At 44.1% G+C, this 72089-nt stretch overlaps 2 protein-coding genes across 2 annotated transcripts in view; one reads left to right on the top strand and one right to left on the bottom strand.

The window, feature by feature from the left end:
- LOC120913704 (NFKB activating protein) overlaps positions 1–5045 on the bottom strand; it is a 22805-nt gene extending 17760 nt beyond the window's left edge. The window contains exon 1 of the mRNA XM_040323861.1: positions 4711–5045. Within this exon, the coding sequence (XP_040179795.1) occupies positions 4711–4967 (257 nt within the window). The 5' untranslated portion in view covers positions 4968–5045. The remainder of the gene's footprint in view (positions 1–4710) is intronic.
- Positions 5046–12273: 7228 nt separating this feature from the next.
- On the top strand, positions 12274–39867 carry LOC120913705 (phosphoglycerate kinase). Its single transcript, XM_040323862.1, has 11 exons — positions 12274–12428; positions 20178–20228; positions 20961–21116; positions 22315–22459; positions 25245–25348; positions 28995–29114; positions 31550–31664; positions 32396–32575; positions 35347–35524; positions 37532–37630; positions 39431–39867. Exons 1-11 carry the CDS (start codon positions 12364–12366, stop codon positions 39469–39471), a joined length of 1254 nt encoding a protein of 417 aa, XP_040179796.1. The 5' UTR covers positions 12274–12363; the 3' UTR covers positions 39472–39867.
- Positions 39868–72089: the final 32222 nt, after the last annotated feature.

Here is a 72089-nt window from a genome sequence, read left to right on the forward strand (position 1 = left end):
GAGGAAAAAAGAAATGAACAGTAAAAAGGAAAAATTAGTAGAAGAGATCTTCAATTTAGAACTAATACATAAAAAAAATGGTAAACAACGAGATATATATTTGGAACTAGTTAATAAGCGAAACGAACTTAAATATCTGATTGACCGGGAAACAAGAAGGGAATTTAACTTGGTAGCAAGGGAGAGATACAGGTGGGGAAATAAAACAAGCAAACATCTGGCTCGGATGGTACAAAGAAAGAAATCAAGGAATTATATAGATAAAATTAAAAATGAAAAAGGAGAAGTCTTGCATACAACAAAAGATATTGCTGAAACATTTAGATTATATTATGAAAAACTATACTCAGTAGAACAAAAAAACTGGCAAAAAGGGGAGAAAGAAAATAAAATCTCAGCATTCTTAGAAGAAGCAGGGTTATCAAAAGTTAGTCAAATAGACGCAGAGGGGATGGACAGGCAAATTACGGAAAACGAAATTAAATTAGCACTATCAAGCTCTGCCTCAGGTAAAAGTCCAGGGCCAGACGGCTTTACAGTAATGTATTACAAAAAATTTAAGGAGATACTTCTGCCAAGGCTATGCCAGTATTTTAATGGGCTCGGAAAGGAGTACGAACTAAGTAAAGAGGCATCGGAGGCAACTATCACCGTTATCCCTAAGGAAGGTAAGGACATTGAAAATTGTTCAGGATACCGGCCGATATCTCTGCTCAACACAGATTTAAAACTGTTTGCAAAGGTATTGGCCGGGAGAGTCAAACAGGAAATGGCGAAATTGGTGTACCCGGATCAGACGGGGTTTGTCCAGGGAAGAGAGGGGAGAGATAACGGGGTTAGAACACTGTTAATCCTCCGGAAAATGAAGGCAGCGGGGTCCCCAGGTGTACTCCTGTCAATTGACGCAGAAAAAGCGTTTGACAGGGTAGACTGGGGACTTATGTTGCTCACCCTGAAGGAAATGGGGTTTGGACAGAGAATGATGGAGTGGATCGGCACCCTTTACAGGTTCCCCACGGCTAAAATAAAAATAAATGGAAGTCTATCCCAAACCTTCTTAATGAGAAACGGTACAAGGCAAGGGTGCCCTCTATCACCACTACTGTTTGTGCTCTCATTGGAACCTCTGCTGGCTAGGATCCGAAACTCCCAAAAAATAAAAGGGGTTAAAATAGGGGAGGAAGATCATAAACTCGCAGCCTTTGCAGACGACGTCCTCCTCTACTTAACGGAACCCAAAATATCAATCCCAAACCTTCTAAATCTATGTAGCGAATACGGAGAAATTTCAAACCTTAAATTAAATATCACAAAAACGGAGATTATGAGTATAAACATAAGCAAGACAGAAGAGCAACTCCTGAAAACGAAGTACAAATTTGCTTGGGTTAAAGAACTTAAATACCTAGGGATACTGCTAGCTAAATCTACTAGGGAGATGTATACGATAAATTTCATACCTTTACTGAATGAAATTAAGACAGAAACAAAAAGGGTTGAAAACAGGGCAATATCATGGATAGGACGAATTAATTACTGCAAAATGGTTATTTTACCAAAAATCTTATATAAATTCCAGATGATTCCCATTGCCCTCCCTGGGACATTGCTCTCTACCCTGAGAAAATTAATAATGAATTATATATGGAGAAATAAGAAACACAGGATAGCACTTCAGACACTAAAACAACCAAAAAAAAAGGGTGGATTAGCGGTGCCCGATGTCAAGAGATACTATGAGGCGGTGATATTAACAAGAGTGGTGGAGTGGGCCAGAGCTAGCAAAGAAAAAAGGTGGGTTAGGGTAGAAAATGAAATGTCACAGACAAGGTTAGATAAGATAATTTGGAATCCTCCCCAATTTAGGACATTAGGTAAAAATGCACACGAGATAACTAAAAATGCACTTAAAGTTTGGGACACTGTTTATAAGAAAACTGTGAAGGAGTATAATTCCCCTCTTATATCACTAAAGAATAATGATTATTTTGCACCAGGTAAAACACAAGTGGGGGGAAACTGGATTAGAATGGACACTGTACAATTAAGGGATATAATGAAGGAAGGTCACATTTTAACACTACAGGAGTTGAAATTAAAAAACTTTTTCCTGGAAATTAATGAATGGAGATATCGGCAACTAAACCATTTTATCCAAGACCTCCCACACCCACTGAGGTCGGGAGATCAGTTATTGGAATTGGAAAAAATATGCTCTGCAAAAAATGCCAGAGGATCTATCTCGGGACTATATAAGATGTTACTGAAGATGGAAGAGCAGAACATACCCCCATTCATTAAAAAATGGGAAAGGGAACTAGGGACACATCAGGATAGGACCACAATAGAGAAAATGCTGACTCTGACACACTCCTCTGCGGTGGATAGCCGCACAGCAGAGATGTGTTTTAAATGCATAGCCGGATGGTATATGACACCAGACAAATTAAAAAAGTTTAAAGAGGGACAGACCGGAGAGTGCTGGAGGGGCTGCGGATCACCAGGAAATATGGCGCACCTGTGGTGGGGATGCCCCAAGATAAGGAGGTACTGGGAAAAAATACTGGCCTGCGTGGAAGAGATTACAAAGAAAAAGATAAAGATGGACCCCTGGGTAGTACTGTTCCACGGGGGGGAAGAGGGCATCAAAAGTTATAAAAAATCGCTAGTACCGCACCTACTGAATGCTGCCAAAAGATTAATTCCAAGGGGATGGCAAGAGGTGGAATGCCCATCAATCTGGGAATGGATTGATGCGGTTGAAGAAACTTATAAAATGGAGGAACTGCAGGAGGACATGGAGGGCAACAATATGGTACAAAATATGAAATGGGAAAGTTGGAGAACTTTTAAGAAATCATGGAGTTACGCGGAAAAGTTAAGAGAATATACTTAAGGACACCATAGAAAAATCAGAGAGAAGTTGAGGTTTAAGGAGATTGTTTTGGGTGAGATAGGAGGGGGGGGGGGTAAGGGGGGTGAAGTATTAAGGGAAAAACTCTTGTATTTGTCGAGTAAAGAAGTTAAATATGTATTCAAGAAAATTTATAAAAAAAAAAAAAAAAAAAAAAAAAAAAAAAAAAAAAAAGAAGAAGAGGGAAAACAAAAACAACTCACACAAGAAACAGAGACACTAATGATGCAAGACCTAAATAGAGATGCGAAGGGCTGGTACGCAGATTATGAGCATGTAAATGCACACTCTATGAGGTGGAGTCTGAAGTGAAAAAAAAAAAAAAAAAAAAAAAAAAAAAAAAAAAAAGAAGATAATGTGCAGACAATTCGCACCGCAATGCCTAGAAAACGCACACGTTTTTGTGCAATGCAAATGCCCCGTACATATGTGAACCAGCCCCATTAAAATTAATGTATTTTAAAATATTATGCGAATTGGATGCGGTGTAAGCTGCATCCAATTTGCATAGGTGTGAACCCAGCCTTACAGGACACCACCAGAAGAAGACTAGCCAAATACTTTTTTTTCCCATAGGCCAGCAGGTTGTTAAAAAAAGAAAAAGAAAAAAGGATTTCCCCATGTTTGGGGGAACATTTCCTACAGTCCTATTCAACAAATGTCGATTTAGACATCTCAAATTGTTACTGGGCATGAGATATAGGAATGTGCACAACTGTACATCTCTAGTTCTGCTGCACGATTAAACTTTCTCAAAGAGCATTTTTCACCTGGATCTAAACAAAACTCATTAAAGGGGTTGTAAAGGTAAAAAACATTTTTTCCTAAATAGCTTCCTTTACCTTAGTGCAGTCCTCCTTCACTTACCGCATCCTTCGATTTTGCTTTTAAATGTCCTTATTTCTTCTGAGAAATCCTCACTTCCTGTTCTTCTGTCTGTAACTACACACAGTAATGTGAGGCTTTCTCCCTGGTGTGGAGTGTCATGCTCGCCCCCTTCATTGAGGGGGGTGAGCAGGAGAGTCAGGACGCCCACTAACACACAGCTCCTTTATCTGCAAAGTAGAGAGAGTCCTGACTCTCCTGCTCGCCCCCTCAAGGGAGGGAGGGGGCGAGCACGACACTCCACACCAGGGAGAAAGCCTGCGCACATCACAGGGGCAGTTTGACGGGAGAGAGAATAATACAGACACTATTAAAAGCTATTCACAGAGCAGAGGGACACCGTAGTTCTCACATTGTGCCTCGCTGTTGCGTGGCAGGGTTTCTGTCTGCCCAAAGTCGCCTTTACTCAATGTTGCACGGAGGCTTTAGTGTCTTGATCAGCGCCTGTTGCCTGTGTCTAAGGACAGGTTACAACACACAAAAAACCTGCAACAGGTTACATAATGTAACAACTACGGTCTCCTTCCACTCTGTGAATAGCTTCCATTAGTGTCCGTGAAATTCTATCCCATCAAAAACTGCTTCCTGTGATGTGCGCTTGCGCCATGGTCACGTTGCTCCATCTGATCAGCAAATCAGCTGGAGTGCAGGTCTGTCCTGCGCAGACATTTTTCAATGGGGGGCACTTCTTGATAGTACACTGCCACTATTGAAACATGCCAGTGTGGTTTTCTACACTCTTCTCATCTGCAGTGTGTGTACTAGCCATGTACATTGTACTCTACATTCCAGGCATGTCCCTGGTGAGATGAGAAGTCAGTGTTCCTATGTTAGCTCTTCACTAAACTTACTGATCCCCAGTCTGGGCACCACGACAACTGCAGATCACACAGTGAATGGGGATCACTCACCTGGCGATGAAGGCCTCCTGCCTCTGTCGGAGGATCTCCTCCTTCCCCTTGTCATAGTACTCCCCCCATTGTTTACTGCTGGCATGCGGCCTGACGAACACATCTCTGTCTCTGGAGTGGCTCCGCCGGTGCCCGTTACCGACTCCAATGTCTCTGGACCGAGACCTCGCCATCTTCCTACCCGGGGAGCCGCTGTCATGCCGTCTTTTCCGGGGAGAGCCTGGGCTCCGGCTCCGAGAGTGGTGGACAGGAGCCATTCCTGACCCCGGAATTCTACTGTACACGGAACCGGAAACCGACCGACCGGATACGTGTGTCCGCCTGTGATACCCGTCCGTGTGATGGGGGCGTGGCTGTGCACTGGTGCTGTGGGTCCCCCGAGTAACAATAAGTGTTCACAGGATCAGATTAGATCCTGGTGGTGGGATTTTAGTCTTCTACAGCAATGAGAGCATGCAGAAGAGAATTCAATGTGTTTCTAGTGAATGTATACTTCAGTCAGTAACTTTTATGTATTGCTTTCTGGTACAAATCGCTCAACAATTAGACCCCATTCACAGGACTGATTACTTCCCTGTGCTGTGCATTGGCCACATTCTGCCACTACAGGGATTCACAGGTGTTCTAACAATATGGTTCCCCTATCGGGAAGGGTCCAGGCTGGAGTGCGCAGGCGCAATCCGAGCCGACGGAAATCTACGAGGCTGAACAGCAGTTTATCAGCTGTAGACGGAGCATGCGCAATGAACAAGGCGCTCGCTCCCGATGCTCGGGGCTGGTTATACACGCCGCTCTCCACTTGCTCTATACAGCAAGGGGCGGATGGTTTTGTGAAAGGGGCACATATGGTTAGAAGAGGCATGATGGGCACATTGGGCAGTGCTTTATGATGGCCAGTGTTTGAGATTGAGATCCGAGCATTTATAACCATATTCGCCCCTTACTGTATTGAGATCCGAGCATTTATAACCATATCCGCCCCCTTTCAGAAAATTATCCGCCCCTTGTGCCCCTTGCTGTATAGAGCGAGCAAAGAGCGGCGTGTAGAACCAGCCCCGAGCATCGAGAGCGAACGCCGTGTTCATTGCGCATGCTCCGTCTACAGCTAACGAAGAGCTGTTCAGGCTCGTAGAGTTCCGTGGCCGGACCCTATCCGAGAGGGAAACCATCTCGACAAAACACCGGCGGTCCCATAGATGTCTATTAGGACCAGGGATGGACTGGCCATTGGGACTACAGGGAGTTTCCCGGTGGGCCGATGGCTCAGTGGGCCGGCTTCAGTGACAGCGGACCGCTGCCCCCCTCCGCTACTCTGTCTCTCCCTTCCCGCAGCACTCACCTCCTCTGCCTGCCCACAGCACTCACCTGGGGGGAACAGAGAAGCAGGGGGAGGAGCAGGGGAGACGACAGAGGAGCATGGGGGAGGGGACAGACAGCTGACTCAACAGCTATGGCCTGGGAGTTTCTCACTTCTGCCTAATCTTGTCCCATAAAGGGGGAGCACCGAACTGATTCCCTGCCCCGGGTGAAATAATGTCTAGCTTCCCCACTGGTACTGCCTATAAGAGTACCAGTACTAGCTGTTCTACTCTAATAAAGTAGAACGGCTAGTGGCTAGAAAAGGGGGAGAGGGGTCTTGGGTGGCCGGGGGGGGGGGGGGGGGGTGCAGGATTTGTCCGGCCGCCATGGGAGAGACCTGTCAAAGTGGGCCAGTCTGGATGAAGTCCAGGGCCAAATTTTTGTCCCAGTCCAGCCCTGATTAGGACTAAGGATGAGCTCTGGCGTGTTCGCATAGAACACGTGCAGAGCCCACCAGGAAGTGTGCACGGCGCTGTGCTAATCATAGCCAGGGAGACATTGTCTTGATGCTCGGCTGCAGGGATCGTAAAATGTCTCCCTGGCTGTTATTAGCGCAGCGCCGTGCACACTTCCTGGCGGGCTCTGCACGTGTTCTATGCGAACACGCCAGAGCTCATCCTTAATTGGCACACAAGACTGTGCAGAAACAACCTCTGTGTCCCAATGTGACATCCATGCCTTGTATGGCTCCAAACACAACCAGGGTGAGTCCAGGGACACAAAACCAAACATATGTCACCTTTGGACACAGCGAGTGTGTTGGTGCAACCGTGTGTCTCAATAGTCATCTATTTGCATAGGGATGCACACAACACCTGTGCCAACAGATCACGGCCATGCACAGGGCACATGGAAGTAATCAGCCATGTGAAGATGAACATTAATAAAGTGTAAGTTACCCCCAACATTTTATATTCCTGATATGTGTCTGTGTTACCATGTACTTGTGTCAGGAAATCCTGTGCACAGAAGATTAGTCTGTGGCCAATTTGCAGATGTGTATGCGCAAGCTCGCACAAATGCCAGGCAGGCTATTTAAGCTGCACTATGGCTTTGGGTCCTTCCTATTTGGTCTATTACGTTTCCTGAATATCCGCTACCTGTTCCTGTGTTGACTCCCTGTTATCTAATGAATCTGCTCCTAACTATGCCTGAATGCTGCCAGTACTGACACTGGCACTCATGCCCACTCAGTGCTCAGGCGCTCCTGTCACTTTACCAGGGTTCCTGAGTCAGAGGTGTAAGAGAAGCCTACCTCCACACATCATGCTCCACCACCAGGTATATTACAACTTGTTTGAAAAAGTAACCTGTTCGCTTCAAAATTTCTCCTTTGTGTAAAGTACCAGGTGATCCTGCCAGCCCCCCTGCTTCCTTATTTCAATCTGGCCATGCTAGGAATAAGAACACATCCATCCCAGCGTATGCAGTTCTTTTCTTTTCATGCTACTTGGGAGTAAAGCCCAACTATACTTTAATTGTCAGACTAAAGCTGAAAATACCCCCCCCCCCCCCACATCACTGGAAAGATCAGTGTACTGCTGTTTCTCTGTCTCCAGTTGACCTGCAATCTCCACCCTCATCCCTCAAAGTCCCTTATGCAGCTGAGAACAGAGGTATTGTGTTTAATTATTATTAAAAAAATAAAAATAAAATATTTAGACCCCTTTTACCCTGAAACAGGACTAAAGCGCCGGTCGTTTTTGCGGTGCTTTAGTGGCATTTTAGTGGTGCTTTTACAATTATATGTATAAAAAAAAGTTGCAGATCATAAGGGGAAAAAAATCACATGATCAATATAAACAGTAGATAATAATAATGAAATTAATGGTTTGAGATAAACCTGTATAGGCACCCTTAGTTGTATACCCAACGCATTTCTTGGCTGACTGCCAATCATCAGGGGTAAGATGCACATGTGTACTGGAAAATCAAATAGATAGATAACTATTAATATGCGAAACCCTCAATTGAGAGGGAAATGTCAAATACACCCCCTTTCCTAAAAATACTCATGGAAAAATCCACAAGTAGAACCCAGCTCCAGTAGGGGAATGGCATGGTGATCTAGAAATGTTTGTCCCAACCGGGGTTGAGGCAGGATGACATCCTCCCCCCAAAATAAATTGGAGAAAGGGACAGGAGGAACAACAGCCAGCCATGGAACAAACCGGACAGTCACGTCACATATCCAAAAGGTATCTTGTGTGCATATTTAACCCAAATCTGTGAATGCAAATAAAATCAAAAACTGGGTGAACTAAAATATGTGACTCTGGTTAAACATGTGCCGTATTTTCCGGCGTATAAGGCGACTGGGCATAAAAGACGACCCCCTAATTTTCCAGATAAAATTTTGGTTTTGGGATATACTCGCCGTATAAGACGACCCCCTTCCTGACAGGAACAACCGCTGACAGGAACAGGCTTTACTCATCTTTTTTCAAATCTCACTGTGCCATTACATGCCTCACTGTGCCATTACATGCCTCACTGTGCCATACATTACATGCCTCACTGTGCCATTACATGCCTCACTGTGCCATCCATTACGTGCCTCACTGTGCCATCTATTACATGCCTCACTGTGCCATCCATTACATGCCTCACTGTGCCATTCATTACATGCCTCACTGTGCCATTCATTACATGCCTCACTGTGCCATTCATTACATGCCTCACTATGCCATTCATTACATGCCTCACTGTGCCATCCATTACATGCCTCACTGTGCCATTACATGCCTCACTGTGCCATTACATGCCTCACTGTGCCATACATTACATGCCTCACTGTGCCATTACATGCCTCACTGTGCCATCCATTACATGCCTCACTGTACCATCTATTACATGCCTCACTGTGCCATCCATTACATGCCTCACTGTGCCATCCATTACATGCCTCACTGTGCCATTCATTACATGCCTCACTGTGCCATTCATTACATGCCCCACTATGCCATTCATTACATGCCTCACTGTGCCATCCATTACATGCCTCACTGTGCCATTCATTACATGCCTCACTGTGCCATCCATTACATGCCTCACTGTGCCATTCATTACATGCCTCACTGTGCCATCTATTACATGCCTCACTGTGCCATCCATTACATTCCTCACTGTGCCATTCATTACATGCCTCACCTCTACGATCCCATACCTTATCCCTGACATGCAGAGTCTCAGTCAGACTTCGGGCGTCCACTGCACACACTTCCATCACCCATATACAATCCCTTATTTACTGTATATTGTAACAAGGTATGGGAAGGGAAAATGGGACTTTAAATGAGGCATCACATTGTGATTGGCAAAGTTTTATATGATGATCTGAAAATTGTTCTGAATACATTTTATTTATTTTAATGTCATAATAAAATAAATATGTTAATAGTAAATCATTTTTAATATAATCATAAAAGCTAGCCGCTCTCCTCCTCTGTTCGTATGGGGTGTAGAGTCGACGGGCAGGTGAGCGGCAAAGGAAGGTTGGGGCTGTGCTGGCTGAGCACTGAGCGAGTCTCAGGCTTGCCAGCTGCAGCGCGGAGAGGCGCGCACCTGCCAGGGGGATTAGAGAAATCAAGTGGCGGAACTTGTTCTGGCATTTGGCTCCGCTGCCGGACTCAGCCCAGATTCGCGGGACACTGGGAAATCCCGGGATGGTCCCGGCGAATTTGGGACGGTTGGGAGGTATGATGAAGGTAAAAAACCTTGAGCCTTTAGAACCACTTTAAACACTTGCCTACTGGGCACTTTTACCTCCTTTTTGTCCAGACCAATTTTCAGCTTTCAGCACTGTCACACTTTGAATGACAATTGCGTGGTCATGCTACCCTGTACCCATATGAGATTTTTTAAATTTATTTCACACAAATAGAGTTTTCTTTTTAATTACCACTGGGTCTTTTTTTTTTTTGCTAAATAAGTAGAAAAAGACTGAAAATTAAAAAAAAAAAAAGTAGTTTGTTATAAAATTGTAATTTGCAAACAGGTAATTTTTCTCCTTCACTGATGTGCATTGATGAACCTGCACTGATGAGGCTGCACTGATGAGCACGGGTAGGTGGCTCTGATAGGCAGCACTGATAGGTGACACTGATTAGGAGGCACAGATTGGCATCACTGATGGGCACTGATTGGCAGCACTGGTGGGCACCAATTGGCAGCACTGTTGGGCCTTGTTGGGACTGCACTGATAATCAGGACACTGATAAGCAGTGCTGAATTTGCTGATGTCCCTTTTACAGAAGCTGGTTATTGGTTCTCTTCTCTCTTCACGCTGTCAGCGTGAGGAAAGTAAATGCCAATAACCGACTTGTGTTTACATCCGTGATCAACTGTGATTGCCCTCATAGCAAGCTGCTTGCTCACCAGAGTTGGCCCTGTGTGCATCCATAGACGCACCGATCTCTTCTCACAGGATTTTACACACAGCAGCAGGAGCCAATAAACATCCTGTAGAGGGAGAACTGCAGCCTGGCACAGCTCTGGACCGATACAGGACTGAGGTAAGTGCAAAGCAAATAGCCAAATATTTTTTACCTTATTGCAGGAAAAGGATTAAGGAAGACAATGTTTTAGCTTTAGAGGCATTTCAATACTAGTTTAGCACACTTAAATGAGATATTTTGCACTGTCTATAGTGTTTACTGAAACATACAAGCAATTTAAAGCAGGCAGCTGCACCCAAAAAAAACATGGCTGCGGGGTGACAGCGCAATCGCACATGTGCTGTTCCGGGTTCGGAAAAGCTCAGACACGATTGCCCATTTTCGGCCGGGCGGGCGCATGCGGGCGCATGCGCAGCGACATAATGACACCACCTGGCACCATTTTAGAAAAGAAAGGCAAGGCACTGGGGTGATGGTCTCGGCGGCACTGCCTGAGCACCTTGGCACTCGCCACAGCAGAGCAGAGGAGGTCAGGACACTCAGGGGGGTAATATAAAAAGGGGCAGAGGAGGACACTGTACTACTGTGGGGCGTGAAAAGTGGGCAAAGGAGGACACTACACTAGTACTGTGGGGGGGTGAAGTGGGCAGAGGAGGACACTCCACTACGGTGGAGGGTGAAAAGTGGGCATAGGAGGATACTACACTACTGTGGGGGGGGGGTGAAGTGGGCAGAAGAGGGTACTACACTACTGTGGGGGGGGGGGGGCAGAGGAGGATACTACATTACTGTGGGGGGTGAAAAGTGGTCAGAGGAGGATACTACACTACCTTCGGAGGGGGGGTCAGGGGGTGTGAAGTGGGCAGAGGAGGACACTACACTACCGTGGGGGTTGAAATGTGGGCAGAGGAGGATACTGCACTACTGTGGGGAGGGTGAAGTGGGCAGAGGAGGATGCTACACTACTGTGCGAGGTTGAAGTGGGCAGAGGAGGATAGTACACTACTGTGGGGGGGTGAAGTGGGCAGAGGAGGACACTACCCTACTGCAGGGGGAGAAGTGGGCAGAGGAGGACACTACACTACTGTGTGGGGCAGTGTTGCCAACCACCTGTTAATTTATGGGCAGCCCTTAAATTTCAGCCCATTTTCAGGCCTCCTGACTGCTTTCCCCGACTTGTTCATTCCCCGACTTGTTCATTCCCCGACTTAGTTGGCGTAGGCGGTACACTTTGGTGGGGGTGGGTCAGCCAAGCCCTGTGACCTTTGACCTCTGGGAACCCGCCTTCTGACCTTTGGGGGAGGTCCCTGTTCCAATTCCTGAGTCCTAGCCATATTCTTCAATGGGAAACCCTAACCCTAATCGTATACAAAATAAATTGTATGATCAATGTAGGGAAAAATCAACATTATTTCCTAATGATTTCCAATTGAAATGGATGAGAAGTTGCAGATTATAAGGGTTCTTAGTGAGTGGGATTATTGCATACACCAGGACTGGCTCACACATCTCTTGTATAGCTCAGTATGTGCTCTCCAGGCCTCACATCATTCAATGTCTCTCTCTCTCTCTCTCTCTCTGCTCGGTGACATAGGGAACGCCCCTTCGCTGATAACCGACGTGACAGACGTGATCGCTGTACGATGGCGTCATACGTCCATTGACTCATCGGCCTGTCAGTTTCTTTTAGTCCCACCCACAATGGCTTTCTCTTATGGGGCGTGGCTTCTGACAGATCGGATAGCCTTGACAGCCAATTGAATGTCACCAAGTTATCCCGGCCCACCCACTGAGGACCAATCATAGACGTTTAGAGACGGAGCCTCTGCCGTGTTAAGGTGACCTGTACTGAGGCTGTCCTGTTGCCATTTGTGAGTGAAGAGGATCTGCTGCAAACATGTCTCTGTCTAACAAGCTGACCCTGGACAAGGTGGACGTGAATGGGAAGAGGGTGGTGATGAGGTGAGAGCGGGAGACACGGATCTGTGTGCGGGAGCCTGGCTTCATAATCCGGGGGCTGATCAGTCATAGCGCTGCCCGATCAGAGTGGGGGGGGGGGGGGTGATCGGGACATGTCCTCCATACATCAGATGACAGCATGGAGCCTTGTATGTCGTGGGGGGTTTACTCTGATACGCCTATGGATTTTATTCTAGTGGTGACTGTAGGGGGGGGTATGGTTGCAGTGGTGATTGTATGGGAAGGGGGGGGGGGGTATGGTTGCAGTGGTGATTGTATGGGAAGGGAGGGGGGTATGGTTGCAGTGGTGATTGTATGAGAAGGGAGGGGGGTATGGTTGCAGTGGTGATTGTATGGGAAGGGAGGGGGGTATGGTTGCAGTGGTGATTGTATGGGAAGGGGGGGGGGTATGGTTGCAGTGGTGATTGTATGGGAAGGGGGGGGGGGTATGGTTGCAGTGGTGATTGTATGGGAAGGGGGGGGGGTATGGTTGCAGTGGTGATTGTATGGGAAGGGGGGGGGGTATGGTTGCAGTGGTGATTGTATGGGAAGGGGGGGGTATGGTTGCAGTGGTGATTGTATGGGAAGGGGGGGGGGTATGGTTACAGTGGTGATTGTATGGGAAGGGGGGGGGGGGTATGGTTACAGTGGTGATTGTATGGGAAGGGGGGGGGGTATGGTTACAGTGGTGATTGTATGGGAAGGGGAGGTACATGTCTTACATCTGCTATCCATTCTATGTGGGTGTGACTGCTGCATGTGTGTGTATCTATCTATCTCTCACGTAATGGGTTAAATATATTTAGACTTTTCCTAGAAAAAAAAAAACCCACCCAAACAAGTAAATGATAGTTGTGTCTTTCAGGTGTCACAATGCTTCCAATTACCTCTTCACCCCACAGCCTCGGCTACATTGGGGTTAATTTACTAAAACTGGAGTGCAAAATCTGGCGCAGCTCTGCATAGAAACTGATCCACTTTCAGGTTTTATAGAAAAAGCTGAAGTTAGAAGCTGATTGGCCACCATACACGGCTGCCCCAGATTCTGAGTGTTCCAGTAAATCTGTCCCAATGTATCATGAAATCTTTATCCAGAGCGTTGGAATGGATACAGAGGCATAAAACCAATTCTGGCACAAGTGTTATAAGGTGACCTTGGGGACTGGATGGGGGATTATAAATAAAGAGCTCTATTGACTGAATAGGACAGAATCCACATGCATCACACATGTCTGATGTTGGGGGTGTTTTGCGTAATGCTCATTACAGGTTATGGTATTTAAAGGGAGCCTGTACTGGGAGACATGCAGGCTGTTAGAGCTGGAAAGCCTTCTGCTATAGAAGAACATTGATGCCTGCCTGTCCATTCCAGCACTGCAGTCTCTGACACTTCAGCAGCTGACACTTCTGGGAGTGATGGATGGCGGTGTCCTCCATTGTGGTTCCATCCTCTGATGTCCTACACATCACCACTGAACTCTGCAATAATGTAGAGGATGGAACATGGTGGGTGGCACGGGCATCCGGCATCTCTGGAAGTGTCACGCAGAAGAATCTTACTAAAGCTGACCATACATGTGGAGTTTCCCTCTCCTATTTTTTTTTCCTATTCAGCCAGTGGGCTGAATTAAAAATTAAACGAATATTCTTAATTGCGAAGCATCCTATGATTTGCTGGGAACTCCCTGGTGTGAATGCAGTCTAGGGGTTGTAAAAGTAAAAATAAATTGTTTCCTAAATAGCTTCCTTTACCTTAGTGCAGTCCTCCTTCGCTTACCTCATCCTTAGATTTTGCTTTTAATTGACCTTATTTCTTCTGAGAAATCCTCACTTCCTGTTCTTCTGTCTGTAACTCTGCACCGTAATGCAAGGCTTTCTCCCTGGTGTGGAGTGTCGTGCTCGCAACCCCTCCCTTGAGGGGGCGAGCAGGAGAGTCAGGACGCCCTCTAACACACAGCTCCTTTCTCTATCTGCAATGTAGAGTGTCCTTACTCTCCTGCTCGCCCCCTCATCCCTCAAAGGACAGAGGCGAGCACGACACCACACCAGGGAGAAAGCTTAGCCTTACTGTGTGGCGTTAGACAGAACAGGAAGGGAGGATTCCTCAGAAGAAATGAGGACATTTAAAAGCAAAATCTAAGGATGAGGTAAGTGAAGGAGGACTGCCCTAAGGTAAAGGAAGCTATTTAGGATTTTTTTTTACCTTTACAACCCCTTTAAATGCTGATTGTCTGGCTTCAGTTCTTTGAAGAAGCATATGGAGCAAGTACAGGCAGAAGACCTGACCTGCGGACTTTTCCGGGATTAAATGTCTTCAGGTATTAAAGCAGAGGTCCACCCGAAATTTTTTATTTATTTTTTAAAATCCAGTAGCTACAAATACTGCAGCTGCTGACTTTAAAAAAAAAAAAATGGACACTTGCCTGTCCAGTACGCCCACGAGGCCGAGCAATCTCTCAGCTTCCCCCGCCGTCATCCTCGGTGAGGGAATTGGGAAGTGAAGGGTTGCAGCTTCACTGCCCGGTTCCCTACTGCGCATGTGCGAGTAGTGCGGTGTGCCCTCACTGGTCCCCGCTCTCTCCTTTTGGACCAGTGAGTCTCCCAGGAGACGGCGTGGGGGGGGGGGGTATTTGGCGGAAGTGGTGTGACTGCCACGGGAGTCTATTCCCGGAAGTGGGTGGTGCAAACAACTGTCTTGGGTATCTGCACCCACCTCCCCCTTGAAAGGTGCCAAATGTGACACCGGAGTGGGAAGGGTTCCATAAAGTGGAAGTTCCATTTTTTTTGGGTGGAATTCCACTTTAAAGCCTTTGGATCAGTAGGACTTCTGGAGAACTAGTCCTTCCATACAAAGATCTGTAATGGTGTCTGCATGATATTTTTTTTTTTTTAATAAAGTGATTACAAAAAGCACAGATTCAGTAAAAAGAGGGATATATGTAGCTCAATCTCCCTATACATTTTCTATTTTTTCCAGCAGCGTGCATAGAAATATATTTTCAGTCAGCAATGTCTGTGCCAGCGCAGTGCATATAACCAATAAAACAGCCTTGGCCTGTATACATAAAACTATGGAGGAAGGATGTTTACTCTCCTTGTAGCTGAGGCTGTGATGCTTCCTGACATGAAGGTCACCTTGGAGGTGCGTGTGTGTCGATGTAACGGTATCCTCCGGAGAACAGAGCAGTGAATTCATCATACATGAAGGCCGCATAGAGATGAGTCATCTAGATGTGGTGGAGGCCATGTCTGCATCGGGCCTACTGATACTGGGTGCTTTCTCTGTCCTCTCTGAAATGGAACCGAGCACATTTATCTGCAGATTATGTCTTCTATGATGACTTTTATAGATTTGTAGTCTGATGTAAACCTGCATTTAATCGCACCCGACGGTTTCCAGTTATGACACTGAAATCTGCACTGTGTGCTGCTTGTGAGGTGACCTGGCCATTGCTTGTCCTCCTCAGCCTCACTTGCCGGTTATATTCAGCAGATGCATGTCAGGAAGGCCAAGATAATTCGGCCTGGCATCTTCCTGATGGCTAAAATAGCATGTGGGGGACGGCGGGAGGAGGTGTGGGCAGGATGGCTGGCTGGCCTAACTTGTGCTCTGCTGCAGCTTTTTATATTTTTTCAGTGATTTTTTTTTTTTTTTTTTTTAAGACTGTGCACTTGTGGTTCTGTGCAAAACTTGTGTTTTTGGTTTGTCTGTGTGATTCTAGCCAAGGACACAAACTTCAGACAGCCTAAGCAGAGATAATACCACTGACTGGAATGGGACAGATCTCTTCATATACGTTTTGTGCAGCTCTTCATGATTTTAGCTGCACCAAAAGTGTGACTAGGGCTTTTTGTCTGATCCTGATGGTTGTAGCAGTTTCCAGATTAGGGATGACCTTGTACATATAAATTCTGAATGAGCACGTCTGGTGCCTGCAGGGTTTTGGGACATGTCCCATTTTGTTGGATACACGCTCTGGGTGGGGCGTCTGGTGACGGAGCAATGAGAATTATCATGCCTGCGGTATTGGGTGTGACCCAGACACTGTAAGGAAATGTTCAATATCATTTTTTTTTTTTCTGGCATTTGAGTTGTATTTTTCTTATTTACAATTTTATTTTTGAAATGACGATGATAATTATGGAATAGTTTACTATAGGAATTGCTTACCTTCCATGTTGACTTGATCGGTCCTAGTTTATCCTGTGGCAGTAAACCAATCTAGGTCATTGCTGATCTTTGACCAATCTGCTGTGAAGGAAAATATAAGCCAAGCAGAATCGTAGATTTTATTTTATCTGCGTATACACAATGCGTTGCTGTATAGGCCATTCTCTGCAGGTAATTTCACAAGGGGCGCTGCCTGGCCTGTGAGAACCTCTGGCATGCTAGGCCTGATAACATAGCGGGGGGGGGGGGGAATATTTTTTTTAACTTCTAACCCTGTGCATGCCTCTACTTGCATTTACTGTATTTCTGCCAGGAGAATGACTTCCGTTCTAAGAGCTTGGTCACAGTGCCAAATACACAAATAGAAGTCATTCTTGTGTTTGCGCAACTGAGCTTAAAGCGGTAGTGTATCGGCAAAAAATCATAAAAAAAATCCTGGGCTTCTACAAGTTTATGTTGTAATGTGCTAGTATGCACCACATAATGCTACATTATGACAAACCCTTTCAAACGCAAAGCCCTCCAGTGGCATGCTGTCAACGCTGCTGGGGCTTCCATCTTCGCCTGGTTTTCCTTCCGGGTTTGTGGCCTCCTGCTGTATGAATGGCTGGGCTGTGATGCCTGTCCTGTGTGTGGGTCACGATCATGCCACAGTGCTCGGCATTTCATGCCACACGTGTGTGTGTGTGTGTGTGTGTGTGTGTGTGTGTGTTTTGAATGCCGAGCGTTGCTGTGCATGCATGGATGACATAATTGTTTTTTTGCCGATTTAGGAGATATTCATTGTACCTACAAGGAAGCTTTATTGTAATCCGACCAATAGGTACACGTTCTCAAACAGGGTTCACTACCACTACTAACGTTTGTTTTTTTGTTTTTTTTTCTGTTGGCCCTCTCTGGATGTGGCAGACCTCTATTGTCAAGTGTCTGGAATTTCGCTTTTACTTTTCCACTTTTTTGTTATTGCAGCCTTATTCCAAAATGCATTCAATTCATTATTTTCCTTAAAATTCTACAAACCACACTCCATAATAACATGAAAGACGTTTGACATTGTTTCAAATTTATTAAAAATACTAAAAAAAAAATCGCATGTACAGAAGGGTTCAGCCATTGCCATGACACTCAAAATTAAGCTTGGGTGCATCCTGTTTCCACTGATCAACCTTTAGGTCTTTCTACAACTTGTTTGGAGTCAACCTGTGGTAAATTCGGTTGATTGAACTTGGTGTGTGTGTGTGTGTGTGTGTGTGTGTGTGTGTGTGTGTGTGTGTGTGTGTGTGATATGCTGGCCATACACTCCACGAAAAATCGTCCGACAGAACTTTAGAAAAACAAAAGTTCTTTCGTGAGTGCAAACGATAGTGCCATCATGTAATGGGCGATAAATCGTTCAGTGGACATAAAAAAAAAAAATGGTTCGTTTTTTTTTACATATACTTAGTGCAGAAAGTTCGGACGGGAAACACATTAACCTTCCGATTTATCGTTCGTTCGGCAGAAAATTTCCAAACTTGTCCTTCGTTTTTTCGGCTCAAAAACGTCCAAACGATTTTCGATTTTGTGCCCATTAACTGGCCGAAAAACGAAAGATCTTTCTTTACGACCGATTTTCGGCCGAATTTTCGTATAGTGTATGGCCAGCATTATGCATGTATGTGGTTCCACAGTTACCAGTGCATTACAGAGCACAAGCCATGAAGTCCAAGGAATTGTCTGTAGACCTCCCAAGACAGGTTTGTATCGAGGCACATATCTGGAGAAGGGTACAGAAACATTTCAGATCTCAATGCGCATTATCCATAAACAAGACGTTTGGAACTACCAGGACTCTTTCTAGAGCAGGCTGCCTGGCCAAATTGATTGGGGGAGAAGGGCATTAGTCAGGGAGGTGACCAAGAACCCGATGGTCACTCTGACAGAGCTCCAGCATTTCTCTGTGGAGAGGGAGAACCTTCCAGAACAACCATCTCTGCAGCACTCCACCAATCAGGCCTGTATGGTAGAGTGAACAGACAGAAGCCACTCCTCAGTAAAAGGCACATGACAGCCCACCTGAAGTTTGCCAAAAGGCACCTGAAGGACTCTGACCATAAACAAAATTCCCTGGTCTGATGAAACAAAGATTGAACTCTTTGACCTGAATGGCAAGCATCATGTCTGGAGGAAACCAGACACCGCTCACCACCTAGCCAATACCATCCCTACAGTGAAGCATGGTGGTGGCAACCTAATGCTGTAGGGATGTTTTTCAGCGGCAGGAACTGGGAGACCAGTCAGGATTGAGGGAAAGATGAATGGAGCAATTTAGAGACATCATTGATGAAGGCTTACTCCAGAACACTCTGGACCTCAGACTGGTGTGACGGTTCATCTTCCAACAGGACAGTGACACTAAGGCCCCGTACACACGACCGAACATGTCTGCTGAAACTAGTCCGCGGACAGGATTCCAGCGTACATTTGCCCGCCGGGCCTTTTTCCAGCGGGCAAATATTTCCAAACTTGTTTAGAAACAGCCCGCTGGAATCCTGTCCGCTCGGACATGTTCGGTCGTCTGTACAGACCTACCGTACATGTCCGAGCGCCCGCCATCCCTCGCATGCGTCGAATGACTTGGACGCATGCGTGGAAGCATTGAACTGGCAGGGCCGCCCGCGGGGCGACCACGCCCCGCATATTGTTTACGCGCGGATTTCTGTATGATGGTGAGTACAGCCATCATACAGAAATCCCCGGGCAGACATGTACGGTTTCATCGTACATGTTTGCTCGTCTGTACGCGGCCTAAGAATACAGCCAAGATAACAAAGTGGCTACGGGACAACTCTGTCAATGTCCTTGAGTGGCCCAGACTTGAACCTGATTGGACATCTCTGGAAAGATCTGAAAAATGTCTGTGCACCGACGCTCCCCATCCAACCTGATGGAGCTTGAGAGGTCCTGAAATAAAGAATGGGAGACGCTGCCCAAAAATAGGTGTGCGAAGCTTGTAGCATTGTACCCAAAAAAGATTTGCGGCCAGCTTTAATTGGTGCCATAGGTGCTCCAACAAAGTACAGTATTGAGCAAAGGCTGTGAATACTTGTGTACATGTGATTTGTTTTGCAAAAATTTCCAACTTCCTTCATGTCGTCATTATGAGTTATTGTTTGTCACACTAGTGTAAACAGGGATTGCAGGCAACAGCTCACTGGCAGTTGCGTTGGATCAGTCCTTTAAAATTGTGGCTCCACCTATTCAATATGACCGCAGTATTTAACTGTTGGTGTGTAAATAATTCATGTTGTAACCTTGGTTGCATTTGTACAGCAGAGGAAGCTTGACTAATGTAGGGTTTTATTCAAAATGACTTGTCGCCAGAAGGCGGCTGTCGTTTCTATAAAAAAAAAAAAATACCCCTCCATGCCCAATCATGCTAATTATTTTGATTTAGCAATATTTTGTGTATTTAACAGTGCTACTAGAACTACTACTATTTTTTTATATTTGTTAATGGGCGTTATACAAAATTTGGAGCAATATAAACTTGTTGACCTAATGTAAAAATATTAATAATGCATTTTTTTTTCTCCCCCTAGGGTTGACTTTAATGTCCCTATGAAAAATAACCAGATTACAAACAACCAAAGGTAGGTTGCTAAAAGAATTGCCTAATTTATGTACACACCTGTGTGGCTAAGTTTGCATTGCACGTGATTGGCACTGCACATCACATGTGATGTCTGTGTGCAATAGTGTTAACCCCCGGCTAAAGGCAAGTCTAGCCAGAACATTCCTTCTAGTTTAAGCCAGGAGGAGAAATTTACTCCCACTTTGACTTGTTCACTTTGGTAAATGGTAATCTTTTCCATGTGGTACTCTATGGTGAACTAATATTGTAATGGTTGGTATGGGTCCTTTAACTTGGGCATCGTGTGAGTATAGTTACTAATTCTTTCACAAGTACCCACCTATGGCGTACCTTTTGTGGTGCAATTTGAGCCCATACAAAATTGATGACCTTAAATCGCACTGCAAAGAATCGCATGCAATTTGAACAGGAGTGCAATGCAAGCGGTTTCCTGCACTGTTCCTTTGTGAACCCAGGCTGAAATCGCTATGACAAGCGTGGGTTCACACAGGAGTGGTGCAGGAAACCGCATGCGATTTGGACAGGAATTTCACCAAATTGCATGCTATTCTTTGCAGTGTGGTTTGAGCCCATTCATTTTGTATGAGCTCAAAGGTATCGGTTTCTGGTTTTCTGCATTGTAGTTCAGTTTGGATTCCTGATTCTATAAACAAACACATTAAATATTTGTGCATTGCTAAAATGAATTCTGTCTGCTACTTTCTAATGTTGCTCTGTGGTCTGTCTGTAGGATTAAAGCTGCTGTTCCCAGTATCCAGCATTGCCTGGACAAAGGTGCCAAATCTGTCGTTTTAATGAGCCACTTGGGGCGGCCGGATGGTGTTCCCATGCCTGAGAAGTATTCGCTGGCTCCAGTTGCCGTGGAACTTAAAACTCTTCTAAAAAGGTATATTTATTTTTTCCTATGTGGTGTTGTATATATTTGTGGAGTGCCAAGAACCTGCATTGTGGTAAGGCAGCTTATTTGGTATGAATGGGTTGCCAACACACCCCAGCAGACAAACAAAATACACATGACCCATTTTTGGGGAGGTAGCACGGCATGTATGTTGTAATGCACTTCTGTGTATTTGCAGCAACAGCTACAGCCTAGTGTGGTAAAACATTTGTTACAGCAACCTATAGCTGTAAATTGGCCCCATGTGTAAGCTTTTTGTTACATGGTAAATCAGTATCCGATCCTAACATTCTCCAGGCTTTAGTTTTATAATTGGAATGCCACACTGAGTGTACCCCATTTTTGTCTTGAGTTTATTCACATACAAATTGGCTTTCTAGGAAGTGTTAAATGGCAAAGTCCAACCCAATCTGATAATCCAGTACTGATTGGATGGCATTTGTGCTGAAGGGCACACTTGCTTCTTGCATGACTACGTGAAAGTCTGTCTCCCTCCTTGAAGCTATTTAGCCCTGCGTGTTTTTTTTTTTTTTTTTTTTTTTTTTTAAGCCATCTGCAGTTAAAGTGAATTGGCTGGAATACACACAGCCTTACTTCCGATGAATGTATAGGGACCACTTGACAATGTAGTGTTTAAATGAGCACACCTTTGTGCACTGGGTGCATAATGTTTGTTTAAAGAAAAGGGTGACCCCAGAAGGGGGGGGGGGGGCGGCATCTCAATGCACAATTTGTTTATTCGTCTGTAACGTTGCCTTATGCAGGCTTGGGACTTGAGGGGGAATTGATTTGACTTTTCATTTAGTTGTGTTGCTTCCACATGTGGTTGCACATTATGTATACTCCACAGCCCATGCCTGCAGATGGTTGCAAAGTACGGATTCTAATGTCTGTCCCCCCCCCCTTAGTGGGATTGTGGTGTGCTTTCTGAGAACCCCTGCCCACTTTTTGTGTTGGAAATAACTGGTGGTATAATATTTGATTTCTCTTATACCTGTTAATGTTTTGATGTGCTCCATCTGCCCTGTGGACCCTATTTTTTTTTTTTGGTGGGGGGGGGGGGGGGGAGAATCTGTAAAATAATTTTAACCAAAAAGAAAAGGGTGACAAACTCCAATTCTGAAGGTATTTGTGACTTACTATGTTGGCACCTTTTTTATATTGTGTGTTTTCATCTTGTGTGCAGGGATGTAGTGTTTCTGAAGGACTGTGTGGGACCAGAAGTGGAGGCATCATGTGCTGCTCCAGCCACTGGGACTGTCTTTCTCCTGGAGAACCTGCGATTCCATGTAGAAGAGGAGGGTAAAGGCAAAGATGCAGCTGGGAACAAGGTTGGACTTTTTTTTTTTTTTTTGTTAGTCAGCGGCGGCGTCATATGGTGGTTTCCATTAAATTTGTAGTCACTAACCCAGGATAAGCATGCAGATCAGGACTTCTGACATCCTTATTCTGAGTCTGTTGCTCTGGGATTTTTTTTTCCCGCTAGCTATGCCAAATGGCTTGGCAGAATCTCCCTTGCTAGCCATTGTATTCTGACAGCCAGATTACCCAAACAATACCTGCAACAGATTACTGACCAAATGGTGACAAATGTCCACTCCTATGAAATTTTTTTTTTTTTTTTTTTTTTTTTTTTTTTCCCATCCAAGGCTCGTAGTTCATCCTGGAAGTGGCCAAAATTTGCTCCATGCATAGCCAGCTTTAAAATGTATATCAAAACTCAAACTTTGATAGATCTATCTCTATCGTCCAAAGAATTTGTTAGGATTTTCGGATAGTGTGTACACCACTTTCGACAGCCAATTCCAAATTGTATTACGAAAATTCCTGAAGGTACAAATTCCCCAAAAAATTCTCGTACGAGAAACGGAACAAACAATTATTGTTTTTAATGTGTAAAGTTTTCGTACAAGAGAAATCCGAATGACTGCGCATGATCAGAAACGATGACAAAATGCTTTTGTCTTACAAGAATATTCGTAAGCATTTTCTTTTAATTTTTTCATCTGTTCCAATTTTGCTGTGTAAAATCGGATGACTATTTGCCAGATTTTTCTTAGTGTGTATGTACCCCACTTTATTTTCGGTCAGACTGAGACTGGCCACAAATGTTGATCCAAAAGCTTTTTATCTTGTTGTAAATTCAGCACAGGTGCCCCGGGTACAGCCTGATGCTGTCTGTGGAACATTTGACCTTCAGTAAAATGTCAGGAGTCATTTGGATGCCTGTTATTTTTAGTCTCCCCGACCTGGTTCAATATACTGTCCTTGAGTTTTCAAACTACTGTACAGCTAGAGAAACCCTGTCCTATAATTGGGTGACCTTTAGTGACTGAAATGGGAGAGCTGCTATTTGAACTGTCAAAGGGTGACTTGTGAATATGAGAAGTTCCAGAAATGCTCCTGAAGAGGTCAGTTTAGTGCAGGGATATGCAATTGGCAGACCTCCAGCTGTTGCGGCACTACAAGGCCCATGAGCAAGATTGACAGCCAGAAACATGACCTTTATTCATCATTTGGGAATAGACAAATCTGGGATTGAAGAAAGGCAATGTACGTGGGGGGAAAAAACTACAGCTGCAGTGTGTGTTATATAATGCATATTTCAGCTTTTTTTTTTTTTTTTTTTTTTTTTTTATATAGCTCTGACAATTTATGCAGTTTTTACATATTGTACACTCAGCGGCCACTGGGTATTGGAAATATTCCTCAGGTTTTTGGTTTATATTGACATGATGGCATCACTCAGATGCTGCAGATCTGTCAGCTGAACATCCATGATGCGAGTTTCCTGTTCCACCACATCCCAAAGGTGCTCTATTGGATTGAGATCTGGTGACTGTGGAGGCCATTGAAGTACTGGGCATTAATTTGTCATGTTGAAGAAACTAGTTTAGGATTTGAGCTTTGTAACCTGGTACATTATCCTGCTGGAAGTAGCCCTCAGAAGATGGGTAAAACTGTAGTCCTAAAGGGATAGACATGGTCAGCAACAATATTCTGGTAGGCTGTGGTGATTAAACAATGCTCAATTGGTACTAAGGGCACACAGTGTGCCAAGAATTGATCCATTACACCACCAGCCTAGATTGATACAAGGCAAGATGAATCCATGTTTATGCCAAATTCTGACCCTACCATCTGACCCTACCATCTGAATATCACAGCTGTGATAGACTTATGAGACCAGGCTGTGTGTCCCAGTAGATCAGCAGATTTTGAAATACTCAGACCAGCCTGTCTGGTACCAGCAATCATGCCACTACCAAAGTCTGATGCTTGGATTGAACGTCAGCAAGTAGTCTTCACCACATCTAGATGCCTAAATGCATTGAGTTGCTGCTATGTAATTGGCTGATTCAGCAATTTGTGTTACCAAGCAATTGAACAGGTGTACCGAATAGTGTCTGGTGAGTGTATGTTTGCTTCAGTCCCTGCCCTCAAGGAGCTTGCATTCTAATATTTCAAAAGCCTACATACACACATACTAGGGCAAAGTTAGGCCAGAGCCAATTAACCTACCAGCATGTGGAAACCTGAAGGATCGCATTACTCCAATGTTATCCTGATCTGCTAGTGATCTCTGTTTTTTGATGTAATCTTTTCTATCTGTTAAATGAGCGTTATAAAAATATCAGTTTACTGTAAATGGACCCGGTCACAGTTCCAAGACTTGTTTTAACATGCATACAATCTACAAGACTGAACTAATGATACCTGAATTTAACATTGTTGTCTTATGGAAGATCTGCACTGTTGTCTGTACACCTGTGCAGGCAGTCCCATTCATGTCAGTTGGGACACAGTTGCTGTATGGACTCGATATCACAGCCATGTGGGTGCATGGCCCTAAAGGCACATGTCTGCATCTGGGGCCATACACCAGCACCCACATGGATGTTGTATTAAGAGCAGCTGTGTATGTGCAACTGCTGCATTCCAATTGACCTCAATGAGACTGCCTGCAAAGCCCTCTCCCAGGTGTATGCCTGCGTGGGCAATGCATTTACCCATTGTGTGGGACGTGGGTTTTTGTGTAATACAATTTTTATTACTTTTTTTTTTTTTTCTTTTATTTATTCTTTCTTTTATTTCTATCTTGTGCATCTATTTTAGACCAAGGCAGATGCTACCAAGGTGGAAGCTTTCCGTGCCTCTCTGTCTAAACTTGGTGATGTCTACATCAATGATGCTTTTGGAACAGCACATAGAGCTCACAGGTAATACGATTTTGCACGAGATGGATCTCTTTACTGCACTTGCATTCCTTCAACTGAAATGAGAACAGTGTTTTCAGCAACAATTCTTTATCTAGAGTAACCACCAGAGAGGGGCAGTAATTCCCAGGAACCCATCCCAGAATAGATGCAGTTGTTCTCAGACTTCAAAACAATTAATGCCATATGCTTTACAATTCTTTGATATGAGGGAATTCTCAGCCCAGTCTTTTTTATATCTATTAACTAGTCTGTCTCCACATTTAAAACATGTCTTTGCATTCAGTTGTTTAAAATGAATGTTGATACTAACTTTTTTTTTTTTTTGCCAGCTTTGAGCACCGCATTAGTACAAGTAGCTCTAATGCACAAAGCTTTTTAGCAGAATGTTAAGACAAAAAACATGGACAATACTCATTTTGCTTTTAGTTGTCACCTCAAGCCCCAAGTTGGCTAATCTTTATGCCCAAATGGCTAAACTTTACCCTTTACTGTACATAAAAGGTTATTTGATTCCCTGCTGATCTTGTACATTTGCTCACTGACAAATGATCAGTTTATATAATTTTAATGGTAGGTTTTTTTTTTAACCGTGAGACAGAATAACAAAAATATCCAGGAAAAACACATTTCAAAGGTCATAAACTGATTTTGCATTTTAATGAATTATTTGATCCCTTATCAATCGGCAATATTTCTTGCTCCCAGGTGTCTTCTATCCGGGTAACAAGCTGAGATTAGGAGCACTCACTTTTTGAAGTGGGCTCCTAATCGCGGCTTTTTTCCCTGTGTAAAAGACCCCCGTCCACAGAAGCAATCCGATTCCAATCTCTTCACCATGGCCAAGACCAAAGAGCTGTCCAAGGATGTCGGATTGTAGACCTACACAAGGCTGGAATGGGCTACAAGACCATCGCCAAGCAGCTTGGTGAGAGGTTGAAAGCAGTTGGTGAAATTATTTGCAAATAGAAGAAACGCAAAAGAATTGTCACTCAGTCTGGGGCTCCATGCAAGATCTCGCCTTGTGGAGTTTCAATGATCATGAGAACGGTGAGGAATCAACCCAGATCTAAACTGGAGAATCTTGTCGATCTCAAGGCAGCTGGGACCATAGTCACCAGAAAACAATTGGCAACACCCTACACCATGAAGGGCTGAAATCCTGCAGCACCCGCGAGATCCCCCTGCTCAAAGCACATGTACAGGCCCATCTAAAGTTTGCTAATGAACATTAGAATTCTTCAGAGGAGAACTGAGTGAAAGTGTTGCCAGATTAGACCAAAATCAAGCTCTTTGGCCTCAACTCGTGTCTGGAGATGGGGGAATGCTGCCTTATGCTTTTGGGGGTGTTAGTCTGTAAAGGGGACAGGCCAATGTCTCTGCATCAAAGGGCCGTGTACCCTGCACATCTTGGGTGAGAACCCCTTTCCCTCAGCCAGGGCATTTAAAAATGGGTTGTGGATTAGTATTTCAGCATGACAATGACCCAAAGCACATGGCCAAGGCAACAGAGTGGTACATGAAGCACATTAAGGTTCTGGAGTGGCCTAGCCAGTCTCCAGACCTTCATTCCATAGAAAATAGGTGGAGGGACCTGATGGTTTGATGTACCAAACATCTGCCTCAGAACCTTAATGACTTGGCGAGGATCTGCAAAGAGAAGTGAGACAAAATCCCTCTTCAGATGTGTGCAAACTACAAGAAAAGTCTGACCTCGGTGATTGCCAACAAGGGTTTTGCCACCAAGCGCGTACATGTTTTGCAAAGGGATCAAATACTTCACTCATTAAAATGCAAATCAATTTATAGCTATATATATATATATATATATATATATATATATATATATATATATATATATATATATATATATATATATATATATATATATATATATATATATATATATATATATATATATATTTTGGCTTTTTTGCAGTGGATTACAGAGCAGCCCAGATCCTTCTCTTCCCGGGTACCTCTTCTGTGATCCTGGCCATGCCCCCACGGCAAGCAGGTTGCTATGGTGGCATTTAAGCTGGAGTAATGAATCAGTAAAAATGGCACTACCTTAATAAAATCGTAATTGGTGAGAAAAATGTAATAGTGCTATTTAAATATGAATAACTTATCCAATGCGTGCTATAAAATAATAAAAAAAAAAAAACGATAATTAGTAATGCAATAGTGCACAAGTGAATACTATATATAAAAGTCCATATGTGGCTGTAATCTCTGTATCAAAGTGCTGGGTTTCAAAAAGCTGAATTTCAAAAGGTGCCTTGTGCCAAGTGCAGCTCTGTTGGCGTATTCCACACAGTGACCCCCTCCAACTGTGCCTCTTATGTGGCCCGCACTCACCAGATCCTCCACCCCCTCTTGGGGTGAAAAGCCAGAGTGCCGCACAGGGGCATACACTGTGAAAGCTTTTCACCCCAAGAGGGGGTGGAGGATCTGGTGAGTGCGGGCCACATAAGAGCACAGTTGGAGGGGTCACTGTGTGGAACACGCTAACAGAGCTGCACGAGGCACTTTTTGAAACTCAGCACTTTGATACAGAGAATACAGCCACATATGGACTTTTATATATAGGATTCACTTGTGCACGATTGCATTACTAATCTTTTTTTTATTTTATAGCACGCATTGGATAAGTTATTCATATTTAAATATCGCTATTAATTTTTCTCACTAATGATGATTTTATTAAGGTAGCACCATTTCTACTTCCTGAGTTACAGATGTGTCCATTCAGATACAGAGCCATGTCCCCTGATTGGCTCCTGCTGCTGTCAAAGGCAGCTAGACGATGGTGCCGCTGCTGTGTCTCAGCCTATCGGGAACAAGGATCTTGGACGGCTGAGACATTCATGTCCATCCAGTTCCAGATGTCCTTCAGGTAAGCATTGGGTTACTTTCACACTGAGGCGTTGCACCGTCGGCTGTAAAGCGCTGCTATTTTTAGCGGCGTTTTTCAGTGCTATTTGGACGCTAGCGGGGAGCTTTTAACCCCTGCTAGCAGCTGAAAAAGTTAAAACCGCCAGCAAAGCGCTGCTGCAGCGGCGCTGCCCATTGATTTTTCAATGGGCAGGGGTGCTGTGTATACACCGGCTAGCAGGAATTGCCAGCGCAACAGCCCGAAGGGTGTCACACGGTGGAGAAGAGGCTCTTTCAGGGTGCTTTGCAGGTGCTATTTTTAGCTCTATAGCACCTGCAAAGTGCCTCAGGGTGAAAGTAGTAAAATTTAGAACATGCTTTCTTTTTTCCCGAAAGAAGTTTTTCACTTGTGTAGACATGAAAAAACAGAGCATGCTCAGAAGCAAGTTATGAGACGGGAGCGCTTGTTCTGCTAAAACTAGCGTTCGTAAAGGAGATGGCATATTCGTCACGCTGTAACGGACTGAAAAGCGCGAATCGGCTCTCACCAAACTTTTACTAACACAAAATCGGCAAAAGCAAAGCACTTCCATGTGTGGTCTGGCTGCCTTTTGCAGTTTAAGGGGGTGGTCAGACTGATATAATTAAGTAGTGTAACTGCAGGCTAGACTATTGTACCCTAATCAAATAGGGATAGCATTTTGTGTTTGCAAATGTTGTAATTGCAGCTTCTACATACTCATTATTTTATTTTTGTGCCTCCTTTTTTCAGCTCTATGGTCGGTGTTAAATTGCCCCAGAAAGCTGCTGGTTTCTTAATGAAGAAAGAGCTTGATTATTTTGCAAAGGCACTGGAAAACCCAGAAAGACCTTTCCTTGCTATTCTTGGAGGGTAGGTATTGCTTTGTCAACTCCTGTTAACCCTTACCTTGTGTTCCTTTTTTAGAGGTATTGGCCCTGGTTCACACTGCTTCTACTTTGAAATCTCACTTTCACTTTAAGTAGTGTGATTTCAAAGTAGTTGGTGCGATTTCAGGTGCTACTTGATAGACATCTGTGTGGCTTAATGTACAGATGTTAAAGTCGCACCTCAGATCGGCAAAAGTAGTGCAGGAACTACTTTTGCAAATCGGTGCGACACTGCAAAATTGGTGTTGCACTGATTGTAACGGTGGCATTGCCTCCAATAGGCTGCGACTTTTCATGTGATATGATCTCTCAAATCTTTCCAATGTGAACCTAGGCGTGTGTGTGTGTGTTTTTTTTCAGTTAGTGGATGGAGAAGCACCCCAGGGCCAGTGCATTCGTTACAGCCATATTTGGGGTGTGACATGTAACATGTTGTGAAAGGTGAACTTAACCTTTTTAAATACCAAACCAAAAATGTTATTGCAACCCAACAATTAGGCCTCATGCACACTGGATGTTAACCACTTGACCACTGGGCACGTAAACCCACTTAATAACCAGACCAATTTTCAGCTTTCGGTGCTCTCACAATTTGAATGACAATTACTCAGTCATACAACATTGTACCCAAATGAAATTTTCGTCCTTTTTTTCACACAAATAGAGCTTTCTTTTGGTGGTATTTAATCACTGTTGGGTTTTTTATTTTTTGCGCTATAAGAGAAAAAAGACTAAATTCTGTAAAAAAAAAATGAATTTTTCTTTGTTTCTGTTATAAAATGTAGCAAATTTAGTATTTTTTCTTCATTCTTTTGCATAAATGTGAAAGATGAAGCTACGCCGAGTAAATAGATACCCAACATGTTACCCTTCAAAATTGCACACGCTCGTGGAATGGCGCCAAACTTCGCTTCATAAAAATCCCCATAGGCGACGTTGCAGAGTATTGTGTGGGTAGTGTTGGCTTCAGCTAATACTGCAAGAGGGCTTGATCTGTTGAAAAGCAGACTTACTGTCTGGATCACCAGGTGAAAATGGAAGAAAACAAATGCTGTCATCACATCTGAGAATAGGTAAGCTGTAATATAATTTCTGCTTTTGGATTTAATAGTGTTTTAATGCAGAACTGTTTCATTATCGCTTTGATTTATACGATTTACTGCAGGCCATACTATTTTATAGGGTTTATTATGATAGCTAGCCATAGTGTAATGCTTGCTTCCTGTCAATCCCTCAAATAACATGGGCTTCACTTCTGCAGAGCGATTAGCTGTAAATGATCATTGATGTTAATGCAGTGTCAGCCTCTATTGTGTTAAGCCAGTGACTGCGTCTCTGCGGATGGCTCTAGACTTTGACCTCTTGCCTCACTTTCATGCTGTGTACTGCAGCTGAACTGTATAATGCTGATTTAAGCTGGGAGAGTTCAGCTAGAAAAAACAACTTTTTAGATCCTGAAAGACAGTGTTTATTCTACAGTTATTTATGGTATGTTAATGTTCTGATAATTTTGAACTGTTTGTGTGCGCTTGACCTTGAACAACAATGAACCCTAGACACACAAACTTGCCAACGCTTGATCTCCCATGCTTTCATGCTCAGGGCAGCAGATTTCTCATAGTGTACAGATGGTAAGATATCCAGTCTTGGGCACCGCTGGGACTTTCTTCTCAGGATCATCATGTGGCAGAGTTTTGAACAAACTTAATTTCACCCAAGGCATTCTTACCAGAACAAAATAAAGCTACAAAGCAGACTGCATGAATTTTACTAGTCGAGTGCAATGCATATACAGTGTGTTGTGCTGTTTACCATTGGCATCCCATTTAAATGAATGAGTGTGGTTTTTATCTGGTTTAGGTATTTGAGTCTTTCATAGCTTCTAGAAGCTCAAAGGGTGTTAACGCCTGGTTGAGCATCGTCGGCAACTCGGGTAATAATACATTGCCGTGTATTTTATTTTTCTGACGGTAAACTGTCAATATCATGTGTCTTCCCATTTGGAGATTCCGATACTGCCTTGACTATCTCTTCTAATGTTAGGGGTGCATCTAGACTTTCTTTCCCCACTAGAGATTATAAGCTATCTCCAGGGGGTTAAACGCTAAGCTGCTTTAAATGATAGGTGATCTTACTTTTGTATAAATCCTTGCAAAAAAGAGGCTACAATATCCTCTTGCTTATTCTAGAACTTGCATTAATTTGTGGTTTTAACTTTTGAAACCGCTGGCTTTTTTTTTTTTTTTTTTGATGCCTGTGACTATTTGAATGACAGACATTATCCCTAGGCCTGTGTGTTTGAGTAATCCTCCATACAGGGGTCATTGATGAGACAGCAGATGCATTGTTTATGTAAATCTGTAGTGCCAAAGAACCCGTGTCCTCTCTGGGCATCCTAAGCTGGTCTCTTATTTCCAGGGCCAAGGTCAAGGACAAGATCCAGCTGATCAATAACATGTTGGACCAAGTGAATGAAATGATCATTGGTGGAGGAATGGCATTCACCTTTTTGAAAGTGCTCAACAACATGGAGGTATGTGCTGACATTCTGTATAAGTGTGTGGCCCTTTACATTTGCAGGGATTTTAGAATCGCAACTCGAATTCTCCAACTAGATTTCTTATTTTGTTTGTCAGACATTTTTATAGTTTTAAATGGCATGTAGTTACTTCAGAGTAGTCGCTGAAAGGGGGCAAATAACGTTTGTTGGAGCTTTTAGATTTAAAGATCAAGGTTGAGCAATATATGGAAACGGTTTATAATGGTTGAGGGCTACAAATTCAAGGCCATTTTCCTGCAAGAAATTATCCTTTGACTGCTATGTTAGTTGAACCTTGGGTACATAAAGGCAAATTTTTATCGCAGCTCTGCAATCATTACATCAATACAAATGTGTGGTGTTTTTTTTTTTTGTTGTTTTTTTTTAAATGCATAGTGTTGCCTGATTTTGACCTGCTATTGGCAATTTGCAGTCTAGCTACACAGCAGAACTGTATGGGAGGAAGAAGCTGCACAAGGAGTCAGTTCATGTGCTAACAAAGCTCATAATGATAGCAGAGGAATGCGCTGTGCAGAGAGGAGCTTAATGCAGTACTGCTTCTTTCGCTGCGCAGTGACCAGCTAGGGCCAGGTTCAGAATGGTCTGTGCTAAATGGGTTGAATGATGTTGTGCATCATGCTGAGGACATCAGCCAAAAGTAACAGATACAGCTTTGTTGCTAGGAGTTCTATGTTTTTATTTTTTTTATTTTTTTATTTTTATAGATTGGTACTTCCTTGTATGATGATGAAGGAGCCAAGATCGTAAAGGACCTGATGGCTAAGGCTGAGAAAAACAATGTAAAGATTACTCTGCCTGTGGACTTCACGACCGCTGACAAGTTTGATGAGAATGCCAATACTGGGCAGGCCACAATTGCTGGCGGAATCCCAGCTGGATGGATGGTGAGTACCAGTATAAAAGGTGTCCTGGAGCTCCAACCAATTTAAACAGATGACTCTCATCCTACTTTGTAATCTATGCAGCCATAATTTTTTCCAAAAAAACACAATTGAGTCCTTACCACCTTCAGTGGGAGACAGAGCTTGGGGAAACGGCTAAATGCTCCAAAAACTTCCTCGTCTAAAGTTTTACAGATGGTATTACACCCCAGCCAGTTGGCTAATTTTATTCCATCCTATTCCTCCTTATGTTTCTGTGAGTGTTCTCAAGAGGGTACAATGGCACACATCTGGTGGAGGTGTGCAGATTGTGGGTCAGGGTCTATACACTCCTCCGCAACCTTTTCCACACCAACATAAAGAGGGACCCTTTTTGAGGCCCTTCAGTGGAAACCAATAATGGAACTGCTCCACCCGGAACGCCAATTGGCATCGCACATTTTTGCTACAACTAAATTAATCATAGCAAGGGCCTGGAAGTTGCCGGCTCGGTGTTTTGAAGATGTTTAAAAAAATAAAAAAAAACTGCGTAAATGGCATTATGGTAAATGAGAAACTGACCGCTGACAAAGACACTCATGATAAATTCCTCTGGGTTTGGCAACATTGGGTAGCTCATCACCCTTCACAACCTTCCCATTCAAAAAACACAAAGTTATGATTTAGAGAACCTCAATATGCTAGTTAGAAAACGGTACAGTATTACAGAGCACCCTTTTCTCAACATTGGCTAATAAATCCTGTATAGTCTTTTGGGGCCCATACTAGTTCATAGGGTTCAAATCAGGGCTGGCTCTAGCCTGTCTGATCTGGGGGTGCAGTAAAATGTATAAGAGAAGGGAGGGCACACCGGCCTTAAGCATTACTAAAAATACATTTTAATAAAAATATACAGCAGTGATTAAACGCGCATAGAAACATGGTATACAGGCTTATTAATGCTACAGCAATAACGAGCAGCATCTCTAAAGTCTGCAACTGGAAATGTTGGGAGGACCAATGCGGTATTGCGGGGTGGCTTGCGCATTTTGAGGAAGGACCCTCTTCCTCAGAGCCAAAGCGATAAATCATTGCTTTGGCTGAGGAAGAGGATCCTCCCTCGAAACGTGTAGGCCACCCCGCAATCCCACCTGGTCCTCCCAACATTTCCATTTGCAGACTTTAGAGATACTGCTCTTTATTGCTGTTGCTTTTATAAGCCTGTATACCACATTTCTGAGTTTAATCATTGCTGTATATTTTTATTAAACTGTATTTTTGGTAATACACAAGGTTGGTGCCCCCTCCTTTCATCTTCAAGGACACCCATTGTTCTGAGGAGGGCAGCAAGACAAGTGACTTTCCATACATTATAAAGGGTTGACTGCACCACACACACCTATAGACCAAGTGCAGGAGAATGGTTTGGTTTTGTATGGTGCGGTGAAAAAGGTCTGGGGGAGTAGTATACTGTCAACCTAACTTAATTTTTTCCTCTCCAGTTCTCCCTGCTGGCACTGGAAGTGTGTGAGTGTTGGATGCAGGGAATGAGTATTCCTGGTTCACTTGGCGCATCTATCGCTGTCCTCTCAATTCAGCCCCAGTTTGTACGCTTTAATTTAAAAAATCCACAGAATGGTGGAAAATGACAAAGGCTGCATAATAGTTGTAGCAATAATTTTGATTTCCTCCCCAAGTCTTTAGGACACCCCCAAGTGTTAGTAATTTCAGCAGATTTCATTTTAAAAATATATTATATAATTATATTTATATATTATATAATTATATTTATATAATTATATTTAAAGTAGTGCTGTCAGTTAAACGCGCTATTAACGGCGTTAACGCAAACCCATGTTAACGCCGTAAATTTTTTTATCGCGCGATTAACGAGGCGGCGTTCGGGGGGGTTATACCGGGATGATGCCTGCAGCCGCAGGCATCATCCCGGTACCGTTGTTTAGAGCGGCCGATCGGCTATCCAAACATAACAACCGATGCGGCTAAAAGCCGCTCGGTTGTTATGCGGGAGGGGACATCCCCCCCCCTCCCGCCGCCTTTCGCCGCTCTGACCGGGCCTCCCGTCCCACCGGGAGACCCGATCCTAGATCCACCGCCTTCTGTGTCCAGGTTGGAGACTGACACTAAGCCGTAAGCGGCTTTGATTCAGTCTCCGCATTGAAACCACGGAAGCGGCGTCATGACGTCACTTCCGGGTTTCTCGGCTGCCAATGGCGCCGGATTTAAAAAAGTACACAGTATTCAGAATCGCCGTTTTCGGCGATCTGAATACTTTGAAGTGCAAAGGAGGGCTCGGAGGTCTTTTAGACCCCCGATCCCTCCATAAAGAGTACCTGTCGCCACCTATTGCTGTCACAAGGGATGTTTACATTCCTTGTGACAGCAATAAAAGTGATAAAAATGTAAAAAAATGAAAAAAACACAATTTAATTTTATAAAAAAAAAAAAAAAAAAATAAAACAAACAAAAAAATGTTTTAAAGGGTGAACCTCCTTAATCGCGCGATTAATCGTGAGTTAACTATGACATTAATGCGATTAATCGCGATTAAAAATTTTAATCGCTTGACAGCACTAATTTAAAGTGTGTGGCCTTATGTCAAAGGGAGGCACAACATGTAATTATATCTGTTTTATTTTTAAGCTGTATGTTTCCAGAGTAAATGTATATTCCCTTTTTACTCCCTCCAGACTACATGTAATGATGCAGAAAAGTGATCAATGGCAGAATGGACTTCCTCTCGTATTGAACGTTTATACTATTTCCTTATGCAGGGTCTTGACTGTGGGCCAGAAAGCATTAAGCTGTTTGTGGAAGCTGTGGGAAGAGCCAAGCAGATCGTTTGGAATGGTCCAGTTGGGGTGTTTGAGTGGGACAAGTTTGCTAAAGGAACTAAAGCTGTAATGGACAAGGTGGTGGAAGTCACAGGCAAGGGGACCATCACCATCATCGGTAAGAGATGACTGTTTCTATATTTTATTTTTACATAATTTTTTTAAGGTGTTCGAAAATGTATCAAACTAATAAAAAAAGTGTGTGTGTTTTTTTTTTTTTTTTTTTTTTTTTTATTATAAGGGACCGTATAAAATAAAAGTTTAAAGCGCCCCGAGGTTGCACACAGAAGTGGATGCCTACATAAGTCACGCCCACATATATAAACTGTTCAAACCACACATGTGAGGTATTTCTGCGATTTGGAGTGAAATAATTGCAGCAAGAAAATGGCTAGCTCAAAACCAGTAACATGTAAAAATAGCTTGTATTGTGAAATACTCATTACTCGCAATCCGAGGTATTGTTGTATATTATATTTTAGCTAAAATGTTTGTGGGTTTGAAGTAATTTTTCTAGCAACCGGTGTTATAAATAGGCTTGGTCCTTAGGTGGTTAACTGTTGGATGTCCCCAAGATTAGAGACTTAAGCTGGCCATACACCTAATAGATTATCTGCAGATTTTCTATGGTTAGATGGGGGAGAAAGTGCATGTACGCTAAACTGTTGGAGGAATCGCCCACTTTTTCCATCTGACTATAGAAAATCTGCAGATAAACTATAGGTGTATGGCCAGTCTAAGGCTCAGTTAACACTGCTGCTACCCCAAAGTCTTGCATTGCTACTTGACATTTTGCAGCTTTGGCTTTGCCTTTAGAAGTAGGGTCCCTTGTATCATATATTGCAGGACGCTCGCATACAGGCCAGATCAGTTCTTTGTCAAGGACATCCTCAGTCTTCTGGAAGCCATTTTTTTTTTTTTTCCTGTACTGTGAACACGGCTTGCTAGGTGGACAATGTGCTATGGAAGGAGATTTTTTGAGCTGCAGAGGTTGTAAAGTATATACATGTGATGCTTGCCTCCACTGTGCAGCTCGTTTTTGCAGTGGCCCCGAATGGCGTTATTTTTCTGGGGTCTCTCTCGGCTCCTTCCCGCCTCAGAACCCCCCCATCCCTTCCTGGGATGTCCTCTCCCAAGGGGGTTACCTTGCATGTGCGCTCCTGAGTCCTGCATTCGACGTCCAGCGCCCAAGTCGTTGGATTTGGTGACGGCAGCGCGAGCCGTTGGCTGCGCTGCTATCCATCTATCCAATGAGAAGCCCGGGCAAAGGAACAACGCGTTCGACACAGGACTTTCCAGAGCTCAGGTATAAAACTGGGGGGCAGTAATCTTAATGTTTTCACCTTAATGTATAGGATGCATTAAGGTGAGAAAACATGAACCTTTACAACCCCTTTTTAAGACTGTACCCATTAAAATGAATGTGTTTTGGACGTGTCATGCAACTTTTGTCTCAAGCCACAGCAGTGTGAACAGAAGGTAAAGATCCTTCAGGCTGGTTTCACTTCTATTGCAGCATGCTTGCTAATTCGCATGCATAGCTGTCAATAGACCTGTAGTATATAGTTTCCCTTTCACACTAAGCTACTGTGCATAGATGTGAACCAGACAGGATTAGGATTATTCTTGCACATGACAGTTTCCAGTTAATGCAGCAAAACATGTGCAATTTGCAGTAGAAGTGTTTTCTAGCTAAAATGTTTTCTTTAGATTTGGATGGGGTAAAAACAACTTGCCCACGAGAGATTCACCATCTATTTAGCTTGGGGGGGATGATTGTCAATACAAAATAATGGGAAAGCTAAAACTTCATGGTTGTTGCCAATGGGAGCATCTGTAACTGACAGTGATCAAACGGCGTGGGGTTGTTTTCCAGAAAAGTGAAGGCAAATCGCTCCAATAGGCTATGGATTACCTAATGTGCCCAACGGCCATATAACCAAACTCTCTTGTAAGTTTGGGGTGAAGTAAAGCAAGTTATCGGTGTGACAATTGGTGGTAGACTAAAACGAGAGGACAAAGGAAATCCTATGTAGACCGTGGAGGAGCATGCACAGTGCCCTGGGTTAGAAATTCACCATGGGACATTTTGCAAATGTTATCGTCTGATCTTCTCTGTCCACAGGTGGTGGAGATACTGCAACCTGCTGTGCAAAGTGGGACACTGAAGACAAAGTCAGCCATGTCAGTACTGGAGGAGGCGCTAGCCTGGAACTGCTTGAAGGTAATTGCCAAAAGCTACTGGATGATTTGCATGAAATTGGATAAAATCTCAAAAGTTGTATTTCAGCATATCACTGCTTAGATGTGGTAGCTGCATTAATATATTTTTAATTGGTATATATTTTTTTTTTTTTTTTGCAAGTACACAATTTGCAGTTGATCCTACCAAATATTACATTGTTGTAGCTTTCAGTATATTGAGCTGAAATCTCAACACTAACAAGCATTCTTCCTTGCAATACTCTGAGAACTATAAAACGATTGCCCCATATGTAATGGAGATGAGGACCATGATTGTTGTAGCTCAACTCAGCCTGGGCTGCCAACTGTCTCTCCATACAGTAACTAATTGACCTAGTACTCTACTAAAAGGTTTCCTTTTTTGTAGTGGCCTGGAGATGGCACATGATGCAACAGATATACATATCAGGAATATGAAATGTTGGCGTAACAAACACTGGACAATAGCAAATCTTTTAAACGGCAGCATATAGTATATAAAACAAGCTACCGCTTTAATTCAAGTTGATATAAAATGAAGTAAAGCTAGAGAAAGAGAGGGGAGATTGGGTTGAGAAAGTGGCAGTAGTGGAAGCAACTCTCAGGCACAAAGGCCATCTAGTCAATCACCAGGGTAATAAAACCACTTAATGAATGTTGGCTTCCCCCCCCAACTTGAGGAAAGTATATTCCGCCACCATATCCAAGAACTGCAAGCTGTTAAATTTTTATACTTGGGTTAAGTTCTCCTGTAAGCATTAAAGGCATATGGTTTCACATGTTGCAACTGGCATCTCTTTACTTCAGGGGTGCCCAACCAGCAGCCCGGGGGCCACATGTGGCCTGCGGAGCCCTCTGATGTGGCCCGCGACCTCCTGCTTTGGGATAGCAAAGGTTCGCAAGCCCAGATTGCAGGTTGCCGACCCGTGTGAAAGCAGCCTTAGGTCCATTTCACATGATCGGTTCAACCCACGCAGACCCTCCATTCATCTCTATGGAGCGGCAGATGTAAACACTCTTCTCCATTTGCACCCACCTCCAATCCACAAAAAAACAGAATGGGATCTGTCCCCTTCCATCAGGTTGGATCAGATGGGAGGGCCCACAGAGTAGAGTTGTCTGTGTCTGCTCTGCATATACAGAGCGGACACAGATTCTGTCTGCCGTCCGCTCCACTTATTGTGGCCCACGACCAGTTACCAAGTCGCTTTATGTGGCCCTCGCTCTTCAAAAGGTTGGGCACCCCTGCTTTACTTAAAACCCACAAAACCTCTGAAAGGCCCAGTGGGCAAAAGAAAACACAAACTTAATCCCCCAATTGCTTTGTACATGGATACAAAATGTGTTGGGCCTCAAAGCTGTGTGTGCCAGCAAAATGGCATAAAAGTGTTTTTCAAAACTCTCAATGGGTGAGGCTTTAAATGCTTTTACAGCTCATAACTTTAGAGTTGACTATAAATGGAACGCAATAGAATTATTCGTGTGTGTGTTATGGCTTTTTTTTTTTTGGCACCCATGAGTAGTGTAAAAATTAACCAGATCACTTGCATAAACACCAGGAGATGTTTTGAAGAAAACTTCTTCAGACTTTGAACAGTTTTAACCTCTTCGGCTATTTGTACATGTCTACTATGTTCAGACTGCGTGTTTGTTTGCCCATGTCTAAAATGTCACCTTCTGTTGTGTTGATCTTCTAACAGTCTTACTACTTTTAGATCCCTCTGTATCTCAAACCATTGCATACTAACTGCACTTTGTTGCATTGCAGAATATTTATCAATGTGTTTTCAACTTGTTACAGGTAAAGTCCTTCCTGGTGTTGATGCTCTGAGCAGCGTCTAATTTCTTTCACTGGATAAAGCAATGATCATGAGAGGGAATGTCTTGGGTCACAATCCTGGGGAATGCAAGCCTGAACCTGATACGACCACAAGCACTTTACTCTGGCTTAAACTCACGGTTCTCTAAAGGATTAACAATGTGGTTGGGTTAACTACTCAGCAGCTCCTGCACTGTATTGATGAGTAGCAACGGTTAATAAGCACGCTCATTTCTCATTGTACAGCTGGTAGCTTGTCCGAACAGAGTATGTTGTAGGCTTTGTGTTTTGCTCTTAGATGTATATATTGCCCTGTAGCTATGTCTGTGACTCTGTGTTAGGTCCTCACCAAATGGTAAATGTTTACAGGAAAACTACATGGGCAACCCAGAAATCTGCTAAAATAAAAAATAAATTACATAAAGTCTGTTTTTGATTCTTGTGTGGCTGTGATCGCCTATTAAAGTGACCCATCAATTGGAATGGCCAGAGCTTTTCCCATGTAGATTGTAATGGGCATGTATTGTGGGTCAACACTGCACCTTCTATACAGTGGGGGGGGAAATAATTATTTGATCCCTTGCAGATTGTATACATTTATCCCACGTGTGTTTTTTATTTTATTTAATCATCATGGGTGTATTTTTAAATGATAGACAGGAATATCAACCACCAAAACAAAAAAAAAAGCACCAAGGTAAGCTGTTTCTTGTAGTTGATTACCTGGTTTGCACACATCTCAGGAGGGCTTTTGCTCCACCCTTCACAGATCTTCTCTAAATCCTTAAGGTTTCTTGGATATCGCTTGGCAACTCAAGTTCAGCTCCCTCCCATAGTTGGTCTATAGGATTTAGTTCTGGAGACTGGCTAGGCCACTCCATGACCTTCATGTGCTTCTTTTTGAGCCACTCCTTTGTGGCATTGTCGGTATATTTTGGGATTGTCATGCTGGAAGGCCCACCTTCAGTGTTCTGGCTGAGGGAATAAGGTTCTCCAAGATTTTACACTACATGGTCCCGTTCCTTGGTCCCTCAATGCGATAGTCACCTCTACCTTTTTTTAGCAGAGATACCGCTCCAAAGCATAATGTTTCTGACGGATCTCGAATACCCCAGGTGGGCACATCCACCAGACCTGTGTCTCATGTCCTTCAAACGCACCTGCAGATTCGCCATTGCCAGCCCTTAACCCCTCAATCGCGAGTAAATCCACACAGGTGTTGAGGGTTAAAGATGCAGAGCATAAACTGTTAAATACAAAATATACACTTTTACACACAGTTAGGGACACTCCCCTTAGCTTTGTCATAGAGTGGACGGGGACAAGCGACAACCAATGGGAACTGAACACTTGTACATTGAAACAGAAACTACAGATAAACATAGGGATTATGGTAAGCAAGTGGCCTCTCAATACACATCCCCCTGCGGAGAGATGTCTCCAGTCCAGATCATTGTCTATGTGCCATTTACCAACACAATTGGACACAGCAACAAGAGGGGGAGAAGGGAGGTTTCATTACATTCTCTCAATGCCAGCTTGTCTCCAGTCTCTTCTGGGCCATAATCTGTGGGTAAGAGGCCCGCCCACAGTCCCTTCCAAAACACAGTGACAGTGGGTTCTGTCAGTTTCCTCAATACTTAACTGTGGGGATGGTGTTCTTAGTCGGTCAGCATTTTTCATCAATCACGGCGAGTCAAGTTAATGCCAAAGAAGTAAATTTCTCCTATCACCTTCCAGGATGGCACACCTGAGAGAGGGCTCCTCCCCACAAAAACGCAATCAATTGGCAGCTTGTTAGAAGTACCCCAGTATTGATTGTGTTTCTCCCGAACACAGCGACATGTTTGTTTTAAAGACCGGGAAGGGTCTAATGGTACCCCTGTTGAGACGGGTACCATTAGAGGAGGCCGGGGAGGGCTGAACAAACCTGTAGGCTTTGTCCTTCTCACGGGTCGCCCCAGGTGTGCACCAGCGCTCTGTCCACAGGGAGGGCAAGCTATCGCTGTGATGCAAAAACACCGCCATTAAGCTGCTCTATTCACTTCAGGGGTTTTCTTAGGAGGAAGCGCTGAGCTCCAAGCCTCTTTCTGAACATGACCGCATTAAAGGAAGTGGGTGCTGCTGCAGACAGTGTAACCCGGACGTGTTGGGACGCCGGGAGACGGCGTGGAGAGTGGTGTGGAAGTGGCCAGCTTGCTGTACCAGCAGCCCAGGACCAGCCAACCTCATGGAACAAGAGGATGGGAAGGAAAATGTGACTGCAGGCAGATCCAGGTCGGGGATCGGTGAGTACAAACCCCCCTTGGAAAGGGAGTGGGAGGTCCTGACTTTCAGGGGTCTGAGATCCCGGGGCCAGCCAGAACAGGAACTGGCTTTCATTTCTCACCTTACCGTTTCCCCTCCCCAGTACAAACCTGCAGTCTTGGGGGAAGACAGAGTAATGTTATGCATATGTGCTGTATCTCTTGTCTTACAGAATCCCCCCCCCCCCCCCCCCCCCCAGCGTAACCCAGGAAGCCCCAGATAAACAACCTCCTGCTGCTACAGGGCATAGCTCCTCTAAAGATAAAAATGTGGGTACTGTAAGGATCAACTCCCATTTAAAGCCCTTTTGCTAAAAATGCATTAATAATTTAGCAGGGAAGTGGGCTGCTGCAATCTATGCAGACGGAAGTGCCGGCAACGGTCAAAGCTTTCCGTGAACTTGCCAGGCAGTCAGTAACCCAAGGTCCTGACATAGAGGAGCTTATCCCTAGAGAAGGCACATCCTCCCAGGAAAGCTTTTTCTGAATGGGACCTAGTGCCCCACCCTCACAATCACTCCCTCTAGCCCAGGTAGAGGAAGAAAAGGATGATATGGAAAGGCAGGCCAGAACACAGCTCAGAAGGGGAGTTGGATCTAGACCTGTTAAACCAGATTCAGGAGGATGCATGGTTAAGAGACTCCCCTTCACACTAGAGCAGTGGTCTCTAAACTGTGGCCCTTTCCTTGCCTTTATCTGGCCCTTGGTGCAATATTCCACCAACTGACACTAATGATGGGGCACCATTCCCTCTACTGCTACTGACACCATCAATGGAGTACTACTCTCCTCATTGATATCAAGAATGGGTCACTATTTCTCTCTAAAACCAATGATGGGGCACTGATGCCAGGGCATTTTTTCTTCTCACTGGGCACAGTCCAGCCCCCCCTAAAGCCTGAAGGACAGTAAACTGGCCCTTTGCTTTGAAAGTTTGGAGACCCCTGCCCTAGAGGGTCTGGATGGACTACTGCAGGCAATATAGGCCACTGAGATTACAGAAGCCCCTAGAATAATTTCAAGGTATATAGGGGGCTGAGTAAGGCTCAATCCAGGGTGTTTTTCACTCCATCAATCCCTAATGGGTCAGAGCCAGCTGCTATGTATCTGGCAGGTAGCTTACAATGGTGCATCTAGAGGTTTTTAGGAGGCAGGCTTTGATGGGCTAAACTTTTACCCATAGGGTGGGGCACCCTAGTAAACATATTATCCTTGAGGGGGTTGCTTATTGGGTGCAACATCTCCAGAAGTTCCAACATATTTCCTCCTTGCACTGCTGCTATATCTATCAGTGTGTAAGAGTTAATCAAAACCTCTTGTGGCTTAGGCTACAAACAACCTGTGTGCTGTATGAGAAGCATAAAATGCTATCCTGTAACCCTTAATTGAGGGGTTCCTGGTGCAAACTTCTATGCTAAAGCTACTAAACTAGCCTGTATTTAGTATGAAGCCCTACAGGTGTCTGATTGCCTCCAGGCTAATGGCCTGTACACACGATCCGAATATCGGACGAAAACGATCGTCCGATGAAGGATGGTGCGATTTTCGGATCGTGTGTACACTACTTTCGAGAGCCGATCACGACTGTTCATCCGATATTATTCGATCGGACATGCACGAATATTTTCCTCGTACGATGTCAGATCGTACGATTTTCGTTTAGTCAGTACAGTTGTCGTCCGAAAATACAACACATGACATCACTTCCGATTTTTTTCGGTCGTACGAGAATCTTCGTGACTTTAATAACCTATTTCATTTTACTTGCGACTATTAAGCGGAAAAAGTCATACGATCTGTCGTACGATATTCGGATCGTGTGTATGGGCCATAATTTTGTGATCACCTCTTCCTGAGAGACTTTAATTGATCTCTGGGTCTGTGCTCGTTAAGACCTTAGATCAGACCTGGGCAAACTACGGCCCGGCGGACCTTTTAATCCGGCCCACCCCCGCCGCCGAAATCGCTGCCACAATAATCACCGCGGCGGGGAACATTACAGACAGCGTTCGTTTGAACAGCTGTTTTCCCCGCCGCGCATAGACACGGATCTGTCCAATCGCGAGCAAGGGGGAGTCATATAGACACTCCCCCTTGCTCGCGATTGGACAGATCCGTCCAAGGGGGAGTGTCTATGGCATAGACACTCCCCCTTGGACGGATCTGTCCAATCGCGAGCAAGGGGGAGTCATATAGACACTCCCCCTTGCTCGCGATTGGACAGATCCGTCCAAGGGGGAGTGTCTATGCGCAGCGGGGAAAACAGCTGTTCAAACGAACGCTGTCTGTAATGTTCCCCGTCGCGGTGATAACAGTAGGCAGGGCCGGGAGGGGTCACTGTGCCCATCACACGCAGCCACTTGTGCCAACACATGCAGCCACTTGTGCCAACACACGCAGCCACTTGTGCCAACACACGCAGCCACTGTGCCACAATAAATTGTCGCCACTGTGCCAATCACACGCAGCCACTGTTCCCATCAAACGCAGCCACTGTGCAATCAATTGTTGCCACTGTTCCCAAACACAGCCACTGTTCCCAAACACAGCCACTGTGCCAATCACACGCAGCCACTGTGCCAATCACACGCAGCCACTGTGCCCATCACACGCAGCCACTGTGCCCATCAAACGCAGCCACTGTGCCCATCAAACGCAGCCACTGTGCCAATCACACGCAGCCACTGTGCCAATCACACGCAGCCACTGTGCAATCAATTGTTGCCACTGTTCCCAAACACAGCCACTGTGCAAATCACATGCAGCCAATGTGCCAATCACACGCAGCCACTGTGCCAATCACACGCAGCCACTGTGCCAATCACACGCAGCTACTGTGCCAATCACGCAGCCACTGTGCCAATCACACGCAGCCACTGTGCAATCAATTGTTGCCACTGTTCCCAAACACAGCCACTGTGCCAATCACATGCAGCCACTGTGCCCATCAAACGCAGCCACTGTGCCAATCACACGCAGCCACTGTGCCAATCACACGCAGCCACTGTGCCAATCACACGCAGCCACTGTGCAATCAATTGTTGCCACTGTTCCCAAACACAGCCACTGTGCCTATCAAACGCAGCCACTGTGCCAATCACACGCAGCCACTGTGCCAATCACACGCAGCCACTGTGCCAATCACACGCAGCCACTGTGCAATCAATTGTTGCCACTGTTCCCAAACACAGCCACTGTGCAAATCACACGCAGCCACTGTGCCAATCACACGCAGCCACTGTGCCAATCACACGCAGCCACTGTGCCAATCACACGCAGCCACTGTGCAATCAATTGTTGCCACTGTTCCCAAACACAGCCACTGTGCCAATCACATGCAGCCACTGTGCCCATCACACGCAGCCACTGTGCCAATCACACGCAGCCACTGTGCCAATCACACGCAGCCACTGTGCAATCAATTGTTGCCACTGTTCCCAAACACAGCCACTGTGCAAATCACATGCAGCCAATGTGCCAATCACACGCAGCCACTGTGCCAATCACACGCAGCCACTGTGCCAATCACACGCAGCCACTGTGCAATCAATTGTTGCCACTGTTCCCAAACACAGCCACTGTGCAAATCACATGCAGCCAATGTGCCAATCACACGCAGCCACTGTGCCAATCACACGCAGCCACTGTGCAATCAATTGTTGCCACTGTTCCCAAACACAGCCACTGTTCCCAAACACAGCCACTGTGCCAATCACACGCAGCCACTGTGCCAATCACACGCAGCCACTGTGCCAATCACATGCAGCCACTGTGCCCATCAAACGCAGCCACTGTGCCAATCACACGCAGCCACTGTGCCAATCACACGCAGCCACTGTGCAATCAATTGTTGCCACTGTTCCCAAACACAGCCACTGTGCAAATCACATGCAGCCAATGTGCCAATCACACGCAGCCACTGTGCCAATCACACGCAGCTACTGTGCCAATCACACGCAGCTACTGTGCCAATCACACGCAGCCACTGTGCCAATCACACGCAGCCACTGTGCAATCAATTGTTGCCACTGTTCCCAAACACAGCCACTGTGCCAATCACATGCAGCCACTGTGCCCATCAAACGCAGCCACTGTGCCAATAACACGCAGCCACTCTGCCCATCACACGCAGCCACTGTGCCAATCACACGCAGCCACTGTTCCCATCAAACGCAGCCACTGTGCCAATCGCACGCAGCCACTGTGCAATCAATTGTTGCCACTGTTCCCAAACACAGCCACTGTTCCCAAACACAGCCACTGTGCAAATCACATGCAGCCAATGTGCCAATCACACGCAGCCACTGTGCCAATCACATGCAGCCACTGTGCCCATCAAACGCAGCCACTGTGCCAATCACACGCAGCCACTGTGCAATCAATTGTTGCCACTGTTCCCAAACACAGCCACTGTGCAAATCACACGCAGCCACTGTGCCAATAACACGCAGCCACTGTGCCCATCAAACGCAGCCACTGTGCCCATCAAACGCAGCCACTGTGCCAATCACACGCAGCCACTGTGCCAATCACACGCAGCCACTGTTCCCATCAAACGCAGCCACTGTGCCAATCACACGCAGCCACTGTGCAATCAATTGTTGCCACTGTTCCCAAACACAGCCAATGTGCAAATCACATGCAGCCAATGTGCCAATCACACGCAGCCACTGTGCCAATCACACGCAGCCACTGTGCAATCAATTGTTGCCACTGTTCCCAAACACAGCCACTGTGCAAATCACACGCAGCCACTGTGCCAATCACACGCAGCCACTGTGCCAATCACACGCAGCCAAGGTTCCCATCAAACGCAGCCACTGTGCCAATCACACGCAGCCACTGTGCAATCAATTGTTGCCACTGTTCCCAAACACAGCCACTGTGCCAATCACACGCAGCCACTGTGCCAATCACACGCAGCCACTGTGCCAATCACACGCAGCCACTGTGCCAATCACACGCAGCCACTCTGCCCATCAAACGCAGCCACTGTGCCAATCACACGCAGCCACTGTGTCCATCAAACGCAGCCACTGTGCCAATCACACGCAGCCACTGTGCCAATCACACGCAGCCACTGTTCCCATCAAACGCAGCCACTGTGCCAATCACACGCAGCCACTGTGCAATCAATTGTTGCCACTGTTCCCAAACACAGCCACTGTGCCAATCACACGCAGCCACTGTGCCAATCACACGCAGCCACTGTGCCAATCACACGCAGCCACTGTGCCAATCACACGCAGCCACTGTGCCAATCACATGCAGCCACTGTGCCCATCAAACGCAGCCACTGTGCCAATCACACGCAGCCACTGTGCCAATAACACACAGCCACTGTGCCCATCAAACGCAGCCACTGTGCCATCACATGCAGCCACTGTGCCAACACACGCAGTCACTGTGCTATCAATTGTTGCCACTGTGCCCATCACACGCAGCCACTGTGCCATCAATTGTCGCCACTGTGCCCATCAAACGCAACCACTGTGCCATCACACGCAGCCACTGTGCCATCACATGCAGCCACTGTTTAATCAATTGTTATTGATTAAACAGCGGATGCCTGTCCCCAGCGTCTGTCCCCCTCCTGTGTCATGTCCCCAGCGTCTGTCCCCCTCCTGTGTCATGTCCCCAGCGTCTGTCCCCCTCCTGTGTCATGTCCCCAGCGTCTGTCCCCCTCCTGTGTCATGTCCCCAGCGTCTGTCCCCCTCCTGTGTCATGTCCCCAGCGTCTGTCCCCCTCCTGTGTCATGTCCCCAGCGTCTGTCCCCCTCCTGTGTCATGTCCCCAGCGCCTGTCCCCCTCCTGTGTCATGTCCCCAGCGTCTGTCTCCCTCCTGTGTCATGTCCCCAGCGTCTGTCCCCCTCCTGTGCCATGTCCCCAGCCTCTGTCCCCCTCCTGTGCCATGTCCCCAGCCTCTGTCCCCCTCCTGTGCCATGTCCCCAGCCTCTGTCCCCCTCCTGTGTCATGTCCCCAGCGTCTGTCCCCCTCCTGTGTCATGTCCCCAGCGTCTGTCCCCCTCCTGTGTCATGTCCCCAGCGTCTGTCCCCCTCCTGTGTCATGTCCCCAGCGTCTGTCCCCCTCCTGTGTCATGTCCCCAGCGTCTGTCCCCCTCCTGTGTCATGTCCCCAGCGTCTGTCCCCCTCCTCTGTCATGTCCCCAGCGTCTGTCCCCCTCTTGTGTCATGTCCCCAGCGTCTGTCCCCCTCTTGTGTCATGTCCCCAGCGTCTGTCCCCCTCCTGTGTCATGTCCCCAGCGTCTGTCCCCCTCCTGTGTCATGTCCCCAGCCTCTGTCCCCCTCCTGTGCCATGTCTATAACAAGTACTCGTACCAGTTTTCCAACAATGATATTTACTGCTTTTTATAAAGAAATACAATTGATTTTATGCAGTATTGAGTTTAGCCTTTTGGCCCGGCCCTCCAAAATATTTTTAGTTTCTCATGTGGCCCCATCGAAAAAATAATTGCCCACCCCTGCCTTAGATGCTTGGGAGGCTTGGACTCGCTCCCACCTGTGTGTGGGCCAGCTACACCTACTCAGATCTATGTAGTAGTAGTAGTAGAATAGCAGCTACCATTACTGCGGTATAGTTACACACCTCAGAATTCCATTATTTGGGACTACTATGTTCCTTCACTGGTGGGTGAAGAATTGGTATCTGGAGTTCAGGCTATGCCTAGGATAGATTGTTGGTCTGACCACACATCAGAAATGCACAACATTGGAAGTTTGTTTTGTGTCTTTTCTGTTATATAACTATCTTATGGCTCGCTAGAAATGCATAATATTGTTTATGTGACTGTACACTGCTTATCAGAAACGCATAACATTGAATTGTTAATGACACTTCTATTATATAACTGTACACTATTGCTAATCAGAAATGCACAACATTGTTTTATTGGTAGTGACATTTCTGTGAGTTATGCGACTGTACACTGTTGCTATTCAGAAATGCACAGCATTAAGTTTTTTAGTGACATTTCTGTTGGTCATATGACTCTACAAGTTTGCTATTCAGAAACGCACAACATTGAATTACTGTTGGTGAAATTTCTGTTGGATATATGACTGAAAATATTGCTTATCAGAAACACATGACATTGAGTTACTGATAGCGACATTTCTGCTGGTTATATGACTGTACAAGTTTGCTAATCAGAAACGCACAACATTGTATTATTGGTAGTGATATTTCTGTGGGTTACGTGACTGTACACAGTTGCTATTCAGAAACTCACTGCATTGAGTTTTCTTTTTGCTAGTGATATTTCTGTTTGGTTAGATGACTCTACAAGGTTGCTATTAAACACATTGAGTTGTCAGCAACATTTCTGTTGGTCATATAACTTTACAAGTTTGCTAATCAAAAACGCACAACATTGTATTACTGGTAGTGACACTTCTGTGGGTTCGGTGACTGTACACTGTTGCTATTCAGAAATGCACAGCATTGAGTTTTTGCTAGTGACATTTGTGCCGGTTATATGACTGTAGTGTTGCTAATCAGAAATGCAAAATGTTGAATTATTGTTGGTGACCTTTCTGTTTTATGTCTATACCTTGTTTATCAGAAGTGTGTTAGTGCCACTTTCTGCCAGTTATGACTGCACGTGGTCTAGCACCAGCAATACACAGCTGAGGTCGCATGTGTCTTTTCTGTTGTCATACTGGCTATGCGACTGCATTTTCGTGATCATCAGAAATGCACAATAGGTGTTGGTATAATTTCTGTTGGTTATATGACCGTACTGCGTTCGGTATCGGGAATACACAACACCAAAGTCTTTCTTGTCGTCCTGTCTTGAATCTATTACCTTGGTTTGCTGTACATCAGAAAAACACAGCAGGTGTGCCGTCCTGGAATGTGATAGGAGAAAACCTACATTAGACTTACTGGTAACAGTATTTCTACGAACCTTCCAGGACGGCAGGCCTACTTCTCGCCCTATGTGGAGGGAAAGATAAGCTAAACGCTAGGTGGTAAGTACCTATGTGGAACGATGTCTTTTGTGAACTTGATTACATACTGGGGACCAAGGAGAGGGGTGGGGACTTATAACAATATGTCAATTGATTGTGTTTCCTGTGGGGAGGAGCCCTCATCTCTCAGGTGTGCTGTCCTCGAAGGGTCGTAGAAATACCATTACCGGTGAGTCTAACGTAGGTTTTTGGTCTCATCTGACCACAGTACTTTCTCCCAATCCTTCTCTGAATCCTTTATTAGTTCATTGGCAAACTTCAGACGGGCCTGTACATGTGCCTTCTTGAGGAGGGGAACCTTGTGGTCGCTGCTGGGTTTTCAATCCATGGCAGCATATTTTATTTGACTGTGGTCCCAACTTCCTTGATCATTCACAAGCTCCTCCTGTGTAATTCTGGTCTGATCCCTCCCTTTTCTCATGATCATCCTTGCCCCATGAGGTGACATTTTGCATGGATCTCCAGACCGAGTGTGATTGTTATTTTGCGTTTCTCTCATTTGTGAATCGCTTCAACAGTTGTCTGCTTCTCACCAAGCTTCTTGCTGATGGTCTTGTAGCCTATTCCAGCCTAGTGCAGGTCTACAATCCTGTTCCTGATGTCAGCTCTTTGGTCTTGCCCATGCTGGTGAGGTTTGAATTAAAGATTCTGACACCTAACAAGTTGTCCTTCGGAGCACAATTATTGTTTGTTGGTAGGGGATCAAATACTTATTTTTTTTTTTAACAGGGAAAAATCTAATACGTATTTTACTCGCTGACCTGCAACTCTATTTATAGCGTGTGTGGGTGGTGTTTTCAATTAAAATACACCTGTGATCAAAAATTATAGACCCTTCATTTCTTTAAATGGGCAAACTTACAAAATCTGCAGGGGGTCAAATTTTTACACTATTTGCACCCTGGATGCAGGAGCAACAGTCCACTTTTTGCAGCAAAGCCAGTCTGGAGAGGGTAGTGTTGGATGCACTAGAATGTTAAATGGACTTGACCAACAATTCAAAGATCCTTGATCAAACTTTTTAAACGGTTTCAGCAACTCTGTGTGTGTGTGTGTGTGTATGTATGTATATGTGTGTATATGTGTATATATGTGTAGTATATATATATATATATATATATATACAAAACCTTTAAAAAAAAATGTATAAGTTGACCATTGTAAGCATCCCTGTCGGTGGTAAATGGTTTGTCCAAACCATTTGCTACCTTCCACTAGATGGCTTAGTCTGGTAAAAAAAATTGAAAAATGGCGGACTTGCTGGCAGAAACCGTTGAAAAACCAAATGCAGCCACAACCATAAAGATTGAGAAACTGCAGTATATTTATTTTTTGACAAAATGTAGAAGTTGAAAGGATGGACAGCCGCACCTCCAAAAAACCCTTAGGTTGTCTTTATTTGGAAAATGCACTACAAATAACCGCAAAGGGTTGAATACAGCCTACGTGTTTCGCACTGCGATCAGTGCTTAGTCATGGGGGTTAAGGATTGTTGCTGGCAATGAGAATAAGCCAACATAATCAAGTACACTCCCCCCCCCCCCCCACACACACACACCCCACGTAAGCAGATAAAGGGGTATTTTGCTCACTTGAAATACTTATGTGAACTTCTTTTACCAGATTAAGGCTTTGAACTTTTTTTATTGACGTGACACAAAGCAGTCAGGCAGGTAACACCATTTGCTAATGTAAAGTGACATTGCATCCACTGTCAAAGCAGGGAGGTAACCAAAGAAGATGTGAAACCGAACATGGAATCATTGTAGGCACATGCTTGGGTATGCCCGTTTGCAGAAGTGTGTGTGAATAACAGGACTGGCTGAACAGAATTGCAAAAGCTTACTGAGCTGTTCTGTATTTTCCCAGCATAGTCAGTTCCCACACTGACATTTGATCTTTCTGCTAAAACTATAATGTGAATGTAGGCTATTGATTGTTTTAAACATGATTGTCTCGTCGTTTTTTTTTTTTTTATAGCACTTTTTATGTATATGGTGGGTTTTGCTATTTTTTTTTTTTTTTTTTTTTTAATGTTTCATGTCCCCCTTGTATTTGCACAGTGTCTTTTTTTTTTCCCAAACACAATTTTTTCAAAAAATGCACTTTTTAATGCACACAATTACAATATAATACCCTTATTTTTGGGTAAAATACAAAGGGTGGTGTTGCATCAAGTAAATGGATGCCTAACATGTCATGCTTTAAAATTGTGCACGTTTGTGGAATGATGCCAAACTAGTGTTTAAAAAAAAAAAAAAAACCTCCATAGATGACGCTTTAAAAACATTTTACTGGTTTAGAGTTACACAGGTGGTCTGGTGTTGGCATTATTGCTCTTTATCTGACATTCGAGGCAATATCATGTGTGGTGTGAACTCTTTGAGAATGGGGGGGGGGGGGGGTTGCTTTTTGCCATTACAAGGCATGTAAACATCCCCTTTTTTTCTTTTTTTCTTTTTTTTCCCCCCGACGGGTTCTCTTTATGGAGAGATCCAGGGTCCCCAATGTCTCCTTGGCACTTTAAAAGCATCTGGTCACGCAAAGCTTGGATGCTTTTACTAATTAAAAATTACTCTTTCCATCGGGGGGAAACTTAAGTGAGGAAAAAATGCTTGTCGCATCACTTCCAGTCTCTAATCGCCTCTAGTGTAAGCTGGCACAACGGCCAGATTTGATGCCGGGCTTCATAACCACTTGCAGTCAATTGTGTACATGTATGTGATTTGGTGGAAAATGGAGCTGTGTGGCATAAATTATCTCTTTATTTTATGCTGTTTATTTTAAAGTCCAGCATGGCAGCCTCTTGTTATACAATATCTAGAGTGCTGCTAGGATTTGTCAACTGTCTGTGGTAGTCCTTTTCACCTAACATAGCGTGAGCTGTGATCTTTCTGGTGGTACTACAGCAACTTCCTATATCTTAAAGTGAGTGTATTGTGGCGCTCACTTGGCACCTCCTCCATTCGAAATGTCTTGTGTGCTTTTCCGTAAATAGGACCTTGTGCAGGGTGATTGTACAAGGTGTATAAAGGTGGAGAAATGTCATGTTCTCCAATCGTCCAATCACAGTACATGTATTTTCTGGCAAGAATACAAGACCTAATAAATGGAGGAGGTGCTTGGTGAGAATGAAAAAAGGGGTCACATTATGGGTTTTTATTTTGAAGGTCACTATTTCTTTGACATGTGCCTCCCAATGGGATGTTCATTGTCTTGCGCGTATTTTGAGTCATTTTCCACTTTTCTTCACTGGGTTCTTGGTGTTCGGGTCGGATTGTATAGTGCACTATTTAGACGATTTTTTGTTTGGTCCATCAGATTGGGGGCGCTGTGCAGCATTGTTGGAAACATTTCAAAGTATGTGTCTTGATTTCGGTGTCCCGTTGGCTATTGAAAAGACTTGCCTGCCCAGCACGGCGTTGGAATTTTTGGGAATCGAAATTAATACCTGCAAAATGGAATTTAGTTTGCCGTTGTCAAAATTGGCTAAATTAAAATTCTTGATCGCATTGGTGTTGCGAAAGAAGTTTCGACTGAAAGAGATGCAGTCACTCTTGGGTGTCCTGGCCTTTGCATGTAGAATTATGCCAGTTGGCAGGATTTTTTCACGCCGGCTCTATCTGGCTATTTCTGGATTGAAATCTCCATTGGACCATGTTAGGATAACTACGCCTATTAAGGAGGATTTGTTGGTTTGGTCTAGTTTCCTCGATTGCTATAACGGGAAGTCCTTTTTTTCAGGAAGAGTTTGTTGTGGCACAGGATTTCTGTTTGTTCTTGGATGCAGCCGGCTCCAAAGGCTTTGGCGCCATCTGGAGAACGCAGTGGTGCTGTGCAGCCTGGCCGGAGTCCTGGGTGAGTTCAGGAGCTACCAAGAATGTGGTATTGCTAGAGTTGTTACCAATCTTGGTGGCACTGGAGTTGTGGGGCTCTGAGTTTGCCAATAGGCGTATCCTGGTGGAAACAGATAACAAGTGTTGTATGTAGTGAACTGTCTATCATCTAGCTCTTGGTGGGTAATTAAAATCTTGCGACAGGTGGTCTTCAGATACCTCAAATTTAATGTGTGGTTAAAGGCGAAGTATACTCCTGGGATATTGAATAACATTGCCGATTCTCTATCTCGTTTCCAGGTGGAGCGTTTTCGGAGTTTACTTCCAGGGGCGGACGTGGAAGACACCCCTTGCCCGGCCCATCTGTGGGAGATTATCTGAGTACAGTAACAGATGCTATTAGGGGCTCCTTGGGCAAGCTACTCCGCAGCCTGGAGCAGCTGGTTACCTTTTGCTAGCACTGAGGGTTTCCAGTATAATAGGCCCTCTAAGGGCGCTATTTTAGCTTTTCTGTCCAGTCTAATGAGGCAGCATTTTTCTAGCAGTCACGTGTCAAATGTTGGCCGGCATTTCCCTTTTCTTCCCTTTTCTTCCCTTTTCTTCCGTTTTATTAGGCATAGAGTCTTGTACTTCCTATTTTTCGGTAAAACAGGCACTGAAGGGTTACAAGAAATGTAATTTTGTATCAGATGATAGAAGACCAATTTCTCTTGACATTATCAGGGTTTTTGCAAAGTTACTTCAGTTGTCTGTTTTTCCTCTTATGAAGTTTTATTATTTATTACAGCCTTTGTGCTTGCTTTTTTTGGAGCATTTTATATCTCAGAGTTGGTACCAGTTAACAAGCAGGGTGGTTCTGGCATTCTTTTTAAACAAGTGTTAGTGGATCACTCAGATGTTCACATATGGTTACAGCATTCGAAAACAGATCAGTTGGGCAAGGGTAGATGGGTTCATCTAAGGGAGCATGAGGAGGTATTCCTGTGCCCGGTAGCATTGGTCAAACAGTTCTTAGGGATTAGGCCATTCGGGGAGGGATTTTTTCTCATTCACGATACTCGCCTTCCCCTTACAAAGTATCAGTTTGAAGCAGTCCTGCAGTCTAAGCAACTTTAGGTTTTCCTCCCATTCCTTCCGTATAGGCGCAGCCTCGGAAGCAGTCCGGTTGGGTTTCCCAGACTCTGAAATTAAGTCAATGGGGAGGTGGAAGTCAATGTTTTAATATATATGTTCGTCCTAATTTATTTGTTTGAATTTTAGGTACCCAGCAAACAGTTTTGGATACTGGGGCACCCAGCAAACAGTTTTGGATACTGGGGCACTCATTTGTTTACTGGGCGCAAAAAAGAGCGTCTCAACGCAGTTATTCCACAAATTTATCATTGCATCCGGATTCCTTTTGCTTATTCTGGAAAGGTATAAAGAGGCCTTCAGTGGTTTCAGTTGAACTTTCATTTAATGAGATTGTGTGAAGTATGGCCGTTGCCATCTATCTTAATTCATTTGGGAGGGAATAATTTAGGGAAGGTTAAAACACTAGACTTGTTGTTTATGATTAAGAGTGATTTGCAGCGCTTCCGTACAACTTTCCCAGATACTATCTTAGTTTTCTCAGAAGTAGTTCCTCGCCTTTCATGGCTCTCCTTTGCACGGTCATGGAAAAAATGAGGAAAAGAGTCAATAGGGCTCTTGAGAAGTTTATGCCTGGGGGGGATTGTCCTATAGACATGTGGACCTAGAAGGGGGTTATCCCTGGCTATATAGGCGGGATAGTGTCCACTTATCTGAAGTGGGCGTCAACCTATTTAATGTGGGTCTACAGAACATTATTGAGAAGGCTGCGACACTTGGGGTGGGCCGGTCTTGATGCTCAAGTCCGGCGTGTGGGGACTTTATTATATTTGAAGTCATGCTACTGCTCGAGTTCTAATAACTGAGCAGGTAGAAATATGGTATTGATGATTTATTGAAGTTTTGATGTGAATAAAGATTTATGGAAAATTATTTTTGAAAAAACAAAGGTGTCGCGGCCAAGTTTTTTGCTAATTGGGAAATGTTTCAAGTATTGTGTCTGGGAAGTTTGGTTTGGGCGGGTGGGGACTGCAGTCTTAATCAGCTACAATCACAAGAGATGGGAGCTTGCTACAGCACCTCCCAGGAAGATCACAGCTCAGATTTTGGCATTGCCTACCCCCTGACAATTTCTGCATCCCCCCAGTAGCCTTTCAGATGTTGCATAGCAAGAGGTAACCATGCTGCCCCATTTAAAGTGGTGTGATATGGGGAATGTTTAGCTGTCATGGTAGATGCAGTTTGAAGTTGGTTTGCATCAGCCTGAACTAGGTTTCTCTCCCCTCCCTTTATATATATATATATATATATATATATATATATATATATATATATATATATATATATTTGTGTGTATATGTATTTGTGTGTGTGTGTGTGTGTGTGTGTGTGTGTATATGTATGTGTATATATATATATATATATATATATATATATATATATATATATAATGTGTTTGTTGCACTTAAAGGGCAGCTACACAAGATTGGTGTACAGCATTTTTTGTTTTGAAGACTTTACAACCACTTAAAGTGGTTGTAAAGTCACCTGCATTAATTACTTTGATTCTCTCTATTTTAGAAAAAGAAAATAAATATAAAGGTCTGGTGTGACCACGCCAACACCTCCATCCCTAGTAATACACAAAAAGACAAAAGGGGGCAGCCCTGGGACTTTGAATGAGGTGAGAGAGGTTTAGCCAATGTTCAAAGCGAACAATGAGACAAAATCAATTTATTATTTTCAAAGTGTTATGTAACGAAGCGGCAACAACAATAATTGTGAGTTACCCGGCATAATAGCCAATGTACACAGCACAGATGAAAGTAAATATGTAAAGATTTATTACAAATGTTATACATCAATGAGCAACAATAAGGGCCCTTTCACACATACGGACAAACGGTCTGTTTATTATAAGTCCGTTTACGGACTTGTAATGAAGCCCTATGGGATTGCAGACGTTAGTGGATGATGCATCCGCTAACGTCCGCGTCCGCAAAGATCCGCTTTTGCGAGCGGAAGAAAACCCTATTTTTCTTCCGTCCGGCGGAACGTATCGGATGAATACGGACACGGTCCATATTCATCCGATTCCCCATAGGGGAGAGCGGAGGAGAGACAGGGTGGTCTCTGCACAGTGTGCGGGGACTGCCCTGTCCGCCGACAGCTCAGCGGGGATTACGGAGGAATCCCCGCTGAGCCAAACGGGCTAATGGAGCAGATCAATTACGGATCTGCTCCGTGTGAAAGAGCCCTAAAACTTGAAAGTTGCAGGGCCAGTGGCTACACATATACAATAAACAAATAAAATGTACATACATATAAACAGAGACATATGTAGACATAATGCAGACATCAGTAATATCCAGCATGTATTTTTGTTATAAAATTTGGTAAATAAGTTTTCTCTTTCACTGATGTGCATTGATGGGTACATAGAGATTAGATATACTCTCAAAAGTATTGGAACGCCTGCCTTTTACATGCATATGAACTTTAATGGCATCCCAGTCTTAGTCCATAGGGGGGTCAATATTGCATTGGCCCACCCTTTGCAGCTTCAACTCTTCTGGGACAGATGTCCACAAGGTTTAGGAGTGAGTCTATGGGAATGTTTGACCAGTCTTCCATAAGTGCTTTTGTGAGGTCAGGCACTGGTGTTGGATGAGAAGGCCTGGCTCGCAGTCTCCGCTCTAATTCATCCCGAAGGTGGTAATATTGGGTTGAGGTGAGAACTCTGTATAGGCCAGTCATGCTCATCCATGTATTTATGGACCCAAAAATGTGTCAAAATTGTCCGATGTGTCCACCCTAATGTCGCAGTCACGAAAAAAAATCGCTGATCGCCGCCATTAGTAGTAAAAAAAAATTGTTAATAAAAATGCCATAAATCTATCCCCTATTTTGTAAACGCTATACATTTTTTTTTTGTTTTATTAATTTTTTTACCAAAAATAGGTAGAATACGTATCGGCCTAAACTGAGAAAAAATAATGTTTTTATATATATTTTTTGGGGGATATTTATTATAGCAAAAAGTAAAAAATATTTTTTCAAAATTGTCGCTCTATTTTTGTTTATAGCGCAAAAAATAAAAACCGCAGAGGTGATCAAATACCACCAAAAGAAAGCTCTATTGCAAAAACTGGCCAGGTCCTTTACCTGCATAATGGTCCGGGTCTTAAGTGGTTAAGGATCTCCCTATCTGAGGAGGGCAGGAAGGTCTTTGTTCTGTAGTATTCCTATTGCACAAATGTTTTCTGAGATGAGATTGGAAGAGATGTACTGCTCACAATTGCTGATATGACAGTTGGTCCTTAAAGTTCTTACTCACCTAGTGCTGATGTTTTCACTTTTTAATCACTACTATAAACCCAGTAAACAAGGATAATAGTACAGAAAATTCCTTAATGGAAAAATGTAGGTTGTATATGGATGCAGTGCATGAGCACACGACAAAGCACGAGATCTGATATTTATAAAGTTGCAGAACAAGGCAAGAGTGCCCTCTACAGGCTAAAAAAAAACATGCACAACTGCAGAGGATGGTCACAAGGAAAGAATATTTATATAACGGCAAGCAATGGTTAATTTGGGTGTATACAGAGCTTCTCTAGAACTTTACATTTTGCAGACACATGGGTTAAATTTTACAGCTAAAGGTATTCATGAAAAAAATTATTTTATTCACATTGAGGCCCCTTTCACACCAGCGAACATATTGGTTTGCCTGTCTGTTTTTCATCTGTCCAGGGATCTGTTTTCATCCAACCGCCCCATAGAGAACAGCGGTCTGTGTCCCCTCTGCATAGCGGAGTGGACACGGACCTGTCATCCACCTGCTCAGGTGAGAAATCCCCTGTTGAGCAGGTGGATCCCTTTGGATAGATTCTGCTCTGTCTAAAAGGGGGTTTTCAAAATTGATGTTTCAGGCCTTGTTCAAATGGGGTGTGTTTACCTGCATGGGGATGCACAGGTATTTCCATTTGTGCTAAATGAGATGCAGTAGATGCAGGGACACAGCTGCTGATCTTGTTATTGACATCTGTGTGGTTGTACAACCCCAGTGCATACTGTCTGTGTTTGGGGCCATGTACCTGCTTGGATATCAGATTGAGAGCAGCAGCAGTGTCCATGCAGCTGCTGCATCCCAATTGACATCAATAGGACTGCCTGCAATGGGAGGCACTGAACACCCCCACCCTGTGCATCCCTATGTGGATGAACAAGACCTTATCTCTGTTTCTCTACTAAATATGCAGTGTGTGTGTGTATATATATATATATATATATATATATATATATATATATATATATGTGTGTGTGTGTGTGTGTGTGTGTGTGTGTGTATATCAAGGTGTCGCTTTGCAATGTGGCAGATAGACTACAGTTTGTAATTGAGAAGGAACTCGGCTCCCTCTGGTGGTCAATTGTTATACTGCCACCACTTGTTCGGTTTAATTACATCACAACAATGAATTATGGACCTTGAAGAAAAGGGAGATAAAGACTCCATTGCCTTAGGTGTTTAACAGACTACGATGCCCACAGTGCTACTGTGCTACCCAAAGTGCATTGCATCATGCACAGCCTTCTGGGAGAAGCTACTTAAAGGAAGGGGAGGGTTGCATCCGGTCTCTTGGGATGGCAACTTCTAGAAAGCAGGAAGCCTGTGCTGAGGCCTGCTTCAAGGGCGTCTAGGCCTCAGAAGCCTGGGCCTACAGTTGCCAGCGCGGATCGCCTACCCCGAGGGGGATCCTTGACGCAGTGTTTGGCCTACGTTCCACGGCAACCAGAGTCGTCTGTCCACCAGCACTTTGTGACGGCTGCGCGGAGGACCAGAGAACCGTGACACTACAGACGGAGCGTACCGGAGAGGCGAGGCCTCATTGGGCGAGAAGGGCCCCTGCCTAACAATATAATCACTATCGCAGGAAGGTGGATCTGATAGACTCACTATTGTAGTTTTGGAAGTTAACACGCCACGTGCAGGGATACATTGCATCCGGCAGTGACTGTGCATTGAAGGATTTGGTGCCTGTGTTGCCAGCACGCTTTATATTTACTTTGAATGTTCGTTTCCATTTTTTTCTCATACCTATTGGATTACAAATTGTTAACGTGCACCAACTAAAGCTAGCGAAGACTTCAGTTAACCAGAAGGAATGATTACAGGACTCAGTCTGACTAACTAAGCTATCACAGTAGGACACGTGTCTAAGAACTGCCCGCTAGGCGGAGTTAAAGAATTATAGACTCATACATAGCATAATTATTTTATACTCATTTTGTACAGTATTGTTGTTCCTGAGAGCTGGGTGAGCCTAGTGGAGAGGTACTCCAGTGCTGGTAGTACTGTATTGGGGAAATCCCTCCACCGCATTCTTACACAGGTCCGATTTTGATCTGTATTATTTAAACTTGTTCTTAAAGCGGGGGTTCACCCAAAAATCAACTTTCTGTCACTAGATCCAGCATACTGCTGACATCTGCAGTATGCTGGATTTTTTTTTTTTGTACTTATTTTAGCGGTCTTTCTTCTCCGGCACCGAGCGGCGTATCCTTTCCGGGTATAGGCGTTCCTAAATCAAGCGCAGTTGATTGATGGGCTTGGATAGCACGTCACGCCATCTGGAAATAGCCGACGTGACTCTCTGCAATTTACGGCGCCTGTGCAGTCAGCTCTACACGGCAGGCGCAGGCGCTGTAAGCATCCGAGAGTCACGTCGGCTATTTCCGGATGGCGTGACGCGCTATCCAAGCCCATCAATTAACTGAGCTTGATTTAGGAACGCCTACTCCCCGAAGGATTCCCCGCTCGGAGCCGGAGAAGAAAGACCACTAAAATGATGAGTACAAAAAAAAATAAAAAATCCAGCATACTGCAGATGTCAGCAGTATGCTGGATCTAGTGACAATGTTGATTTTTGGGTGAACCTCCGCTTTAATCTTTATCATTGACTCTTGCAGGGCCCTGTAAGAAGTCAACTGCTGTTTGTTTAACTCTGTTTCATATTTTCTCTACCAAGTAAACACTTCTTGATAAGGCTCCACACAAAATGCAGTTTAATCTATTACCATTTGGACAGGTGGTCAGCACAAGGTAATAACATTTAATTGTATCTTTATCACTGTATGATATCAATGTGGTTCCCAACTGCCAGTGGGTTCCACAATCGTTGTGTTGTCCAGTTGTGCCAAGGGAGGATTCAAGCTAAACTTCTGGGGTTGATAGGCAGAGCGTAGACCCAAAATCTAAACCAGCAGCTCCTACGGGGTAGTGCTATATATATATATATATATATATATATATATATATATATATATATATATATATATAATTACACACATTCACTGGCCACTTTATTAGGTCCACCTTTCTAGTACCGGGTTGGATCCCCTTTTGCCTTCAGAACTGCCCTAATTGTTCGTGGCATGGATTCAACAAGGTGTTGGAAACTTTCCTCAGATTTTGGTCTATATTGACATGATGGTATCACGCAGTTGCTGCAGTATTATCGACTGCACACCTCCCGTTTCACCACATTCCGAAGGTGCTCTATTGGATGAAGGCCATTGGAGTACAGTGAACTCATTGTCATGAAACCAGTAGTGAGATGATTTGAGCTTTGTAACATGGTGCATTATCCTGCTGGAAGTAGCCATCAGAAGATGAGTACACTGTAGTCATAAAGTCATAGACATAGTCTATGTAGACATAGTCTGCAACAATACTCAGGTAGGCCTTGGCCTTTAAACGATGCTCATTTGGTACTAAGAGGCCCAACGTTTTCCAAGAAAATATCCCCCACATCACCAGCCTAAACCATTGATACAAGGCAGGATGGATCCATGCTTACGTGTTTACACCAAATTCTGAGCCTACCATCTGAATGTAGCAGCTGAAATCGAGACTCATCAGACCAGGCAGCATTTTTATCTTCTATTGTTCAATTTTGGTGAGCCTGTGTGAATTGTAGCCTCGGTTTCCTGTTCTTAGCTGACAGGAGTGGCATCAGGTGTGGTCTTCTGCTTCTGTAGCCCATCTGCTTTCAGGTTTGATGTGTTGGGAGTTCAGAGATGGTATTCTGCATACCTTGGTTGTAACAAGTGGTTATTTGAGTTACTATGGCCTTTTTTATCATCTTGAACCAGTCTGCCCATTCTCCTCTAAAATCAACAAGGCATTTTCGTCCACACAACTTCCGCTCACTGGATAATTTCTATTTTTCAGACCATTCTCTGTAAGCCCTAGAGATGGTTGTGCGTGCAAATCCCAGTAGATCAGCAGTTTTTGAAATACTCAGACCAGCCCGTCTGGTACCAACAACCATTCCACATTCAAAGTCACTTAAATGTCCTTTCTTCCTTATTTTGATGCTCGGTTTGAACTTCAGCAAGTCGTCTTTCACCACGTTTAGATGCCTAAATGCATTGAGTTGCTGCTATGAGATTGGATGATTAGCAATTTTTGTTACCAAGCATCTGAACAGGTGTACCTAATAAAGTGGCCGGTGAGTGTATACATCTTCGTTTTACATAATATTTATAATAGAACAAATGATTTGCACTAGACATGTGCAATTAGTTTTGTTTCTAATTAGTTTTTTTACGAAAATTCGGAAATTCGTTCATTACGAATTTTCGTATTTACGAATTTACTAATTTTCGTATTTTCTAAAATTTGTATTTACGAATTTTCGTATTTACGATTTTTTTTATTTTCGTACTCAAATTTCGGAAATTCGGATTTTCGGAAATTCGGAATTTTTGAATTTTCGAATTTTTCATCTTTCAAATTTTTCAACTTTCGAATTTTGGATTTGGAAATACGAAAATTCGAAATTTGAAAAATTCGAAAATTGAAAAATTCTAAATTTGAAACATTTTTCACTTTTCAAATTTGGAATTTTTCAAATTTGAATTTCGAAAATTGAAAAATTCGAAAATTGAAAAACTTCAATTTCCAAATTTCGAATTTTCGTATTTACGAATTTCGAAAATTCGAAATGGAAAAATTCAGAAATTTGAAAATTGAAAAAAATCGAAAATCGATATTTCGAAAATTTAAAAATTTGAAAATGGAAACATTCGAACTTTAGAAATTTTCAATTTTTTCACTTTTCCAATTTTTTTTCCATTTTCGAACTTTTCAATTTTAGAATTTTTCACTTTTCCAATTTTGAAGTTTTCAGATTTTGAATTTTTCAAATTTCGAATTTATCAAATTTCGAATTTTCGAAATTTGGAATTTTTCAATTTTAGAATTTTTCAATTTTCGAAATTTGAAAAAAATGTTTCAAATTTCAATTTTCGAAATTTCAAATTTTTGAAATTTTTAAATTTCGTATTTCTGAATATTTTCGTATTTCGAAATTCAGAAAATTGAAAAATTCAAAAATCGAAATTTCGAAAATTGAAAAATTCGAAATTCGAAATCTCAAATTGAAAAATTTGAAATTTCGAAAATTCGAAATTTCGAAAATTGAAAAATTCGAAAATTCGAGATTTTGTCAATTTCCGAACTTTCTTTTTTTTCGTTTCATTCGTTTTTTGCCTTTTCGAAAATCCGAAAATTTCCTGAATTTACGAAAAAAACAAAAAAAAATTATATTTTTTCGAAATTTCAGAATTTCCGAAAAAATAAAATAACGAATGAAACAAACGAAAAAAAACGATTTTTTTGGCAGTGCACATGTCTAATTCGCACAGAAGTAATTCTCTTTATTTGATATGTTGTCTTGCACTGAAACCTCAGATAGAGATGTTACATTTAGAAGAAAGGAGAACATTGAGTCAATGCTGTATGACATTCATCTACTCGTAAAAAATTTAAGTTTGAGCTACTGGCCTTGATTTATTTAAAGCGGCGGTTCACCCTAAAAAAATTCTAACATTACAATGAGCTGACCTGTGACACAGACATTATGCTGGTCTTTTTTTTATTTTTTTTCGTACATACCGTTTTTTCTGTATTTTCTCCCTGGATTCCCCGCAGGAGTGGGCGTTCCTATTCACAGGGTAAGTTATTGACATTCTTCCGACCGGCGCATACAGCGCGTCACGAGTTGCCGCAAGAAACTGAACGTCAGGTCGGCTCTATACGGCGCTATACGGCGCCTGCGCACCGACATTCGGCAACTCGTGACGCGCTGTATGCGCCGGTCGGAAGAATGTCAATCACTTACCCTGTGAATAGGAATGCCCACTCCTGCGGGAAATCTGGGGAGAAAATACAGATAAAACGGTATGTACAAAAAAAAAAAAAATGTCCGTGTCACAGGTCAGCTCATTGTAATGTTAGAATTTTTTTTAGGGTGAACCCCCGCTTTAAGGCAAAAAGGTGGTTAATTTCCCTTAGCTTAAAAGGGAGAAAGGCTGGTGCCATGAAAGTCCGCTAAAACACTGTTTTGTTATTGTGAATGAACAGCAATCAAAATAGCCAATGCGTTTCGCCATCAGGCCTGAATCATGGCTCATTGTTTGCATTACAAAGGAGGTAGCAGCTCGGATGCACCTGTTCCCCATATTCACTCGGCTAAGGCAAATGGAAGAGCTGCCGGCCTTTATCCTCCAAACATGTAAATCCTTTTCATTCACCTTGCACGTGATTGAGGTTTGTTTTTTTTTGTTTTTTTTGGTGAAGTGAATTTTCACCAGATTCATTAAGCTTAAGGAAAATTCCCTTTTAAAAGTGAACATCCTTTTTGCCTTTAGTAAATCAACCCCATTGAGCCCTAAAATCGGGCTTTTAACTGTGAGCAATGGAGGTACTAGAAACATTTTAAAAGACACATATAACTACCTTCTAGTACAAAATATGAAAATACTGTTAATAATAATATTATTTCCTATTTACCTATAACTTTTTTTTATTATACTTTTAATCCCGACTATCTATTGCTTATACCTTAGGCCCCTTTTACACGGACCGACCAGGTCCACCGTCAAAACGGACAGGCGGACCTGAACCCATGCATCTCTATGGAGCGTCGGATGTCAGCGGAGACATGTCTGCTGACATCCGATTCAATCCGCTAAAAACAGACGTATGGGGATACGTCCCCATCCGTCCATATCGGATCGGGTGAGATTTGATGAAAACGGACATGCTGTCCGTTTTCATCAGATTGCTCCATAGGAAACATCGGCGCCCGACAAGCCCCTCCCTGCTCAGTGAGCAGAGAGGAGCTTGTCAGCCGCCAGCTCAGCGGAGATCAACGAACTGATCTCCTGCTGAGCTGGCGGGAGCAGGACGACTCAGTAGCGACGAAGTCCGCCTAGTGTGAAAGGAGCCTTATATGCATTGTGTACTCTTTGCTGTTTGCCATAGGTGACAGGAGAGTGTACACACTGAGCATGTGCATCTTGAAAGAACGAGCTCCCTCGCGTGGCTCTAGGTTAGCGCTGGTTCTTAAAGTGGTTGTAAAACCATTCCATATACCCAGTAAAGTGACTGACCTCAGGTGGTACACAGAGATGAAACAAAGCCTCCTACATAAGTCGTACCTTTTTATCTGCAGCCCTGTCTTCTCTACAGCTGTTCAAAGTGAACAATTTATACAGCTTGTCTCAGTTTCCAGAAAGCAGGGAGCTAAAGTTAGTGAGGAGAGCTCTGAGAGCTGATTAGAGGGAAGTAACACTGCTCCCTTTACACAGCAAACTGAAATGGAGGTGAGGTTGTCAATCACAGGATGTGTGCTGGAGCTCCTTCCCCATCACTTCTTTCTTGTTAGGAAAACCTTTTTGAGAAGTGACTGTAGATAGCAGAAAAACAAGGCTGCAGACAGAAAGGACACCCAATTCTCTGGATTGAGACAAGCACACGCTACAGAAGGATATGCTTTGTTCATATTTCACGACTGAAAACTACTTGAGACTGAGCCATTACAGGCTGCAGAAGATTTTAAGGAGCTTCTTTTAATGTGATTTTGGACTACATTCTTTAAACAGTAAGGGTGCCCTGGCTGGAAGGTAGGTTTAGCATGTTTTGCTGTTACGCCCATTGTGGACAGCATAATGTGCTTTTTTTTTTCTGTGTTTACTTTAAAAGAGAAGTATGGTAAAATTATAATTTTTTTAAATTGTATTTACCTAGGTGGATGTAGCATCAGTGATGCTTTCGCTGTACTTCCTCTTTAAATGTTTGCAGTTTTATAGGGTTCCAGTGCTATTACTGAAGCTGGCCTATATAGTTTGCCCAGCAGAGGGTGCTACTGTAGTATAAAATAATGATAGTCAACTTTGTCTAGTAATTACACAGCTTGGGGGAAAAAAAAAAAGAAAGCTGCACGTTCACTTGCAGATTGTGACAGACAAAACCTCTACTGCTCCATGGCAGGCATCTTGATCTTCTGCAGGGGAATAATAATGGGGACATTTGGCAAATAAGAGTGGTCCAGAAAGGTCAACTTGTGTATCATGCTTAGTAAACCCAGGACGCTGCAGGCATTATATCTGGTCTCCAACAGTACACAGAACTTGGGAATGCAATTATTTTAGTAAATATAAATAGCTAAGTAAATACCTTTTCTCATCAGCAGTATATAGCAGTCTTGTGACTTCCATCAGTGTCTGGCTGAGCACTGGTTAAAGCTTGTAGTAGGAGTTTTCATTCTCCTCTGACTGTCCTATGAGGCTGCATGACCCCTGACCTTCTGTCTGGACAGTGCTGATTGGCCCTGTGCTTATCACATGTAAAAAACAAAAACTCTAGCAATAAACACCAAACTAAGCATGTGCAGAGTGCCCCAGAGACTCTTTACTGCCAGCAGATGGATTGGGGACAGTAAAAGAAGGGGAGGATCAGAGAGGACAGGATCTAACAGCCTTTTTACACAATGTGGAGGATTAACCCCTTAGGTTCCACAGTGAGTATAAGAAGCATGCTTTACTGCATATACACACTGATTTTACTGTTGTGAGTTTAGTAATGCTTTAAGAGTCACAGGAGCTGTTGTACCCTTTAAAGACCACGCCTACCATTCAGCGCAAACAGTATTTGGTCAGATTAATATTTTGTAGGTAACTGGGAGGTGGGCTGTACATACTTTGGTTTATCAACAGAAAAGATAAAAGGTTTATTAAGCTAGATACTAAACAAAGTGCTAAATGAGCCCTGCCATCTTTTTATGATTTGAATACTGTTCAACAGTGAAGCTTGGTATTGTACTTTTGTGAGTAATTTATGATTATTGTATTGCCTGTCTATGTATATTTTTTATGTACCATATTTTATGTACCACATTTACGTTACACCGCCGCAAGTTTTCAGCGTAAGTGCTTGATTCACAAAGCACTTGCCTGTAAACTTGCGGTGGCGTAGCGTAAATCCGCCCGGCGCAAGCCCGCCTAATTCAAATGGGGCGGGGACCATTTAAATTAGGCGCGTTCCCGCGCCGAACGTACTGTGCATGCTCCGTCCCTAAAATTTCCCGACGTGCATAGCGCTAAATGACGTCGCAAGGACGTCATTGGTTTTCGACGTTAACGTAAATGGCGTCCAGCGCCATTCACAGACTACTTACGCAAACGACGTGAAATTTAAAATTTTGGCGCGGTGTAACGACGGCCATACGTAACATTGGCTAGACCACCTAGAGGGCAGGTTTAGTTTTACGCCGCGTATCTCTACGGAAACAACGTAAATTTACAGCGACGGGCAAAGCGTACGTTCGTGAATCGGTGTAACTAGTCATTTGCATATTCTACGCCGACCGCAATGGAATCGCCACCTAGCGGCCGGCCTAGAATTGCAGCCTAAGATCCGACGGTGTAAGTCGCTTACACCTGTCGGATCTTAGGGCTATCTATGCGTAACCTGATTCTATGAATCAGGCGCATAGATACGACAATCGTATCTCAGAGATACGACGGCGTATCAGGAGATACGCCTTAGTATCTCTTTTATGAATCTGGCCCTGAATATTTAGGCCAGCACATCAAGTATTTGAGGTATCCATGTCTTAATACTGTTCTGTGTTTACGGATATACTAATTATGATTCCATATATGGTGAAGCGTTGGCCGGAAATTGAAAGGGAAGTTTAGCTTCCAAAAAAAAAATTAAATGGTGAATGGGAAGGAAGATGGCTTTTAGAGAAAGAGCAGCTCAGTTCATATCATAGGAAAGTCTGGTGCACAGCCAGCTTCCTCCCCTGTTTAAAATTCAGGGGAATTCCTGAAACCATTCCTTGGCTCCAAATAGTTCCCTAGTCTTTCCTCCGTCTATACGCAAGGAGAACCAAAGAAGACTGGAGATTTACTAGTGAGAACATCTGCTAGATAAAAACGCCAACTTGTTTCATAATCTAAAGCATTCTGTGCAGATTGATTGCTTCTGACTGAGCCATATACAGATCAGAAACCTTACAGGTGGGACTTCTTTCTGCTTGGTTTTATAGAGTAGTTCTTCAAGGACCAATAACACTTTAAAGTACAATCAATAACATTCATGAATATACTGTATATAGAACCTTACAGACAGTTCTGAGGATTTGAAGGGTAAAAGGTTACTGTTCTGAAGGTTTGATGCATGAAATGTTGGACTTTTTACCTTGTATACTTGTATGTGTAGCACCCTGATCCAAAACAGGACTGTTCATAAATTTAGTCTGCTAGGTGGTAACTAGCCTTGCTAATTGTTAGGGTGATCCACTGACTTTTGCCCTAAACCCAAATTTAATGCACCTCTCTCTTCTGTCACTAGGTGGCGTTAGAATGACAAGGGCATAGTGAGTTCGGGTTAGGAGTGGATAGGTTGTCCCAGCCAATTGATAGGCGTCTCTTTGGCCCCATGGACTGCTGGGAGACCCTATTTATTCGGGTAATTGGGGTTCTGTGCCACATGGATGGCTGTCTGGGTGGACGTGTGTTGTATTGCTCCCAGTTGCTAGGCCAGAAGCCTGAGGCCTATCCGGGACTTTTAGGTCGGGAGCCTAACCAAGCTGCAGAGGTTCAACCGGATGGGGAACCGAATGTTGACAGAGGTGAAGGAGAAGCAGTTGCCATAAGGGACGACCACTCCTGTTACCAGAGGCAAATAATGATCAAGGTAAGAGGTAAAAGGGAAGCAGTTGCCACCAAGAGACAACCACTCCTGTTATCAGAGGCCAGTGCATGAAGTCTCAAGAAGTACCAGAGCAGCCTTTTTCACTAGCCTGGGATGGTAAAGAAGTGGGAAAGCTTCAGCAGAGTCAAGTCAGGGACCCAGCAGGTAGTGTGGGTGAAGCTTGCAATGGGTTAGCTGTGGAAGAGCTCAGGGGATCCAGTGGCAGCTGGGATCTTGGAAGTCTAGTGAGAGACTCAGATCTCAGTGGGATAATGTGAGATGTGAGAGAAGATCTACTGTAAGTTACGTGTGCAGATCTATATCGACTGTTGAAAGTTCAGTTGCTATAGAAGAGTAGTAGTTCTACAAAATACAGTGTGCTGCATTCAGCTTAAAGGCCCTCTACCTGTATAGCTGCCTGCCTGTTACTATTTTTGGTCTGAGGAGTCTGCCAATTGCTATTGCATTTGCCTAAGGGTGTCCTGGCCCTAAACCCTCTCTCCCCCAGTTCTTGTTAAGAGCAGTGGTGGTTCGTCCATATAGGGCACTGGAGCGCCGCCTCCTCTGGCTCTCGCCCGCCACTGAGTCTAATAACATACATTCATGCATTGCATGAATGTATGTTATTGTTGCCAGCTGCCGCTCGTCTATTCAGAGATGGCCGGAACTTGAGCGCCGGCCACCTGAATAACGACAGCTGGTTGGCTGTGCGGAAGTGCCTATCAAAGCCAGCGGCTCTGATAGGCTTTCCAAGTACAGCCCTCTGCTCCCGGATGTCTTATCCTCAGAACATACGGTGGGTGCGTTCCTTGGATAAGACTGACGGCCGTCTCAGCCAATCAGGTTCCCCGATTCTGGTTATCGCAAACCTGATTGGCTGAAGCGTCACCAAGGCGGGAGAAGACATCGAGGGACGTGGAAGGAGTAAGGTAAGTACATTTTACAGGGCACAGTGGTGACAATGGGCACAGCAACAATTAAAGGGCACAGTGACGATAAAAGGGCACAGTGGTGACAATTGGCACAGTGGCGACAATTGAGGGGCACAGTGGCTGCGTTTGATGGCATGGCACAGTGGTGACAATTGATGGCACAGTGGCTGCATTTGATGGCATGGCACAGTGGTGACAATTGATGGCACAGTGGCTGCATTTGATGGCATGGCACAGTGGTGACAATTGATGGCACAGTGGCTGTGTTTGATGGCATGGCACAGTGGTGACAATTGATGGCACAGTGGCTGCATTTGATGGGCGTTTGCGCCCCCCCAAAAAATTTGAGCACCAGCCACCACTGATTAAGAGACAATAAAATCTCTCAGAAAGTGAATGGGCACCCATGGTTCTAACTTGGATTTCACCCACCATGCCCAATGACTTGCACCCTGGGGAGGAATTTTGGTTCTCCCTGGCTCTGGGGGTCACCTTTGGGCCCTTAGATGCTGGGGGGACTGCTACATATGTTTCACAGACTTATTGAGTTTCTTTGTTTGGCCAGGACCTGGCATCTGAGAAACTGGCTCCAAGTCTACATCTAAGTGTGCAGGTACCTATAGCTACCATAAAGTTACTGGATTTTCAAAATTAAATCTGGGGACACCCTATAGACCATGCCCCCCATTTTTATCTAAATCCAAAGAATCACACCCCCATTTTATCCACACCCACAAAATTACATCATCATTTGTAGCCACACTCACAAAATCGCACCCCTTTCTTAGCACACCTTCAATCAAATATTCACAGACTTTTTGGGACAAGAGGCAGACATTCACCTATAAAGACAAAACAAGTTTCAAATAAGAGACACCAAGATAGGCATGCATAACTAGCAGGGACGCCTTGAAGATATTGAGAAGAAAAATGCAGTGTATGTAGCATGTCACCTACCAAACACATGTAGGTGTGGCCAATAAAGTGAGCGTTGGTTCAGTGTATGACTTGTAGTGTGGGTTGAACATACGCATTGGCATTGTTGTCATTGGCAGTATTAGTAACCCTCGAAACTGGTGTAAGTGGCTGCTATGGTAGCCTGCAAGTTTCATTAAAGTTAACATTTACTTTAATTAGCAGACTTGACTTCTGGTCAATCGTAAGCAGCGCAGAGTTCAGAGGTCAATAGTAACGAGACCCATTTAGTACTAATTAGACTGCAGCTTTCATCAAAAAATGTTAGATAATTAGTGAGTTTCACAACCCTTACTTCTGCATTCTGGAAACCTACTTAAAACATATTTTCATACATTTACTGTAAATTTATTGTAGAATATTTAATGCCCCTTTTTTAGTGGATGAATTTGCTGCTTGTGACCAGTGAGAGAGCACACACAACTGAGGATACATTTAAAGTGGAGGTCCACCCTAAAAATAAAAAAAATACACCAAAATCCTGCAAAAAATGGAAAAAAAATAAAGTATTTTTTTTACTTACCAGAAATGGCGGTTGCTATGCGGAACTTTCTAATCTGCCTCTTCCCATACCGCGGCAGGTATTCTTCCTCGTCCTTCCCCGCGTTGTCTTCTAGGGAATGGGGCACGCTGCTTTCTGGGAACTGTGGATATCCCAGAGAGCAGCCGCCCATTCACAAAGCGGCGCAAGACTCGCGCATGCGCAGTAGGAAACGGGCAGTGAAGCCGCAAGGCTCCACTGCCTGTTTCCCTTGGTGAGGATGGCGGTGCCGGGAGCTGCCATGATCGAGGGATCGGCCTTGGGGGGGCCGACATCGTGGGCGCCTAGGACAGGTACGTGTCCTTATTAAAAGTCAGCAGCTACAGTGTTTGTAGCTGCTGACTTTAAAAAAAAAAACGGAACCCTGCTTTAAAGTGTATGTAGAGTCAAAACTGTTTTTTTGTTTGTTTTGTTTTTGTATTTTATTTGGACAGAATAGGGAAGGGTCAAAACTCTTATTTGTTTTTGTTTCTATGTCATGTTGGGGAGATTTCCTTTCCCTTTCGGTCTTGAAAATGCAAAAGGAAGTAAAAGAAAATCTCCCTGTAGGGAAGGGGATTAACATCTTCAGACAGTTGTCACCAGAACCTGTGCCCCCATTGTATGATTTCCCCTCACCCCTTTTTCTTATGACATTTCTAAAATGTGGGATTTCCCCCTTACCTTCTGTCTTGCTGATATAGGTCACAGGCAGGCCCGGACTGGCCATAGGGCATACCGGGCATATGCCCGGTGGGCCGCGGCGGCCCGCGGGCCGGTAGCGGCCCGCGAATGGCCCTTGGCGGCCCGCGGGCCGATCGCGGCCCGCGAACGGCCCTCGGCGGCCCGCTTGTCACTTCTACCCAGAGGTGTACCAAGGCCCTTGGGGCGGACTGGGCTGGGTTGCAAGAATGCATTTGCCCCCTGGGCTGCTCTAATGTCCTGCAAAAAGGCCACTG

Source organism: Rana temporaria, chromosome 9, assembly GCF_905171775.1.
Source record: "Rana temporaria chromosome 9, aRanTem1.1, whole genome shotgun sequence".
Lineage (NCBI taxonomy): Eukaryota > Metazoa > Chordata > Amphibia > Anura > Ranidae > Rana > Rana temporaria.

Excerpts from the sequence above, each read along its gene's own strand:
- LOC120913705 (XM_040323862.1), top strand. The coding sequence starts at position 12,364 with ATGTCTCTGTCTAACAAGCTGACCCTGGACAAGGTGGACGTGAATGGG. Across the intron at positions 20,229-20,960 it reads CAGATTACAAACAACCAAAG|GATTAAAGCTGCTGTTCCCA; the intron begins GTAGGTTGCTAA and ends GTCTGTCTGTAG. Across the intron at positions 25,349-28,994 it reads ACAGCACATAGAGCTCACAG|CTCTATGGTCGGTGTTAAAT; the intron begins GTAATACGATTT and ends TCCTTTTTTCAG.